This window comes from Channa argus, chromosome 17 (genome assembly GCF_033026475.1).
Source record: "Channa argus isolate prfri chromosome 17, Channa argus male v1.0, whole genome shotgun sequence".
NCBI lineage: Eukaryota > Metazoa > Chordata > Actinopteri > Anabantiformes > Channidae > Channa > Channa argus.
This window is the reverse complement of record NC_090213.1, coordinates 8369101-8438320: the sequence shown is the minus strand read 5'-3', so window position 1 is coordinate 8438320 and position 69220 is coordinate 8369101. Positions and strand designations below refer to the sequence as shown.

Genomic DNA, 69220 nt, shown 5'->3' with positions numbered 1-69220 from the left:
GCTAAACTTCAGAATATTTTGTCAGACATGTCAAGCCAACAGCTTCAAGCTGATATCCAGTCCTGGATTGATGCACTGGTAAAACGTATTAATACGTTCCACAACAATGTCATTAAAATGTTTAAGGAGAAAAGCAAAAATGTTAAACAATTTGTGAGAGTAAGTGAGAGACAAATGGAGGTGGACATTCCTTTACCATTTGCTGCCAAATTCAACTAACTGACCGTGGAAAGAATTATATGTCAGTGTTTGTATTGACTATATCTGTTCATTAACCATCAAGACAGTAGTGTAGATGTTCATGTTCTATTAAACAAATACAAAACTATTTGCATACAAGTGTTGTCTGTTTCAAATATGCTTTTCAATATATTAATTGTTTTTACTATTTTACAGTAGATTTCCAGACTCTATTTTGCTTGTGTCTTGTACTATTTAAAAGAGTATATGGTTTCCCTCAATAAAAACTGTTTGTACTGCATATATTTTTGTGTAGTTCTTTTCTTAATATAATTTACATACAAATATAAACTGTAGTACATCATTTTTCATTTTTGGTTCTTTCTCTGACAAGTGTATCAAGGGGGCATGGTGGCTCAATGGGTAGAGCACTGGGTTAGGATGTAGAAGGTCATGGGATCCCACCCCTACAGGTGTGCCCCTGCCCAGCCACCAAGGGTTACCTTGGTGCTGGTCCCGAGCCCAGATTAAGTGAGAGGGTTGCAGCAGGAAGAGCATCCTGTATTTAACCTTCCTCTTGTGTTAGGGTCGGCACCGACCCATTTTCAGTTTTAAATGCATAAAAGAACCATGTACATTTGTTTATTACATCAAGGCTTTTTGACTTTATCAGTAACCTCTATTTCAACAAAATTTAAAAAATGAAAAACTTCTAACTAAATTATGAAATGCTCTTATTGAAATTATGACATTTGTGATGTTAGGGTCGGTTTCGACCCACTTCTAAAAATAAGGTTATAAAGCAATATTTAGAGCAAAAACTGAAATAATAAGTGCACTGTCAGCCTAAACACTGACAGCCAGCTCCTCTCCCAATCATGTGAGCTTTAGGTGACTCTTGTTTTCCTGTATATCTGCACAAATACAGAACAAACAAACAAACTTGGACGCGTCCAGACGTGTGAATTCAGTATTGAATTGGTGACTTGTAGAGTTCACATCTCCAATTTACAGCTTCGAAAATGAGAGGTTAAAAAACATGCCAAATTGCCACTTTTAAAATTTTGATCAGAATCTACTTCTGAATTTGCTTTTTGATATAATAGCAGAAAATCCTTATGCCATCTTCCAGGATTTCCATTTTTTTTGGCGTGGAATTTGAGATTGTTCCCACTGGAGAAATCTCATTAACTTTAGTGATTCTATGCCTGTTAACTTGGATTCATCAATTGGTCAATTGTTCACTCCTAAAATATATCTACACATAAAGATTGGGATACAGACACACTTGATCTCCGACAGATGAATGTCAATAACTTCTGACTTTTCCTATAGTGCCATCATGAGGTCAATACTTGAATTGGTTCACCTGCAAAGCCAATGACACTCCCATAAATATTATTTATTTAGTATTTTTTCTTTACAAATTAACGAACGTTTGCATGTTAAGTATGGTGCCATCAGCATTTAATATCAAGTCACTGCTGTACCCACAACTTCACAGGCCCAATGTAGACTCTTAATCTTTATTATTAACAGTAAGCATTGCATATTAAATATGCGTATACATACGTACTGTATATATATGCGTCTCTTTTTCTCTCTCCTTCTCTCTCTCTCTCTCTCTCTCTCTCTCTCTCTCTCTCTATATATATATATATATATATATATATATATATATATATATATATACATATTTATTTATTTTTGTCCTTTCGGCTTATCCCGTGAGTTCAGGATCGCCACGGCATCATTGACCGCATGTTGATTTGGCACAGTTTTACGCCGGATGCCCTTCCTGACGCAACCCTCCCCAAATTCTACCGGTCTTGGACCTGCACTGCACAGCTGGGGAGGGGAATGGGCTGTTAGGTGTTCAGTGTCTTGCCCAGGGACACATCGATTTATAGCGAGGGCATATATACGCATGAAAAAGAGACATCTCTGTATGCTACTACCAAGTACCTACAAAGAGTAAGGTCCTGAGAAGTCAGCTGAACGGGAAAAACAAAGTCCAGGCAATTAACACCTACGCCCTCCAGGTCATCAGATGTAATAAACTGGCATAATAATCTGGCCAAAAGAGGAGATCGAGGCCACTGGCATAAAGACAAGGAAGCTCCTTACAATGCATGGAAGGTTTCGACCCAAATCCAGCATCCTGAGACTGTCCACTAAGCAGAAGGAAGGAGGCTGAGGATTAGTAACCGTCAGAGCCATTATCCAGGATGAAACAACCAAGATGCAAAAAAAAGAATCTGCCCTATATGTACCGCTTCAAATTTGTCACTTAAATAAAATTACAGAGTAGTATATATTCATATTTACATATTTAAGTATTAAATTAAATAGCTACTTATATAGCGCCTTTATCCACAGCAAATGTAAAAATACTCCAACAAGAAAAGAATGTATTTTAAACAACGGATGGAAAATAAGTCAAAGATCACTGTTGGTAAAGGTGGAGCTGATTGTAACCACTTTGTGTGCTGGCAGGGGGTTAATCCATTATTATACAACAGCATTTATTAGTTCACAATCTTAAAAAAATAAAAAATCACGTATACTAATACCACCATTTACTGTTAATGTTGTTGCTGATAAATAAACGTGTCATTTTTCTCCAGCCATTTTGAAAGCAATTTTAAATGTTAGTTATTTTTTTCTTTGTGAGAAAATGAGCCAGAAGAGTGGAAAAGTAAAGGCTGTGACACAAACTGATTTTTATTGACTTTCCCAGAATAGTACAATTAGTTCCCTTCCATTTCCATCCATTCCATGTTGATTTTGTCTGAAAAAACTGTCCACTGTTTGCAACCTACCATTCAAACATAGAAAATATTGTTTAATTACAATAATGTAGCCATGATTAGAGAAATTCATACAAAGAGATTGGAGGACCATAATTTTATCAGTCTTCTCTACGATTCCAATCTTGTAGTCAAAAACAGAAGAAAATTACACAGTCTGATTACTGAATAACCTAACTTTAAATAATTAACTAAAATTAACCAGTCCAGCGCGATGCATTCCTGTTGTGGAAGTCAGCAAAAAGCCCAGCAACAGATTGGGTTGGATTGGTAAAGAATACTGTTTTAAACTCTTGTTTATTAGTTTCACTATGGTTTCTTATTAAACTACAATAAAATTCCATGTTTTGTCTTTAATTATAATTAATAGAATAAGACACATTGTACAGCCATTGGGGTATTAGGCTGGAATTTCAGTTTTTCACAGTTTTTGTGGCTGATGTTCACACCTGTCATTTGAACGAGCAGGACCAAAAAGTCACAACCCTTCCGTGTGGGCACAGATCAAACTGAAGCTGATTTTTTTTTAAAACAAGAATGGAGATTTTTTTCAATATATTGATTTCTATTGCTAATAGAAAACAATACGTTTTTAAAATGTCTATGGAGGTCTCAGTCAGTCATAATTTAGTTTTACTGCCATGAACACACTGGATTTCATTTTACATTTAGTCTGGTGTTACAGTCAAAGGAATACCCTTTCATCTAAGGCTGTGACAATATTATAAGATTTTAGTTACATATAATAACATGACATGTGATACATTTCCAAGAAATTGTTTAATTGCCATCAGATGGCTTTAGCCCGTGCCTCGGGCTCACAGAGCTTCGATATAGCCCACTCATACATGGCACTTTTTTCCCAAAATGTGTTTCAGTGACAGCCAAACACACATACTAAAACATGTCACATGTTCCATCTTCTGTTGGAAATATTACCCACTGTAAATGTAACAATACCTAAATTGGATTTAGCAAACAGGTCTTACAAGAGATGATACTTACAGTATCAGCCTACACAAACATGGTGACACATTCTTTAAATGATTAGGTGTAAGAAATAAGTTACACCGCTAAAGCAACAGTTCTCCTCTTTTGATGGCTGTACCCATGGGTAACAATGTATAACATTGGAGTTATAATTGAAATGCACCTATTTAGCCAATTTTCAACAAGTAGAAGCATGCTTAGAGGCCTAAAAAAAATAGTTCTCGTACCTTTAGAGCTTTACTGAACAATGTGGTTAGCCCTTTTAAGACTGGCCTAAATAGTCTCTAGACCTGTGATGAAATTCTGCTTTTTGCATATCAGCTATTGAATTATGCCTTTAATACTTTTAAGGCCAAAACCAAACTTTTTGGATGTCATTCAAACAAACAAAGCTGAAACCACAGATTTCATTAACTGTAAACGCAGTCCTGTATTAAAATGGCATAAAACATCAGAAGAAGACAAACGTGGGCATCTCTCCACTCATTTGTGTGCTTTATAACACTTTCTGTAGCCTACATTCTGTAATAACTGTAGTGTCTATTTGCAGTGCAATTCATTAAACGTAGTACTGACATTTTACATTACAAAAAAAAGACTAAATAAATAAAGAGTGCAAATTTTACTGCTTTGCTTATTATAAAGTAAAGCCTTGGCAGTAAGACATTGGCCTCTGCAAACACTGAAACACAAAAAGTGAGCGACTGAAACCTTGGCTCCAAAGCAGGCCTTTCGGGAGGCCGTGTGCACAGCAGAGCGGATCCTTTTTACCCCTACGTGAGTCAGCCTGGGACCATGTGATCCACAAAGACCATGCTGTAACCAGTGCCCCTCACACACCGGGGAGTTAGAGGATCATCGAGTCTTTCAAAAACAAGTCATTCGTTTACAGTCATTGGCTTTGGTTCAGTCAAGGTCGTCTGATTTACAAGGGAGCACCCATACCGGTCACTGCCCTTACACGTTCAGGCAAGTTAGGAGACTCCCCAGCGGTGGAAAAGTCTGCGCGTCATGGCTCGACACAGACTATTCACATCAAGACACAGCAGTTGAGACAGCCACCTCTTGGGGTTTTTCGTTTTTGTAAGGCTGCTCGTGTTGCGGTTTCGAATACTTCCCAGATCCCCTCCTTAGTTTTGGCAGAACACTCCAAATAGTCATAAGCGCCAATGCGCATGGCCATGGCCCGGCCATCCTCTGTTTTCACTGGTTCCAGCTTCAGTCGGGACAGCTCGTTCTTGACGTTTTCGTCGTTGCGTCGATCTTTCTTGTTGGCTACCAGTATAATGGGTACATTGGGACAAAAGTGTTTGATTTCAGGGACCCACTTTTCAGGGATGTTTTCCAATGAGTCCGGGCTGTCCACGGAGAAGCACATCAAAATGACATCGGTGTCCGGATATGAGAGTGGGCGCAGCCGGTCATAGTCTTCCTGTCCAGCGGTGTCCCACAAAGCTAGCTGGACTTGCTTGTTGTCCACTTCTATGTCCGCCACATATGTCTCGAAAACAGTCGGAACATAGACTTCAGGAAACTCGTCTTTGCTGAATACAATCAGTAGACATGTTTTCCCACATGCGCCGTCCCCCACAACGACAAGTTTCTTGCGTATGTCAGCCATTTCGGCCTTTTCTCCAGTTCTCACTCAAACGCACTGTATCATCAGACACACAGATGTACCCGAAGTGTCCGCGTCCGGGTCCGCGTCCGCTACCACTAACAATCTAAAGACGTAGATGGGACAGGGCTCATGAGTCCCGTAAGTCGATCCTGCCTACAAAACCTTTACCAGTTAACAGTGCGATCTCTTTATAAAGCACTGGGTGGTTTCCTAAATATAGTAATCCAATCGGAAAAGGGGAAGTGAGCTCACAGTTTGTAATGGAAGAGGTGATTGGGTCTAATGCGGTTTCTTGTGCAGAGGAGTGTCAATGACCACGAGGACCCACCCGACCCAGGATCAGCCAAAATCTGCCAAATGTAACTGCATGACGATGTATTACGCGACATATCTTTGTAAATTCTACTTAAAGCAGTGTCAATTAGGAAAGTCGTGTCATTGAAACACACCCGAAACATTGTTTTGCTTTTGTTGCTTAGACAACGTCGTTCACAAAAATAAATGGGCCAATATCCAAAATACATCCATTCAAACCCAAATCTGGCATGTTTCTTGGGTTATCCAGCAGCAATGAGATGATGCTCTGACTGGGGCAGGGGGGTGGCACGATACGCTGCTAATCTATTATATGACATGTTGCTGAAAGGCACCGCTGTACACTGAAGCAGATTCGTGTCCCCGTTTCATATCGTCTACAAAAGGTATGTCGGGACGGCAAATTTACACTGACATTGTTGTACGCATGTCTACGTAGTTCACGCTATTTACAGGGAGGGGGCACTAGCGTAGGCAAACTCTTAGCTTTGACTGTAGCCTTGCTAAATCACCGCTCTCTCCAAGGAAACAAAACAATATAGAATCGGGTTGACGGCGTGCAACAAGCGTAGATCCTATCGCTACGACAACGCGTGAGTATCCTTTTTTTTTAATTCGTTCTGATCGAAAGCAAAGGCTCTGAGGGGCGACTGCTTTGAACTCGAGTGCCGTGGTTTGAGTATTTCCCCTTTTGTTTAGCGGTAAAGGCCCCTCTGTTTGGATCTTGAAGGGGGGCCATGTTGTTTAGCCACTGTGTGTTTGGTTAATGCTTTAGCTCATAGAACACCAACTTGGCAATTGGCGTTTGCTAGCTTTGGCTAGCTATTTTTGTCCACTATTTTTTGGCTTGTTACGCACAGCTACTGCGAAATTTCGAGTGCAGAAAACAGTGTTTTCTGTCTGAGACGGTAATAACGCATTGATTTATGCTAAACTAGTGATAAGTTCGAGAATCTAACGCTGATGACTAACATAACTAACCAATAATAAACAGCAGGCCCGTTGTGGTTAAAGCTAGCCTTAGCTACTTAGCAAACTAAGAACATTGCTAATGCTCGCCCCAGTCAAATAACGTTAGCACCAGCTAACATTCAAAATGTCCACTTTTTATTAGTCCAATGAATGATTTCATAGCCAACAAGGATATAGCGCAGCATTTAAATAAAATAATTAGTTATTAACTGCTAATTTGGCTCGCTGATTATCAGCGGATTGGCGTGCTAGGTAAGCTAACGTTAGCTAACTTGCCGAAAGGCTTTCACGTCGGTTTGCTACAATACCAAATACTTAGCTGCTGTTGTAGCTAGTTAAAGCTAAAATATATTCAATATCACGGTCACACGTTCCGTTGTACAATTAGCAGCACAGTGGGTATGCGTTGAAATGTTGTTTTTCTTTTTAATTCAGCAGCAGGTAGATTTGTGGTGGGTTTACATTTGCTATATAATTAAAGTCTAACACTAAGATAACGACAACGTTAACGTTACTTGGCTAAAATTCTTGGCAATTCAAGTCGTTAATATCTTCCCTTCGTTGGCTTTTTGGTATTGGTTTGATTAGCGAAAGATTAGATTCGTAGCGGGAATAGGCTGTTGGTGAGCAAATAACGTTTCGAAATTTGAAAAGAAAGCCACGAAACTTGCAACTCTGTTCATGTCCCGGCGAAGGAAACTGAGTTTTACAGAATATCAATGATGGTTTTAGACATTCCTCAAGTGTGTTTACAGGCTACAGGGGGTTAAACTGAAGGCGGCTTCTAACTTGCAAATTTCATTGTTTAAAAGCTATTAGGATGCAGTAACTGTCATGCCTTAGTGTTTGCTTAATTGACTCTTTAGTTTTAAAATTTCATACACTACCAACTTAATTGTGTTTAGATGCAGGGCAGCACAAAAGAACTCTCTCAATCAGAGCACATATGTCAACAAAATATTAACGTGTCCATAACTGATGCCGTTTATTTTTTCGCCAAGTCATTATACTATGTTCTGTTTAGGCTTTCCCGTGGAATGAGCATTCCATGCAGCATCCTAGGTATGAATGACGTGGCCTGGCAGGAGACGAGAGGTGGGATGCTGCATGCAAATGGTGTTCCTGAAACTGGAGGTGTTAGAGTTCATGGTGGAGGACCCCTGGCTACAGTTGGGGGATCTGGGCCTGTTCCTGGAGTCCCACATTTACAAGGCATGGACAGGGGTCCTAACCCCACCCCAGGTACTCCCCAGCCTTTGCTGAGCGGAAGATCTCAGGATGATGCCACAGTTGGATACTTCTTTCAGAGGCAGCCTGGAGAGCAGCTTGGTGGTTGCACACCCAGCAAGCATCGCTGGCCAACCGGAGATGCCAATCATGTTGACCAGGTAAAGAGGTTTTATTTTGAGATCAGTTATCCCCAGACAGCAGTGTTTTGTATCAGACGCTGTGTTTAATTTGATTTTAGAAATCTAAGTAGAAACCTTTTTGGTTTAGATTTTTGTCTATTTGTGGACATGGTGGTTTCAACTTCATGATCAAAGAGAGATATTTTAGAGCCAGCGCTTCCTTACACAGTTACAGATAAGGCCAAACCCTGAAAGAAAAGGAAAAATGGCAAAAGCACATTGTTTAGATGCATAATAGATTGCAAAACATCAGGGGCCTGTTATTTACTGTATTTCACATGTCTAGGTAATATATGATAATAAGCACCAGTTGCCATCCATCAATTGCATTTTATTCTGTGCTTGTTTCTATGAAGTTGGCACACATGGAAAATGTCAATGGCTTTTGTTCATAGAGCTTACTGCAGATGGACGCAGCCATACAAAGATTTAAAGAAATTGTCAGTAAATACAATGACAAATTCATTTCATAATTGAATTATGTGAGTAAATGATGTCCTCTTTAAACCAGGGACTCATTTTTAATGAAGATGTGGTAACAAAGTTGGTTTTTTTTTTTTGTTTTGTTTTTTTTCTATCTGCACCTAAAATGTTTTAGTAGGATTGTAACTTCTATTGGGAGAAAATAAAGGTCCTCATTACATGTGTATTTTTAATTCTTATTCCCAGTCAAAGTCCCTCAGGGAGTCAACAGAAATTGTCCAGACCCTTGAACACAGCTCATACTGCCAAACTAATAATGAATAAATTGAAGTACATTAATATGTTTTACTAAATGATAAACTGTTCCAAAGATGGAAATATGACCTACTTTTCCATCGGTGATTTGGCCTTTACTTCAGCCTCCTCGCTCCTCTAAGCACAAGTAAGACTTTAATGATGAGGAAACTGAGTTCCTGGACCATGCACCCACCATATTCTCGTATTTCATCACACAATGAGTTGGAGTGGAGAACACACTGGGCAGACTGGCAGTTTATCATAGGGTGTAGCAATAGCGCTGTAAAAAAAAATGCAGCCGCCTTATTTGCATTGGCAACAGTGTTGGAGCTCTGTGCTCTGGTCATCGCATTGAGCTAATAGGGTTGTGTAATTGTTGGATTTAAAGTTATAGTTTTAGAAACTATTGCGTGTTTTGGTATCTGATTAACCTAATCACTCCCTATCACTCTAAATTGTACTTCCTCGGTTACAATTGTGTGTTTTTTGTTTGTTTTTGTTTTTAAATACTGGTGCCGGTAGTAACACACCCACCTAACCTACATGTTAGGCCAAGAGGAAATCAATTAAACAAAAGGCCATGAAATATTGAGCCATTTTGCCATCCCAACACAGACTTTTGTTCCTAAATGTAAACAGTTAATTTTTATTCCTTTTGAAAATGCTATTTTATTCGTTTTAATGCCATTTCACTACTTCTCAGAAGTATTTTGAGTTTACTAAATAAAAGTCATAGACCATACCTTATTTGGTTCTGTACTTGAGTGAGCACAATGTAATTTTAATGTAACAACGTGATGTTTTTTTATTACCTTTTTTTGTAATATTCTTTTTGCAACTTTTGGCATTGTTTATTGGGCTGAGGAAAAAGTATCAACAGTTGATTGATTGCAATACAAAACCTTTAAAAAATATATATCATTTAATTTTTTTTAATATTCTCAATAGACCAGTCTCCATTTTTAACTGTTCATCAATGTAATTAGCGTTCTGATTGCGTGCATTTGTTTTATTTTTATTTATTTTACAGTTCAGTAGTAGTAGTAGTAGTAGTATTGTAGATTTATTTCTATTGAGAGAGGCATAATACCATCCCAACTGTCCATGTAGTCAAAGCAGTATGGTGAACAGAATTGTATCTACTCTGTCTTCAGGTTCGTGCTGTGGATGAAATGAATTATGACTTTCAAGCACTAGCTTTGGAATCAAGAGGAATGGGAGAGGTAAGAGATTTTGACCTGAATATCCAGCATGTTTATTATAGTCAAAATAAAACATTCAGTCTGTTAACGTAACCGTCTGTAGTTGGTAAGCTACAATAGAGTAGTAATTGTGATCAATGGAAGGGTGGGAAACAGGCGGTCTAGTGCAAGCCAAGTTATACTCATGCTTGCATGTTTTTTTTAAGGTAGTGTGTTAGGATGAAAGTAGTGCCTATGGCTATATCTTGCTTTTAAGTAAAATGACATGTTGAAGTGGATCACAACACTGAAGTGGTAGGTTTTGAATTGAACATTTACACTTGCACTGCAGTAGTTGCACTGACTGATAACAATACAATAAAACATCTGTGAAAGAAAAACTACATATGTTTTTATACACAGATATATAGTAATATTATCATGTGACCTAAGCAACACTACAGTTTAAAAACAAATATTTAACCTTCTGAATAATCATAAATGCTTTTATACATAAATGGTTGTTTGCATTTAGAGATTTTTCTGATGGGGAGAAATTTGTATGATTTGATTTTGTAGCTTTTGCCAGCAAAGAAGCTCTGGGATTCTGATGAGTTGGCAAAAGATGGAAGGAAAGGGATGCTTCTTGGAGAAGAGTGGAGGGATAATGCCTGGGGACCATCTCGTGAGTAGCTTCTATATCTTTGTTTTGTTCTTTTACTAGGCTGTCCTTTCTTTATAATAAAGACATGTTTTATTACTTGAAGTAGTGCTATGCCTTGCAAGTCAACTATGGTTTGCAGTATTGCTTTTGTCTGACTGGGTTTTTCAACAGGTTACACCCCAAACACTCAACAATGTAGACATTTGATCCCTGCTTTTTATTCAGATCATTCAGTGTCTCAGCCAATCATGGTGCAGCGACGACCAGGACAGAGTTTCCATGGGAATGGTGATGCCAATTCTGTGCTTTCACCACGTTCAGAAGGTGGAGGCCTCGGGGTGAGCATGGTGGAGTATGTCCTGAGCTCTTCCCCTGGTGACAAGCTGGATGGTCGCTACAGGAACGGAGGCTATGTAAGTCAAGCTTCTGTTGCACATGCACCGAAAGCCTTGTGTTGCTTATCTTAACGTTTTTCCCAGAAGTAGCACATAAGCTCCCACTTACCTAATCTATATATAAATGTATAAAGGGTGGAGGAGATGGAGACCAAGGTGGGAGAGAGAAGAGTGATGCCCAAGATAAAGTGTCTCCCTTTGAAGAGGACAAGAGCCCAGAAATGAAAATAGGAGAAGAAAGTGACCCAGCTAAGGCCAATGGAAGAGGTCTACTTAATGGCATGGACCGAGACTGCAAAGACAAGTACGTTTTCTGAAGACATTGAGGCTGCTTCATGTTGCTAGGCATCCTGTTCTAAAATGTCATGTGCACCATGGCTGGGAATTAACTTGATGATGATTAATAATGATGAATAATGATTGTTTTTTAATAAGATAAGGTAAACACCAACCATTCTGTATCTCTCATGCACACACACAGTACACATACCAAACTGATGGAATTTGAGTTGAGCAGATTAAGCAAAAACATTTTTTATTTTCTACAGGTATGTAGAAATATTAAATTCCTATAGAAATATAACATTTCTACATACCCACCTACATACTACTACTTGCATTTGGCCATTGGTTATTGCTAAATTTTTAACCCTGAGAGAGACTCAAGTTTGACATTTGCTTTTTCAGTCCGACCCCTGGAAGTCGTCAAGCTTCCCCCACAGAGGCTGTGGAGAGGATGGGACCAAGTCAGACGGGTTTGGAAATGATGGGACAGCATCATCACCACCACCACCACCACCACCACCACCTCCAGCAGCAGAACCCTGCCCAAAACAAGGTCCCAGCAGAAGACTTCCAGAACCAGGAGGCCCAGAGCATGGGAGGTATGGAGCAACCAGCAGGTGTGGAGTCCCTTCAGTTTGATTATGCTGGGAATCAGATTCAAGTGGACTCGTCAGGAACTCCAGTAGGATTGTTTGACTACAACTCTCAGCAGGTCTGTTGAAACACCATAATAGACCATTAAGGCTTTAGGTTACAGCCCACGGCTTACAGGGTAGGTGCAGTGAACTTACTTTATACTTACAGTATAGCTACACAGTACCTATAAATACATATTTGTTGTTACTTGATAACAATAAACAAACTTTTAGAAATAACGGGGTAACAAAATGATAATAAGAACAATACTTACAGTGTAAGTATGTTGTAGTTAGGGGTTCCTATTAATATTATTATTATAATGTATAATACATGATGGGTTTGAATATTTATTACGTAACTGCAGATACGAGGGTAAGAAGCTCCACTTTATTATTAGTCCTCATGTGTTGTACCTACCGTATAACAACAGGTAATAAAGGGATTTAGATATAGTAAGGTAGGTATAGATATAGATGGGTGCAAATACTTGCACCCATCATGTAATTATTTAATAAGTACCCCATAACTGCAGCATACTTAATTTCTTATTGTCATTCATTTCAATTTTATATAGCACTAATTCACAACAAAGTCATCTCAAAGCACTTCACATAATAAAGTCAAGACTATAAAGATGTATAGAGAAAACCCAACAAATCCCCCTTGAGCAATCCTTGAGGCAACAGTGGAGAGGAAAAACGATAGACACCTTCAGCAGAGCCAGGCTCAGGGTGGGCGGCCATCTGCCTTGGCCGTTTGGGGTGAGTGGAGTGGGAAGTGGAGAGAGAAAAGAAAAGAAAAGAAAAGAAAAGAGCAACAAAAGCAACAGCCGAACATCGGGCAGGTTGGTAGGACAAGTAGCTGCACACTGTAACACGCACAGCCCCAAAGCCGGGGACGCCTACAGAATGGGACAGAGAAGGAGAAGACAGAGAAGGAGAACGCCAACTACGGCAGATAGATCCTACAAAGTTAATACAGTGGTGACAAATAAATTTGGGGTGAGAGGAGGAAAGGAGCTCAGTGCATCAGGGAGTGGGTCCCCCAGCAGTCTAAACCTATAGCAGCATAAGTATAACCAGCTATAAGCTTTATCAAAAAGGAAGGTTTTAAGCCTAGATTTAAAAGTAGAGAGTGTGTCTGCTTCTCAAATCTCAACTGGGAGCTGGTTCCACATCTTGATACCCTGTTATTCCCCAAAGTTTACTTGTTGTTATCCAGTAACAACAAATATGTATCCATATGTACTGTGGAGGTAACACATTATTACTAATAAGTACACAGTAAGGTCACTGTACTTACTCTGTAAGTAACTGGCTATAATATAAAGCGTTACAAAATATATTAAGAGACCTTACTAAGTTTATTCAACACATTAAGTAATCAGTTATTTGTTTTTTCAGTTGTTCCAGAGATCAAATCCCCTGACTGTTCAGCAGCTCACTGCAGCTCAGCAACAACAGTATGCTCTGGCTGCAGCTCAGCAGCAGCATCTTGGTAAATCAATCAGTTAATTTTTCTTGGTGGCGTTATTTGTTTTGTTTTTTTACAGTTGCATGAGATGTGGAATGAAACTATAAATCTCAAAATATTCCTCATATTATCCAGCTGGCCTTGCTCCTGCATTTGTGCCAAATCCTTACATCATTAATGCTGCCCCCCCTGGAGCCGATCCCTATACCGCTGCTGGGCTGGCAGCAGCAGCAACACTTGCAGGTGATCTCACACACATGAAATATTTATGTACACTCAAAAAAAAAAAAAAAAAAAATTAAAAAAAAGCTAATTCAAATAAAGGTGTATGTAAAGTCGTGCCCTCGTGAGTAGGGTTGCATCAATGTATTTTCATTGCTGATTAATATGCTAATTATCTTTTTGATTAACAGTTTTTCCACAGCCCAAAGTGATATCTTCAAAGTTTTTTTTTTTTTTTTTTTTAATCCAACACTCCTAACCCTACCTAAACAGTTTACCTTTGTAAACCTACATTTGAAAAGCATATATTGGTTAACTAAAGAGGGTAGTTCTAATCTAGGTGTATGTTGTAATATATGTATGTAACATAATGTTTTCATCAGGCCCAACGGTGGTTCCACCACAGTACTACGGTGTTCCATGGGGTGTCTATCCGGCCAATCTTTTCCAGCAACAGGCTGCATCTACTGCCAATCACTCAGCTAATCAGCAAGCATCCAATCAGGGACCAGGCCAACCACAGGTAGGTATTGTTCATAAATAGCCTGGCTGTTTGTCACAGATTTGAATTTTAAGGGCTATGACATAACGAGCCAGCATCAAAGCAGCAGTGATAAATATCAACTTCTGCATCAGCTCACATTGCGTTCTGTCTGGGCTGACGCATGGTATTTGGAACATTGCAAAGCTAACAGCCAATGGGCCCATGCATGAATAGAAAAAGTAGAAGATCTAAGACCATTTAAATACAAACTGTAAAATAACTAGCATCTGATTTGCACGAAGCTGGACTGCCAATAAGGGTCATCTCTTTCTCCGATCAGACTTCTGTCAATGAGAGAGATCAGCTTCTGATGCAGGGTCCAACTAGCACCCATGGTGCCAATGAACGCTTGCTGCGAACAATTGGCTTGGTGTGTCTGGGCCCTATATAAAGTTTGATTTAAGCATGTTCTCAAATGTAGAATAACGTTTTTCAGTCCGCCTTAACTATGAGCATTGGATCATACATGAACACATAATTTTTTTAAAACAGACTAGTCATGTTTTTTTTTTTTTTTTTTTTTTTAATGAACCTCTTGGATGTGGCAAAAGAAAATATAAAGTGCAGATTGCAGTTTTAGCAACATTTGGATCAAACGTAATGACTGTTGTAGTGGTTTTAGTAAAATCTAATCAATATGTGTACACCAGAACTTAGAACTGCTCCTTATTTAGCCAAAGATACTTAGTGTAATATAAAAGTATTTAGGGTTTGGACCAAAGTTGCCAGTGGGGTTAGAGCATCCAATTTTGCATCCTGTGTGTGACAGAACTCTTACATCCTTCTCCAGGTGATGCGAACTGGAACTAACCAGCGACCTCTTACACCTGGTCAAGGCCAGCAAAGTCAGCAAGAATCTCTAGCTGCAGCTGCTGCTGCAAACCCTGCATTGGCTTACACAGGAATGCCTGGTTGGTAGACCACTGTATTTATCTTCACTTTTGGATGTATTTGTTGAGTGCCTTTTTTTTATTTTAATAGTTAATTATTTAGTAATCTACAACTGCAAGCTCCCTTTTTTTTTTCTCCCTCTCTCTCTCTCTCCTTGTTATCTTAGGTTACCAGGTCTTGGCCCCTGCAGCCTACTATGATCAGACTGGAGCCCTCGTAATGGGCCCTGGTGCCCGAACAGGTCTAAGTGGGCCAGTTCGTATCGTCCAGACCCCACTCCTTATCAACCCTGCAGCAGCACAGGCTGGTAAGTGCTGATAAACGTTTTTTTTTTTTTTTCATGCAGATGAAACGTGTAATTCTTCTACCTTGGACATTTTAGCATCATTACTACTACTACTCCCCCCACTCCTTTTTTTTTTATTATTTAATAAATATAAATCTCAAGGACTGTCACTTTAAGGTGTCCCAATTTATGGCGTCAGTCTCACTTATTGGATATAACTGTAGAAAAGTCACAATCTTAATTGGTACCACAAATTAGCTCTTTTGATTTTCACATCCTCAACCAACAGCTGCGGCGTCAGCATCCGGCTCTGGTAACAACATGTCTGGTCCTCCAACTAATGGACTGTATCGCTCCATGCCTCAACCTCAACCCCAGCCGCAGCAGCAACAACCTCCCCCACAAAGCAGTGGCCTGCCCTCCAACTCCTTCTACGGCTCGGGATCAGTCCCTAACACTTCTCAGAGCAGCTCCCTTTTTTCTCACACCTCTGCTGCCCCCCCACCACCAAGTTCCTCCCTGGGCTTCAGCAACTCTGGCGGCTCTCTTGGTGTGGGCCTGGGCTCTGCTCTTGGAGGCTTTGGTTCTTCTGGTCAGTGACAAAGCTCAGTGAAGATGAAAGAAACCTTTTACATCCAGTAATCTGTTTACTAATGCTCATTCTGTCTTCCTTTTTGTCATTCGCAGTATCCAGCTCTACCAGTAGTAGTGTGTCTCGCAGGGATTCTCTGTTGGCAAGTTCTGATCTATACAAACGTGGTGGCAGCAGTTTGACTCCCATTGGCCAGCCCTTTTACAACAGCCTGGGTTACTCTTCTTCACCCAGCCCCATTGGCCTTACACCAGGTCACTCCCCACTCACCCCTCCACCTTCTCTACCCTCTTCTCATGGATCCTCTTCCAGTCTTCACTTGGGTAAGCCGATTATTTGTGAGAATTAATTTTATTTAACATTTCTGTGTTAAATTCATTATTATTTGAGATTGCACAATGAGAAACTTTTAAAGCAAAACCCCTTTTACATTTGATATTGTAACCACAGTAGTGTTTGGGCATAATTTATAGCATTCTGTAACCCTAGGTGGCCTGACAAATGGCAGCGGACGTTACATTTCTGCAGCACCTGGAGCTGAGGCGAAGTACAGAAGCACTGGTGGGACGTCCAGTCTGTTCAATTCCAGCAGCCAACTGTTTCCTCCATCCCGGCCCCGCTACAGTCGCTCTGATGTCATGCCGTCCGGACGCAGCCGTCTACTGGAAGATTTCAGAAACAACCGCTTCCCAAACCTTCAACTCCGTGACCTCCCAGGGCACATGGTCGAGTTCTCTCAAGACCAGCATGGATCAAGGTGGCTGAGATGTGCTATGTTGATTTAAATTTATTTTTATGATTCTTTCCTTTACATCCCAACCCACCAGCTGTGGCCACACCCATCCACCAAGGGCTACTGTGGTGCCGGTCCGGAGCCTGGATAAAATAGGAGGGTTGCAGCAGGAAGGGCATCCATTTTAAAAACACATGCAGAATACATTCCATTGTGGCAGGGACAAGGGACAGGGACAAGCCGAAAGCTGATCTCTTGTTTGTTTCCCCCCCCTGCATTTCAACTATAAAATTAACATCGGGTGTGCATTATGAAAATGTACCAAAATCTGTCTAACTTGTTTGTTTGTTTGTTTGTTTGTTTTTTTTAATTCTTTGTTCTAATCTTGTCTGTACAGATTTATCCAACAGAAGCTGGAGAGGGCCACTCCTGCTGAGAGGCAGATGGTGTTTGGAGAGATACTCCAAGCAGCATACCAACTGATGACTGATGTATTTGGGAACTATGTCATCCAAAAATTCTTTGAGGTTGGGAGTGTTAAAGTTTATCTTAGTGTCATTACAATTCCCATAAATTATGAACTAGGCTCAAACAGACAATTTTTTTCTGTCGAACAAGGCAACAAAAACTGTGTTTTTGTGTTATTCAGTTTGGAAGTGCAGACCAGAAACTGGCTTTGGCAACACGTATCCGTGGACATGTCCTTCCCTTGGCTTTGCAGATGTATGGTTGCAGAGTTATACAGAAAGCCCTGGAGTCCATTTCCTCAGACCAGCAGGTAATTGTAAGTGAGATTTCACTTCTTTAACATTTCTTTTGCATTTATTTTAAGGTGTATGAACCGTCATTTACGATCTGTGGTTTCAACACATTGACACCTACTATTTTTTTTTTTTTTTCCCTTTTTAGAGCGACATTGTCCGTGAACTGGATGGCCATGTATTGAAGTGTGTGAAGGATCAGAATGGAAACCATGTGGTTCAGAAGTGCATTGAGTGTGTACAGCCCCAGGCCCTACAGTTCATTATTGATGCTTTCCAGGGACAGGTGAGTTTAATATTCTGAGAAATGTTTCAGCTGCGAGTCAATATTCTATCTACAATTTGGGTTGTTGGAGATAAAAATATAATTACCATTCAAGCTTCCATTTGGTATATAGATCGGATTTGCTAGTCAATTTATTTGTCAAGGTTAACAAAGCTACAAGCTGCTTGTACAGTGGAGGGTGTGAACAGCGAGTCTAACTAGATTCATAGGTACAGAGTGACATCATGGAGTTGTGGGACAATATAAAACTCCACCCTGCCAGTCAGCTGTGTTCACTTAAAAACAAGCTGAAATACTTGCTCAAAATGTGTGCAGTGAATATCTCCATCTAGTTCTGTTCTTTTGAGTCTGAAGTCATGGGAGGAGTTAACAGCACCTCTCCAAAATAACTTATAATTATAAGTTACTTTTAATAAACTATACAATGTAGCTTTGAGTTTAAAGACATGCACGCTTACCTGCACACAGTTTCCAGCTTTTATTGGTATATTACTCCTTTTTGACTACCACCATCTCTGCATAGGTGGAATAGTGAGCTGTTATTGGTAAAAATGTTTATCGTGTAACCCACATGTAAAACGACGTGCTGCTAGTGTTCCACAAGTCCAAAAAACATTTCTTATCGTCTTCCAGGTGTTTGTGCTCTCCACACACCCTTATGGCTGCAGGGTGATTCAGAGGATTTTGGAGCACTGCACCCAGGAGCAAACTCTGCCTATCCTCGAAGAGCTACATCAGCACTCTGAACAGCTGGGCCAGGTAAGCTAATTTCTCCAAGGTGCTCGTGTCTAAGCCCACAATAATTGCAGATCTAGATTATGTTGCTAGCGGTGTGCTTGTCTTGTGTATCTGCATGTCTCCTTCATGTTTCATATCTTTAGCCTGTCATTGTTCCATTGTAGTTGTGATCTGCTAAATGTTAAGTGTAAGGATGACTGTAATAGTTATTTTAGTTGTCAAAGCATCTGATGTATTTGATTCTTTAAACATCCACCCTACCCCCTCACTTATTCCATCTAGAAATATCAAGGCGTTTCATTGGAGATGACACCCAAAACATATTATACAGTGTCCCGCGATGCACTGTTCAAGGTCAGAGCAATTTGCCTCTCTTGCGGATGTCCCCGTTCTCCCTTCCTTTCTTTCTTTTTTTGGTTTTGTTTTTTCTTTGTAACCAATCTGATTTAACATTTAGTTTTCCAATTCCCCACCTTTGCAGGCCTTCTCCTAACATTCCGAGCCGCCTTTTTCACTTTTCCCCTCTTGCTAAATGCCACGGAATTCTTAAGACACTTGCTTCCCTGCTGTCTCATGATGCCTCTCCTTTGCCAATAGCATCTTCAGATCAATCTGGTTTTCTCATGTTTATCTTTCGATTTAACTGTAATTCTTTGATTGCTTTGTAAGAATTTTATTTTATTTTTATTTTTTTAAAGTGTCCATAAGTGGTGCTTTTACAAAAGTGACAAAAACCATTTGTCACTTGACATTGAATACTTGAACTTAAGTCAAATTCAAGCACAAAATAAGAAAGCTGTAGTTAAAAACTGATTGAGAGGAAATGGATTTAAAGGAAAATACTTCCTAATCAAAGGTGGAGATTACATTACCTACCCAACAAATTACTACTTTGTTTTGTTTTGTTTTTTAATTTAAATGTAGGAGTGGTGTTATTTGTTGCTTGGTCAGGTAAGTTCCTTTCTCCATCTTGTCGCACTAAATTTACACCCATAACTGTCTATCACCCATTTCTGAAGGGGCAAAGATGCTATTGGTTGTGTTGTCTGGTCAGCAACACTCCAAACCAGCAGCATCTGTTTTGTCTGACCTTCCGCAGTGATGACGTAAGGGTTTTCAAAAATCTTTATATGGGGGTGTCACTCATTTGTTTACCTATCATCATTGGAGAGTTGCATGATTTTATCTCACACCAATTAAGACCAATGGTGAAAAGTAGTGCATGAAGATCAGAGTAAAGGGTGTCACACTGATTTATTTATTTTTGTTTTATTTATTATGTTGGTTTTATTTTATTTTTTTGAGACTACAAAAGCATTGAAATGGCTTGTTATCTTGAGCTCACACTTTCACTACCCCCTGCAGGACCAGTATGGTAACTACGTCATTCAACATGTTTTGGAGCATGGCAGGCCGGAAGATAAGAGCAAGATAGTAGCAGAGGTTCGCGGAAAGGTTCTTGTTCTGAGCCAACATAAATTTGCAAGGTAAGCTTTTAGATTTAGGTTTTCAGAATTCTACCTGAGAATAACTTTTCTTATATAACATTTTAACCAGGATTGTGTTTAACTACCAGGCAGTCATCTACCCCACTTGTCAGGCTTTATGTTTTTAGAAGCAACCTTGACAGAAACATTATGGAAAGAAATGTACAGCTACTACACAATGTGGTAATCACATGTTTGGTTGGGTTCCTCTGTTCAGTAACCGTTTCCTTCTTTAAACGTGGAAATGTTTCTGCCCTTATCCATGTGATGCTATACAGAGCGAATGTTGAAATAAAGAGAATTGATAGACTTAAGTCAGGAAAAGACCTGGAAATGATTACAAAGTTTGTTCAGTTTAATAGGGTCTTTAAATAATACACTAGTAAGATATGTGTATAATAGAAGTTCCTCTCCCTGTTCTTCCTCAGTAATGTTGTTGAGAAATGTGTGATCCACTCTTCGCGCGCAGAGAGAGCTCTGCTTATTGATGAAGTCTGCTGCCAGAAAGATGGGCCTCACAGCGCCCTGTACACCATGATGAAGGACCAGTATGCTAATTATGTTGTACAAAGAATGATTGACATGGCAGAACCTGCTCAGCGCAAAATCATCATGCACAAGGTGGGTCACCTGCTACATATGTACGTATTGCACATGGAGGGGGCTTATGTGCACACTATACTTGTTCAGATACAAAAAAGTTTAAAACATTGTCCTAATGAATTCAAATAATTTGTGCAGGAGAAAAAAAAAACATAACATGTTCTATAAAGAGAATGTTAAAGATCCTGCTGTAACTTTCCTTGCACTGAATGGGTATTGTGTGATTTACCATGGTTTCATCAGAAATTTATTATTTATTTTTTAATGATTCAGGGTCATTCAGACTGTGTTGTATTGGTCTATTTTTATTTTTTTTTAAGTGTTCTTGACTCATGAAACATCATTCAGGCAGACCAGACCCGGTGTTAGTTTGAGGGCCTAGCAGACATCAAAACACTGCACAGTTTTATTATAGACGTTCCAACAATCTCAAGTTAAGTGGTAGAGGCCAGTGGAGTGCCCTGCCAGATGAGCTGCATCAAAAGTTGAAACAGATTTGTTTTTTGTTTGGATTTTATTTATTTATTTATTTTATTTATGGTCAATTTATAACTACAGTTGGGTATCAAGAACCAGTACAAAGTTAGAACTAGTTCCAAAACACCCCATGGATTTGATAACACATATTTATTTCGATTGTGTACTTACTGTTAGGCATATGTGACAACAACAATCTGGCTTAGTTTTACAAAATTATAACTGCTAGATTTAGATTTTTTTTGCAACAAAAGAAAAATGTCTTTTTAGATGACAACACTCACACCCTATTTGATCCTACAGTAATGCCTCAGATACAGCCAACACTAACAACCTCTCACGGTCGGGTAGAAAGCATAGTTGCGCTGATATTTTTTCTATATAGTTTCTAAACAAATCAACCCTTCTATAACTGCAAATTAGAACAACACCCAGCTCCCAAATCTCTTTATCTTTAAAACACGTTGAAATTAATTATTTTCTCTTTCCTTAGATCCGGCCACACATTGCCACTCTGCGAAAATACACCTATGGGAAGCACATTCTGGCCAAGCTAGAAAAGTACTACATGAAGAGTGGATCTGAACTGGGTCCCATCGGAGGTCCCACCAATGGCCTAATGTAGTCATATCAACATCCTGGGTCCCCTGAAGAAGAAGAGTAGGATCCCCAAACCCTGTGTTCTGTGAGAGATGCTCCTTAGCCATAGGGGTTAGCCTTTGCCACCCTCGGACATCCCATTTTTGGGGAAATTACCAAAAAAAGAAAAAACAAAGACAAGTCAACTACATCTAAGAACGCTGTGACAACTGACCCCTGACACTCTGCCATCTCTGGAGCAGGCTTTTTGTATTGTGAGGCCCAGGGAAAGCGAAGTACGCAGGCAGATTTACTTTTCTCTTTTGTTTTTGTTTTTTTGTTTGTTTGTTTGGTTTTTTTTCCCTCCTGGGTAAAGCACAAGCCCATTGTTAATGATGTAATTGATGTATTTGACTGGTTTTCATATTGTACATTTAGTTTTTTACCTTGTAAATTCTCTGTAAGGAAAAAATTAATACACATTTGCTGAAATTTTCAATTCTCACAATTAACACCAGCAAGTGATTTTATAAGGCTAAACTAAGTGATCCTTTTATCCCAATCCCATTTGTTTTTGTAACCAGACTTATGTCAGCTGGTAATTAAATACTATATTTGTATATTATCCAATGCACAGAACGTGTTTTCCCATGCCAAAGCAGCCAATGGATTTATTCATAGTACTAAACAATGCGTGTGGAATCCCTCCGCTCCCTCTGTCATGCAGAGTGGGGATTGGTGCTTTAATCTAGGGCAGTGTTTCTGATGGTGGCTTTTTCTTGCCTCCTATTCCAGGCTAAGTGGGTGGGTGTGTGTGTGTGTGTGTTTACCCCAGCAGCTTGCAGTCTGCCTTTTGTTTCGGTACTTAACATTACAACCTGACAAACCTGAGCTGCTGCATCCACTGAGCCCCCCTCTGAGCAGTCTTACGTTCCTTCATTCAGGTGATCACTCGGGGTTTATGCAAGATGAAAGCTACCATTAACTTATAGAAGTGGAGCATGAGGTTTGGTTGTATAGGGAGTGTGTAACCTGGTATAATCTTAATATGAAATGACCATAGTGCAGGACTTTTTCGTTGGGATTGTGGGGTGGGAGTGGGGGTATGCGTTGGCATGCTGTGATAGGTTTTAATCCTTGAATTTTTTTTTTTTCTTTATCATGTTTTGTGTAACATCTTATCTGTCTTGTAGTTTGAGATGAACACTGCTCTAGAAAATAGTATCTTTATGTACTGAATAACCATCTCTTGCGTAGAAGTAGTTTACCAATGTATAGCATCTTTATGTATGAGTAAATTGTTGCTTCTGGGTTAGGGGGCTTGCAGCAATGATTGGGACCTCCACCACCTGAAGGACGTATTAGTCCAAAAAAAAAAATGTTGTGAAATGAAGCTTGTCCCAGCTTTGTGCATCTGAGGTAAAATGAACTAGAAATAGTGGGACAAGTTTAAAAAAGGGGATGATGAAAAAACCTTTTTTTTGTTTGTTTTTGTTTTTTTTTTTAAATTAATATTATTGCATTTTGGTTTTCAATTGGTTGGGAATGCAAGTGCATTGGTGGAGGCTGGTGGGGCCATCAAAGGCTGTACCATTCACCTGTAATGCTTGTAGTGACGGCTTCTTTGCTTCATATGAATAATTGTAGATTACATGTAGTATATGTGCAGTTACTAAGTGTAAGATTATTAGTTAAACTGAAAAAAAGTAAATGTCTAGTTGTGGTGTTGAACAGGCCTTGCTCTAAATTGGTAGTGATGCTTTTATTTTGTCTGTACAGTTGTACATTTGTAAACGTTTATGCTGTAAATGGGATGTCTTTTACACTTTTTTGGGGGAGAAAAGGGCAGAAATGTGCATTTTGATGTGTGTATATTCATCACTCCTTTCCCCTTGAATATAATGTATACAGTTTTATTTGATCAAGTGTTATTTTAGAGGAAAAAAAACTTTGACTTCACAATCTGGCATGGATTTTGTTTTTTAATCTGTTATGGGAAAGGCCAGCCTCTATTTGTACTGGAGCTGTAACATCCACTGTTGATAGTCTTTCTGATGTGTGACAGTTTAAAAGGAAAAAATAAACTGAGGCTGCATTTAGTCCTCTGCTACCATGGAAACTTCACAAGATATGACAAGAATTATTTTTGTACAGAAAAGTGCTGTATTTTGGAACAGCTCCTACCTTGTAAGCAAAAGCAGTGTAAAATATTGTCAATTATATAAATATGAACATATGAGTTTTGTCACACTGTCAAAGTCATGTACATTTTCAGGTGGCCTTATGTACATTTCCAGATGTTAGATGAAGAAAACAAACTCATTTTTGGAAGCAGAATTGTGACTATGTATGATTAAACTGTTCTTCTAACATTTGACTGCACTATTGTGGTTTTTTCCTCTTGCTTAAGTTGCCATAGTAATTATTTAAAACACTATGCTTCCAGAAGCTGGAATTAACAATATACAGTAGCTTGTGTCTAAAATAATGGAAAACAAGAGTTATTTTTAGAGGAGTAATAGGTTACCAACAATTACTATTTATTAGATTGCCAGTATACTAAATACTGTTTAGTGCATTTTTTTTTTTAATTCCACAAAAGTTTAGCCATATTGTAAATTTTAAAAAAATGTAAACCAGTGATAAATTCATTTAAACATACAACTACAGGTAATCTATGTGAGCTTTGATTTTTTTTCCATTCTATCATATTTATATTTAACACATTTGTAATATTTCCTTATGGTTCAGCTGTGCAAACTAAAAAATTCAGAATTTTAATTAAATGTGTGTATTCTGCCAGCTCTGCTAGGACTATATGTATATCTGCTTTTTTGTTGTTTGTTTGTTTAGAACGTATGTAAATGTCTAAATATTTGCAAGACTTATCACTGTATAATTGAGATCCTCTCTTTCAAATGCCCTAATTATAAGAACACGATGAACGCGTTTAATGTGAACACCGGTTTACCTGTTGGTTGGGCGGGGTTTATAAAGGACTGCGAAGCCTCGAGGCTTAATCAAAACACCTGCGTACATTCTGTGAGGAGGAAGAGAAAAATAAACTGTACACAACTCATCTGAAACATGACAACATATTTGACAGCGCTTTTATTTTTAGCTTTTGGATGTGTACATCCAGCCAGTATGTCGGTAAGTCTTCAGTCTGCTACATCTTGAACTTTTCAAAGTTTAATTTTTACCGGTGTATGTCGGTGCTGGTGCTCACGTATCTCGCTTCCTGATGTTGGCCAGGGTTAAGGGTCGAAGCCAAAGTGCGCTTATTTTTACTACTATTTGTTTTTAGGTTGGCTACAGTGTCTCTTTATTTAAATAATGGCTATTAAACACTCGTCAGACATGAGTTATTTTCTTAAGCAGAGGTTATTGGGAAATTAATGGCCTTAGTCTTCATTTTATTATCTAATGGTTAATTTTGTTGTTACTGGAGCATTGACGTGTAAATAGCGTTTAAACGTTGATGTCCAGGTACGTTTTTATGTATAGTTTTAGTTTATAATATGACTGCTACGGTCACACACATACTAAACATAGTAATATGCTTCATTTTGTTTAATAAACGTATTTTAAGATTTATATATTATATGTATTATCACCAATACTATAATTAAGTATTAACATTAATTATATGCAGTGTAAATAAGTTGTTCAATTTGGATGATGAATGATCACAATATATAGAATTGGATTGTTATTAATTACACTTATAAGAATTCACTGAAAATACATTCAGTTCAGCTGGTAAAATACTTTATAGTGTATGTGTTATTGTTCATGAGTCACTTTGTTACTGCACCTGTTACATTTTGAAGTTCTGACTAATGAAAGAACTGATTCCAGCTAGTCATTATTAGGATGGAGCACAAGTTAAACACATGGTTTATTGCATCAGTTTGGTTTTCCATTATTACTGCCTTTTTAGTAGTACCTGTATACTGTACAATACTAAAGCTCGCCAGCACATACTCCATGGATGCAGCATAATAATCCAGTATGTATTTAAGACAAGTTTTTTGTTGTTGTTGTTGTTTTTTTTTAAGTACAGCTGTTCAGATTGTTCAAAGAGCTCAGAGTCCTTTGGGTTTTAGTTCTCCTATTTGACACTTTGACACTTTATTGGTGATAACAGTGTGATCACTTGCCTCGCTGTGGGCTTGTCCGCAACAGTGTGTTATTAAAGAATGTGTTATTTCACGGGGACTTTGTATCAAGGAAGTAATACATTTCTTTATTACCTTTATAGGATTCCATTACTTTGTCATGTTTTTCTGTCTGGCATTAGGAATATTAAAAACACTGTGGTGCTGTTGAAAAGCACATGTAATTAATTTTTTAACCTTTTATCCTCATCCATCTTTCTCCATTAAAATTAGTTTCCCACCCTTCTGGAAGATGAGGAGGGATCAGGGTATGACCTAGGCGGTTCTGGTTCGGGGGATTGGTCAGAAAAAGGTAATGCTGACCACCATTTTCAGCGACTATAAAATTGTTGCCCCAAAGAATATATATCCCGATCCTTCTCGTTCTTATTTATCAAACGACTTGCAATATGATTCATGCTCCCTGTTTGCAATCTGGCCAGGTGAAATTTCAAATATGAAGGCAATCCCCAGCAGCAAAGACCTGGCCAGTGAGACTACATACTGGCCTCCAGAAGACATTGGATCATATTTTGTTTCTGGGACAGACACCAAAAGCTTCATGGAGAATAAACAAATCTTTTCTGGTACTGTACAGCATGTTAACACTGAAATTTACAGTTATACACTGGGAATATTCTTTCTAACTCATCATTTTTTTTCACAGCTGTTATTGCAGGAGGAGTAACAGGAATGATACTGGCTGCAATATTGACCGCATTATTAATCTACAAGTGGCAGGATAAAGACAATGGAGGATACGTTATGGGTCAGCATGTCCATAGGGAAATAGTTATTGTTTAATTCTCCACACTTTTGAAAATTGTCAACCCAGTGTTGATGCTACCTTGTGAGCAGCTGTAAATGTAGTTGTTCCTTATAGTTTGAGGGGAAGATGATGGGGATAAATGGGGAACCCTTGTACTTAGTGCAAATATATATGTTGTTGTTTAATAATACTTTATTTATTGCTATGATAGATCGTAAATAATCAGATGCATATTTTTATGATGCTTTGAAATAACTTAACGTTTACCAAAAGGCCACCGTTTGCAAATTAGACCTTGGCTTCATGGTGTCAGATCTATGGCATAAACTGACTTTTTTTTAATGTACCAGTCAACCATTTATTGCCACCACAGCTATTTTCCTTTATTAATTTTAATATATTCATTTATTCAATTATTTTACCATTGCATCTCTTCCCAGGACTGTGTAGATATGTACAAAAAAGCTTATTTTTTATTTTATAGATTTTTTTTTCAGTTTGTTTATTTGGGGGGGGGGGTTGTACATATGTGATATGTCACAGGCCATTTTTTCCTATGTAACATAGAGTTTATAAATATTCAAAATGTCACTGTTGCCTTTTATTACACTAAGCTAAACAACTCATAGATACGAGGTATTTGCAATAAGAATCTTGATCTTATTCAAGCATGGAATATGTAGAGGACAAGGATTAGTAAATCATGATCAGCTGCTACAAAGTATTTTACCTCACCCACTTACTGTTTGTGCCATAAAGGGAAATTTACTGTTTTGAAGCCTAATACCTGGTAATAAACATTCATTATACCAATTTTATCCACAGTGTCATTTTTTATTTTTTATGAGAAAATGCTGAGAGAGGGTTTAGATTTACAAACAACAATGCTGCTGGTGATGTAGATGATCATTTAGTCATTCAGTAGACACTTTTATCCAAAGTGACTTACAAGTGAAGCCAAAAAACAAACAATGGAGTTGAATCAGGGAGAAGAGACAGTGAGCGTCATGACAGGAAACGTTTCAGTTCCGTAAGTGCAAGACAGGGAGGGATTTTGTTATTTTTGGGTCAATTCTAAGCTGTGGAAGAGATTTTGAATTTACCATTCAGAATTATTTAAATCTACAAGGGGGCTGTGGGTCCTATTGACTTTCTACCTTCTGTTATCAGTAACTTAGGAGTAATTTGAACAAATGCAAATATAATGATATCAAGATAAGCTTTTGATGCAAAATGTGCCGTGTGTCTAAAATCTAAACTTAAAACAAAACTTAAACCATTTCTTAACTTGCATTCTCCTGATGTCATATCATGTGTTTTATTTCTGCAGACGTGGACATACAAAACACCTTTACAAGATAAAGTACAACAAACAGTGAAAAGATGAACGTGGTGCCTTCAACATGCTAAAATGTTAAAAAGCACAAGTTGAACAAATGTGGACAAGACTATACCTTTATGTTGTTATCAGCATTACGTTCACTACAATGTTAAATTTTATTCATATTGATGATTGATCCCCAGAGAAATCCCTTTTCAGAGTAAGTAGCTTGTGTAAGTAACGTGTGTGTCTGTGTGCTTTGTTCTTACATGATTTACAGGATCTTAAGAGTTTCAAGTGGAAGTAGTGGAGTAGATTTTGGGAAAGTACTTCACGTACTACTCGCAGTTTTACTTAAGTGGCGGATTTTGTGCGTGCGGGTCAGAAACTTTAACCCATCTCCATGGAAACAAGGCTTTGACACTTCGATACTGAAGACGTCACTGTAAAAAATAATTGGCTCGTAAGTATTTGTCGCGAAACTACGTTTACATTGTTTTGTTTACTATCACTGTTTAATGAGCAACTTAAAACCTGCTTGGAAAACGGGTTCAGACTATGTTAGTCACCGTGCGGGCCTCCTCCTCCCGACGGCCGCTTTGTTTTTGTCCGTCGTGTGGTGTCGTCATTGGGGAAGTGGTGGGCGTTTCTCCGTGTTACTTCGCTGACTGTGGCAGCTGAGAACATTTGTCTGCTACGTGTCGAGCACATCTCCCGATGTTTCTCCCTACGCTTGTGGAGGACATGCATCATTTTAAGTCTAGTCGAGACAGACTCTACACAACCAGATGTTGTGGCTGTTGCCATGTACGGACGGGAACTATCATACTGGGAACATGGTACATGGTACGTAAAATGGTTGATGGAGGCTAGAAGGCTAACGCTAACTAGCACTGGCTATCAGTCGTGCTAAGTTTAGTAAAGTAGCAAGTTACATAACGAATGCCAGCTACACATTATTAACGACGTCTAGTGAGCTGCTATACATTTGGTCAGTAACCCTGCATTCAGCTCGATGTTACATTTGCTTGTTTCCAAACGTTAACCATCCGTCACATACATATACGGAGTAAACGTTCAGCGGATCTAGCATTAGCCTGCTATCGTTTTGGGGTTTGCTACGTGTTTCCGTTCATACCCTCACAACCTTGAAATATGATAATCGACCGCAGGTAGCAGTTGCCTGTCACATACCAGCACCTCGCTATGTGACCTCTGAAGGGTAAAGATGATCGGCCAGTCGCCTCAAATAACCCGTTAGCTTGAGGGCACTGGCTTTTCTTGCTAACGCAGCTATTATAACAGAAGTTTGGCTCGAAGAGGAAATCCGCAGTTAACGGAGATACGTCCATTTCAGTTAGACTCGGGTTCTAATCACGCGCTCACGTTCAGTATCCGTCTTAAGTTTATTCGGGGAGACGAGGTGATGCTAACTAGCTGACCGTTAATCAAAACCAATATTTTGTCGCTGCAGAATCACTGAAGTATTTTCTTTCTTATTTAACCACGTTGCAACCCTCTAACCAGATTTAGTTAAACACGTCAGATATGTCTTAAAGGGTTTGTTTGTTTTTTGTGCTCAAGCCTAAAGTAGGCTGACCTTTCAAAAACATTTGTTTTTTGTTTAACTTTTTGATGTTTCATTCTGAGCTTTATTGGAGCTCCAACCGTTAAAAAAGAAAATTACCAGCAGATGGATCAGTAATTAAGTCAATAAGGAATTTATTTTTTTGGTTTTTTTTTAAGTTTGTTGATCGAATTGAAGCCACATGAAAGAAAATGTGTGTACCCTGAGGGGTGATCGGACCTTAACGGTTCTTAATCTCACCATGCTCATGTTCTCTTCGCCTTAATAACCAGAAAAAATGTGACACTACCCACTCTCACCCTCATCATGTCTGAAAATAAAAGGTGATAAATGCTAGTGGCCTGCCCGTTATACATGACCCCTTTTCTGCAGTTATGCAGGCTCAAGTGGTGAAGTTCTGCTTTTTTAAGTTGATTGATTACTAGATTGTGTTGTTTTAAAAACTTGACAGTTTGTTTGAGGTTTTATTTCTGGTGTTACTGTGAAAAGCAGTTCCACTGTTTTATTAATATATCACAATCACTAGAATACAATTTTACAGCATTTGCAACAATTTTTTCATAGCCTTAAAAGGTTTCATTTTCTCAGTACAATGGGAGTGTCCTTGAGTTTTTGAATAAGTCCTCCGCAGGAATGCATTCCCACGCACGATGATAGAATTAAAAAAGTATGCTCACAAACTGTCCAGCATAGTGTTGCCTGTCTTGCTGCAAGTTGAGTTTCATATCTGAAAACATTGTCTGCTAGGAAAGTACAAATATATAATCTAACCCCCCACCCCCTTTTTATTTTCCCGCTCAGGTAGTTAACCTGTTGATGGGCATCTTGCTGACTGTAGCTGTGACCCATCCAGAGAACGTACCCACTATCGACTTGCAGTATGAGGTCATTGACCATTATTTTGCCTCTGACAGGATGTCTGGTAAGAAGTGAATTTATATCACAACTATTAGCTAACAGAACATTAATTTACAACTAAATTATTATAATTTGTGTTAATAATTTAGCCCATTTCAAGCAAAAATCTTTACCTATTTAACATTGAAGGCGTTTGGCTTGTTTGTTGGGCAATATATCCACAAGTACTCAGTGAAAATGTATAATTTTTCACTATACTTCTTAGAGCAATCACTAAATGGAAAAACAGTTTTGCAGATTAATCTATATTGTTTTATGGCATGCCTAATTTAATCCACCATAGCAAATGATAATTAATCACTCATGTAAGCTTTACTCAATAGGTATTTTCTTAAGCGATTCAGAAGAGAATAGAATAAGTTTCTGCCTTTAACAAACCCATGTGCTGCTGAAGTTGAACATGTGATTTATTGTTCACTAGGAAAACAACCCCTATACCAAAAACATAGTGACATAACAGAACATGGCTTTGTTAGTTCCATGCTGTTTGAAAATGTTATTATTAGTGTCGTGCCAGAGGTTTTGTTTCTTTGTATTTCCTCATTCATTTAAATGTCTCCAATGTGTTGTTTTTGTATGTGCCCAAGCAGGGCCGGTTGGGTAGAAACTAGCTTTTTTTTCTTTCTAGCTGTTGGTTGTTTTGTTGGTTGGCTTGGTTTTTCCTCAGAGTGACTCAGGGGAAAAGTAGGGGAAATGACCACAGCAGGTTGACCTTCCCACAGCAGGCTCATGCCAGCAGACAGGGTACTGGAGGTTGTACACAGCCTGCAGAGATAATGTTAGCATACAGCCTCTTTCAGTTGCATTATTCGTTACTATTAGTGCAGCTTCATCAAACTGCACTCTTTTGCACAATGCAGGTCATGTTTGTAAGTTATTTAAATGGTAGGACATTTGCAATAGTCTTTTGCCTTTCTAGGGTATTTAGTTTTAAGCTAATTACACTGCTGCTTGCCGATACCCTGTGGTTGCAGCTTCTCTAAGGTTTTCTGCATGAGCTATTGAATTGGGCAGAAGAAGCAAATTGACAATGTAAACTGGACTTATGGAAGCATGGTCTAAAACGTTTTACTATAAAACTTGTATCTCATGCAGCTTTATTGTACAGACCCTTCTTCATATTCAGAATTTGAAGAACAAACGATTTTGTTTTCAGTAACCTAGAATTGAGTTGCAGACAGTCCTCTGAAATTTTCATACATCAATTTACAAGTTGTTTTGTTTGAGATGCCGAGTAACAATCGTCATTCTTAACTGCATTGCTGCAGCAGCTCTCCAGTGCAACAAGCACTAGTGAGTGAGTGAGTGATGGAGAGAAAGGAGGATATGAACAACAGGCTCTTTAATTATCTCCGACTGTGTTTCACTGTGTCTTTACAAACACTACGCAGCACAAAGTAAGAGACTTAATGCTCCCCAGAGCTGGCCTTTAAAGCACAGTTAGCTGGCAAGAGAGAACCCTGGGAGACCTCACTTGCACTTTATGCAAATTACTGCTCTCTTAAAGAGGCCAGGCCAAATATCCATTTTCTCATACTCTCTTTGCATTTGCAATAAAAGCTAAAGCTAAAATGAAGTGGTCATAAATCTTTGCCTGCATTTGGTGAGTGTACTTACTCTTCATCGTGTCTTATTCAGAGAATGCCTGTGTTGGATTTGCCATCTCTCTGCTGATGCTCACAATCAGTGCCATGATGGTGTATGGAGCCATTACTGTAAGTGTCAAGTTTTTAAATATTCTTTTGAAAACTAAACATAATTTAAAGGACTGTCACGGTTTCTTATGCAAATGTGTAATCCCAAAATGTGCATACATACAAGAAAGAGCATCACTTTTAAGTTGTGTAATAATAGCACCACAGTTATAAGGTAACTGCAAATGCCCAAGTACCCCACGCTTTTTTTATTTTTTTATTTTTTCATTTTATAACCTAGAGCACATTTAACCAGATGTTCTAAACATTCCTGCAGCGCTGGGTGTGTAGTGCACAATGCACAATGCACAATGCTATATGTTCTCGCTGACTGTCATCTTTGCCTCACAGGCCTGCCTGATGGCATCGAGACCAACAGGTTTGATAGCCCTTTGACCTGCATTAAGCTGTTTTTCAGGAGTTAGGCTTTAGCTGTGCAAGTACATGCTCCCACATAACTGTAGTAGGTAGAGTACACTTTTCAGTATAATGTGGTGATGCAGAGCTGCTGTTGCTGTAGTTTTCCAGTGAAACGCCCCTAAATGTGAATCGTCCTCAAATATACCAAAGTTAGTTGGTACTTCCCACATAGTATAGAAATGTAGCTAGAAAAGTAGTAAAGGCTGAATCGTACTCTGCTTTTTGTAGAGGAAAAAATGCTTGTAAAATTTAGAGACCCAGTAACAGAAGGACTTTGCTGATTTTCAACCATCTCTGTTTTTATGTTAATGCCTGGCTAATACACCGTTACAGTGTCAGCATTCCCTTATTTTGTAGGCAGTCTTTCATTTACAGTACACCAACCCACATCTTGGAATGGAGTCACAGCCTGAGCATTAGAAAAAAAACTGCATTTTGCTATTTTAAACCATGAAACTCAAATGTAATTTTTTTAAGCTGATACACTATTTAAAAACGTAGTATTTCTAGCTGCTGAGGAGTCGTCAGCCATCTATAGACCGTAATAAAACCTACCCTTACAGTGTGTGAATCTAAGTGTGAAGCGCATAGAGATGATGTTGAAAAAATGCAGCATGGTGCTTTTTATCTCTGATCTGATCACCACAGTTAATGTGGAGTATTTCTCTGCCTGTTTTTGATTTCCTCAGCATCGTGATGGCTGGCTCATCCCATTTTTCTGCTACCAGCTGTTTGACTTTGCTCTTAGCTGCTTGGTGGCCATCAGTTCTCTCACCTACCTACCCAGGATCAAGGACTACTTGGACCAGTTGGTCAGTCTCAGCAGATCCAAATTGCAATAATGTGGGCATTATGAACTCCAAAGCTATGCAAAAGCTAAAAAAATGTCTCTTAAATAAATAATGAAACAATCCCACTTAACATTTAGCTGCTACTTGTCATTAGATACAATGACAGTGAAGCTGTGTGTTTTTTTTTTTTTATTATTATTATGTGGTATTGTTGATGATGATTGTTGAGTTCATATTAAAAAGTTTTATTGTTTAGTTAACATTCACTGTGCTTTTCTTTCTCAGCCTGACTTCCCATACAAGGACAACCTCCTTTCTCTGGACTCCAGCTGCCTGCTGCTCTTTGTGTTGGTCTTCTTTGCCTTCTTGATCATTCTCAAGGTTAAAATTATTTTGCCTTCACAGTTAAAACTTTGTTAATTTAGTGTGTTGAGGTATTTGCTCCTATAGCAGGCTTTTCTATTAGGGCACAATGAGACAACTGACGTCAATTACCTGTTTGAGGGTTCGGTAAAGGTGTTAGTTAAAGACATGTTTAGCTGAGCTGGGAAGTTAGCGTAGCTGGGTTTACCAACAACTAAAGTCTTTTCTTAATTATCGTACAAACAAGTTCCTTTAACAAGTTTAGACATTAAGTTTGTTTACCAATTTTGTAGTCTCCAACAGAATGTAAATCACGATCTCCCCTCTTCAGGCTTACTTGATCAACTGTGTGTGGAACTGCTACAAGTACATCAACAACAGGAACATGCCAGAGATTGCCGTGTATCCGGCTTTTGAGACTCCTCCCCAGGTATGGAAGTAATCTGGAGTGGTTGATGGATTTTGCAAATACCATCTATCACAAAAATACACTTTATTTTGAAATGGCAAGAAGACTAAAACATGTATTTTTTTTAATCAACATAACATTAAGTGCACATTAAGCTAGTTCCAATGCTCATTCACCAGAAGTCAATTTGAATATATTTATCAAGGGGGATTTTGGTATGGATTAGGGTTAAGTTTGCATCCCCTTCCCTCAGCATGGCACAACTTAACTTTTATTAATTTCTGATGAAGGCATATTTGTACAAGTCAATGTGCAATATATTTTATGTTGGTGGGAAAACAAAACAGATTTATTCTTTGCCATTTCCAAAAAGGGGATGCAAACTTTTGCATCAAACTGTTCACCTACACTCAAAAAAACTAGGTTAGATGTGAAACCAGGAAGTGTATTAATCTGTGTATACACGCATGGATTTATGCTAGTTTCAGCTCTAGTCTGACTTTGAATAGAATCAGGAAGAAAAATGGATTTTAAATCCCATACCTGATCCCAGAAACAGTTATATTGTCTTCATGACTTCAGTGCAGGTCAATAACAGCTACTGCTGTGTGTAATACTTAACTAAAGGCAGCAGGTGGCGTGGCCTCCACATCATTACTGCCTAAAAACTCAGAGCAGGCATTTGTGAAGTTGATCTTTTGACCATGTTAGGAATAAACATTATTTTCATTTTTATTAAAAGAATAATACACAAAATAAGCTTTATACTTTTGAAACAGATTTTCAACTAATAGATTGCTTTTAAATATTTTAGTTATATAAGAGTCTTACACTTTTTAGATTTCCTCATGCACCAAAAGTTGCCCACTCTTCAATGTTTACAGTAATGTCGTCAGGTACAAGGACAGGATTAGAATATACTTTATACCAGATTTGTATCAAGTGTCACCATAAAAGAATTGGTGTGAAGTGCAGATTAATCGAGCATTCAGATGTTTACCGCTTCACTCATATGATGGTGTTCTGCAATGCATCATTAGTATGTGGACTATTCATTTGGTGTGTTTTCTGAACACGGGCTCTGAACGGTCTTTGTTTTTGTTTTTTCTTTTCTAGTACATCCTGCCCACTTACGAGATGGCAATGAAGATGCCAGAAAAGGAACCACCTCCTCCTTACATGCCTGCTTAAGCAGCAGCTCTGTTGCCAAAACACGCACACACACACGCACACACAACCATTATACACATTCCTGAATTTCCTCCCTAACCTTTTCTTAACACCTTAACCCCCCTGTGTATGTATAAGGCCACTGACAATATTTTGTTCAACCCTACCTGCTATATTTCTGGAGTGTATATAGAGGCACAGGAGAAGAAAAGTGGAAAAGACTGAAATTTGTATAAAATGAATGAATGAAAGAATGTAATGTTTGAAAATCAATGGAAGCTACCAGCTTATTTTCCCTCTTGCCTTTTTTATGTCTTAGTATAAAGGATACATGTGAAAATGAAATAGCTTGAAATGCTCTCATCAATCCAGCACCTTCATTTCTATAGATTAGTAAAAAAAAATGGTTATGACAATCTACTTATTCTGTCTCTTATTGTTGAACGGTGTTACTTTATCCCTGTTATCAAGATCTAGACTTTCATCTAGCTCTGAACGGAGTCTGAGGCACTTTTTGTCGGTTATTTATTTATTTAGCTTTGCTGTGGTTCAGTTCACTACCACCATAAATGTTTTCCTCACTCTCTGCTGCCCTGATGTGTTAGCAAAGCTAGTGAGTAGTCCGGCTGTGACTAAAAGAAACAAAGCAGAGGGCACTGATGATGGATCATTTTCTGAGGCTTTTTCACATCAGGAGCAAATGGCTAGTCTTGTGAACATTAGTAGTTGCATGCCTATCAGCCTTATTCCCCCATTGCTTTACTAGTACATATGTAATATGTTTTTTTTTTCCTGGTGCAATTACATTTGACTTCAATAAACGTTTCAGAACATTTATATCAACATTTGAGTCTTCTGTTGTGTAAATTCTGTTGAGAGATCCTAAGCACAGAGCTGTAATTTGCTGTGTTGTCTAACAACAGCCACCTGTAACTGCTTTATATGATATCATGTTTATTAGTGGATCAAGTCTGCAGAGCTTCCTCTCAATTTTCACTTTCTGTCTTGGGATCTGTTCTGATAGGAAAATGTACTTTAGGGTGAAATAAATTCAAGAATGCATTTTAAAACTCAACTTATGTTATGACGTTGAAAACTTGTAATTACATACGAACACTGTTAAATAAAGTCAGTGCAATTAATAACATCTTATTTCACTAAATTGAAACAACGTCTTTGCAACCTCTCACACTAATCGGTTAAATTATTTTCACTCTAAGACTGGTCACTGAAAAGCCTCATTTAGTCTTGACGTCCAGACTAAACTTAAACATCACATGTTGTTTATTGACAAAAATCTACTTGGAGGTTATGATGCGGCTTCTACCACAAACACGTGGCTTTGCAGGACGAAATGGAGCATAAAAAAATAATTAAATGGAATAGACTTCTAGCGACCCGTTTGAAAATGTTAGGATTAGAACAGATTACGTTGTGTATTTTCGTCCTCCATGGCGTCGTATATGCTGCCCGAAGGTCACGTCCCACCTCTGTAGTGGGCAGACGGTTTGACGTGGTTCATTTACATTCCTTATGTGTGGGGCGGTCAGACCCCCTCTGGACTGAACGACCCTCAGAGAAATAGAGGAAGCAGCAGACAGAGCACCGGAGGACATCGGAGGATGCTGATATGATGAAGTCTTTACTCCTCAGCCTCCTGTACTGCGCGTCCTTGCTGCTGTCTGACGCGTTGGCCACATATCAGCTCAGCGCAGAGGATCCTCAGATGATAGCTGCCCAGAGCTACGCACAAAGCAGAAATAATGGCCGACCACCGCTCAGGACCCTGAATCCATCAAGTAAGGCTCTCTACAGCACTATGTAACTTTCTATCTGTGATGGAATAAGTTTACTAGAGTAAAAGTAATGTCAATAATGCGAAAACACCTGTGGAAAAAGTACTTTACCTGAGCGCCTCAGTTTTATCTTAGTTACAGAAGAATGATCCATCAGCCACAAGATTACAACCACTTGGCAGTTGGAAAATATTATAATATTACAATAATAAATTTTACTATAATTATTTGAGAACCCTCAGATATTTTCACATCCCTCTAGTGAAACCCTATGGGTCCTTTGGACAAATCTATGCCAACTGGATAAAAGACAAAAATGTATTAACATCAATTTTATTTATCCCGTTTTATCCGAGTTTTAATGGGAATGGGATTGTTATGTAGTTGTTAAGTATCTGAATGTGGACAAACAAAATATTAAACAAAAAGTTTAATATTATTTATTATATATTAAAGCACATTTTCAATGCTGCCCTCTATGTAGAGCTCACTTTAACCTCTTTATGAACTTGTGTAATTTAACGTACAGATTTCACAAGCTCATCACAAGCTGTAGATAAGGGAATAAAAAGTGGAAGTATAAAGTACCTTAAAACTGAAGTGCTAAAGTGTACTTTGTTGCATTCCAATTCTGCCTCGTTCATTTTTATTATTTTGTTGTAATTTACATAGAAAACATTAAAGGATGTAAGATCAGATTTCACCTTTCAACAATTTATCCTAACCAAGATCATAACAGCAAAATGTATACTTTGCTCAAACACAACATGCATGAAATCAGAATTCTTGACTGGGTGTTTAACAAGCACTTTTCACGACAATCCCAGCTTGTTTGAAACAACCCAGGTGGCTGAACATACTCTCACGCTTCCACTAATAATGTGTCTGTGCTCCAAGAAAGAAAAAGTTGTTGTTTTATTCCACACTGTTAACTTAAACAACTTTTCCTGTTTAGCCACTTTCAACCTATTAATGTTCTCCATCACTTTTCCTTTCCGGTGGCCCTGTAGTTCACAGAAGTGATTACACGTATAGAGGAGGGTATCACTACCACTACCAGCCAACAAGGATCACTCCACCGGTAGTGTATCGACCCATTCCTCTATCTCCTCCAGTGACTTACTACAGACCCTCAGTCCCCATACACACATATCAGTACAGGTTCACAGGGCTGGGGGCACCACAAATGCACCATGTATACAAAGGTTTATCTCCACCAGTAGCTCACCACCCACATCATAGGCTCAAAAACCTCTTTCCTTACAAATTCAAAGGTCCATGTCCTACAAAGCCACACCCCACAGTACCAACAACACCTGTAATACACCTCCCTACCCTCCTACCACCTCTACTAGAGCCAACAGTGCCGCCAGCTCTGTCTGCAACTACAATGGCACCACTGACAACCGTCGTGCCAGTGGTATCGACCACTGTGCCGCCAGTGGAGACCGCTGCTCCTGTGACGCTACCGGTCAGTACCCAAAGTGGCTTCATCACCTCCATCAGTCCTGTGGAGACAGGTAGAATATTACCAGTCGGGTTTGATTTCCAACTCAACCAATGCTCCTCAAATCTTTCCAGGTCAAACCTTTTTGTTTTGCTTTGACGCATGATGGAAATTATGGAAACAGAACTATAGAGCAGAAGTGAGGATGTTTAAAGAAATAGGTGGACTTTTTGGAGAAAAACTCTAGATGAAAAGATTCATACCACTCTTGTATCTGTTTTTCAACCCTTGGGATGTTTTTGAATTCTTCTGGTTTTACCTTTATACAGTATACCACCGTAACAGATGATTAGCATTGAAGCATGTGACTTGATTGGGCTGATTGGGGACTCCAGAGAGTTTAGCTGTTCAGCAGACAGGCCCGAGTGTGGTATCAAGATTTAAGTTGAGCTACGAAAGCAGTAAGCATATTTGCCAAAATGTTACACTATTCTGTGAAAGCTGATTCCACTTTATTTAAATGAGATGTAATCAGTCATATATCTTAAAGGGAAAATTAGAATCTTCATAATCAGACTTCATGTCTGTTTTGTGCGCTTTGTTATTTGTTGTGTTTCTGAAAGATGGAACTAATAGTGATTCCAATTGTTTTCACTGAAGTAGGCGTGACACTAAACTGCAGACCGTGCATGGAGTTTAGTATATGTGTGAATTGACAGGCTAGGCTCCTAACACCATCTCCATCTGTCACTTTTATATGTGGGCAGTGAGCATCCTTTTCATTCAGGGTAAATGATATGAAAGGATAAAAACTACGAGGAGTCTCTGACAGTTGAGACACTGAAATGATGCACAGTATGTCTTAAGGCATACTACTGTATATCATTTCGCTAGAACTACACGAGTGTATTGTACAACTGCACTGATGCACAGCAATGTCCTGATGGGAATGTCTACTGTGCATCCCAAAGTCTCCTGTGTTTTGTTCTTGGTTATTAACTGTATCGGTCTCACTGTGAAAGTTCAACAAGCAGATGTGAATGTTTCTGTCTGATTAACAAACTGGGTTTTCAGTACTATATGGATTTAATCCTGCCATGGTTTGGTTAATCACCAGAGACAGACTCTGAATGCAGAAGCCGTCTCCTGGACCTTGTCTTCATCATCGACAGCTCTCGCAGTGTGCGTCCTGGTGAGTTTGAAAAAGTCAAGACATTCCTCGCTCACATGGTCGACACTCTGGACGTGGGCAGAGATGGCACGAGAGTGGCTGTGGTCAACTATGCCAGCACAGTCAAGATCCAGTTCCTGCTCAAAGACTATTTCAACAAACCCGACATGAAGAAAGCCATCTCCCGCATTGAGCCGTTGGCAGCTGGCACCATGACCGGCCTCGCCATCAAGACCGCAGTGAACGAAGCCTTCACCGAGCAGTCTGGAGCCCGACCTCGGTCCAAGAACATCTCCAAGGTGGCCATCATAGTAACAGACGGGAGACCTCAAGACCAGGTGGAGGAAGTATCTGCTGCAGCCCGAGCATCAGGCATCGAGATCTATGCTGTGGGGGTTGACCGTGCCGACATGCGCTCCCTGCAGCAGATGGCCAGCATCCCACTGGATGACCACATCTTCTATGTGGAGACCTACGGCGTTATTGAGAAGCTCACCTCCAAGTTCAGAGAGACCTTGTGCGGTAGGACAAAAATGAACCTGCAAGATGTTCTCCCCATCATTAACCCTGGTTCTAGTTCCCCAGTAAGGGGCACCTACAGTCTACAGGGGCTTGTTGCAGCGTGTGGGTTAAAAATACAAAACTAAATACGCTCAACCCCCATGTGGGCTGCAGATGTCGGCATTAGAACCTGCTTGTATATGCCAAGTTAAACATATGTAAAGTCTTGAGGCCATGCAGCTCGAAACTTTCAGCTTCTTCATAAAAGCAAATAAATATAGTGATTTTTTTAATTTGTATTTTTTTTTTTTGCATTCAAAGCATCATCGTGTAGACTGCTTTGAATTTATTTACTTTTTATTTTTTATTCATACAACAGTAAAACCTCACTTTTTCAAACCATTTAGCAAAAGAAGACATTTATCCAAAAAGTAATAGGGCAACAATGTCCAACATCCCTTTAAATGTAGGGATGCACATACCCTATTTTTATATCCTTTGGTTTTGTTCTGCCAAAAAGCAACTAACGCATTTAATTCTAAATCACTTTAATTGAATAAGAACTTCAGATGATTGAATAATTAAGGTTCTGCTGTGGTTCCGTGTTTCTGTGTTACTCTCCGATGTTTGTCTTGTCCACTGCATTTTTAAGAAATAATTTGTTAACCTGTCATTACTGTTGTACTTTAGGGTTCTGTGATTTTACCTGTGTTGTCCAACGCAGTGAAACTAAGAACTTCACAAATGACCTTGGCTGAGATGTGGTGAAGGTTGTGAATGGACCAGATTTTCCACCACAAGTGGCATGTGGTCAAGTACAAACACCTTAGAAAAGCTGTCAAATATATTTTTTAACTCATACAAAAGAGTGATATATTTCAAATTTCACCAAAACAACTTTAGTTATTTTTGTCTGCATATATTCTCCATTACAAACCGATACAGACTATCATCCACTGGTTTAGCCATGTTTTTCCATCTGCAGAGCTTTACCTTACCTAACACAGGCCACCCACTACAATACCCTCCATTCTAGCACATGAAACTGTACCCATGCTGCCATCTTGACAGCACCATCCCTCAATCCCGGGTTATTCTAGGTCTGGACCCCTGTGCCGTGGGACATGACTGCGAACACTTTTGTGTCAACAGCAACAGCTCCTATTACTGCAAGTGCCGGAATGGTTATATCTTGAATGCGGACAAGAAAACATGTTCCCTGAAACGTAAGAGCATAATGTGTGGATTCCTGCAGCAAATCTGACTTTATGCAGTGATATTGATGCTGCTCTGGAATTAAAAGTGTAACATTGTGTAGTGCGTGTTTTTGGTATTTAAACAGGGCTTCACAACATCACAACCAACTGTTGCATTAACCCTGGCTTGATCATTCACTTTTGACTGTAGCATTTGTTGGACAGTTATCGGGTAATATTATAGAATTGATTTACTGTATTTTGTCTTGTGATTGTAATTGTGGCAAAGCAGCAATGTTAAATCCATAGTGTAGATCATTTTGGAAAGTATGTATGTTTAAATGTGGGTTTATTTTCTCAGGATTTATTTTCTTGACCAGCAGTCTAGTTGGAAAACAGTAGAGTAGGTGGCATTTTGTGTGTGTGTGTGTTTTACTGTCTATATGATCTGTTATACTGATGTGAAATTTGCTTTCTCCCGGTGAAGAGGTGAAGGTGGAGATAGTGGAGGATCCCTGTAAATGTGAGGCTAGACTGGCTTTCCAGAAGAAGACACAGGCAACCATCCAGCAGCTCACAGCCAAGCATATCCTTTCTGTTGTTTCAGATGGAGTTTATTATAAACATTGTCTGCAGCAGGCTTCGCTGGGCTAACAGTTGGATATTTGTACCTGCTGGTTTTGTTATTGGAATTTAATTTAACAGTCTGCCTTGTATATTTTTGTGCCCATAAAAGTGTGTGCAAATGAGTTTCCTTGACTGACGTCACTCACGGACGTGTCTGGGAGAATAGAGCGCCTGGAGAACATGCTCGGTCGCATTTAAAGAGGTACACAGCTGTAAGTGGTGACAGTTTTCTCAGAGGTAGTAAAAGCATCCTACCCAACACCCCACTTTGACTTCTTGCTTATTTACTTTCTGCAGCAACGTGGACATCTGCACTCTGCCATAATCCTCCAACTGCACCGACAGATCGGGTGAAGCTGTGATTTATTAACCAGTATACCTCAAATTACAGACCGCTGTGGACTATCAGCAACTATCAGCTTATCTGCAGTTGATTTATGAAAATAAAATGCAATGTTTTAAAACTGTTGCCAAAGCTCCTTATACAATTTTGTAGCACCAGTATGTAGATGGTGTTATGTTAAATAACCAAAGAAAATGCATATTATTTTTGGAGTTTCTCATTAATTTCTATTGTTCTTTTTCTACAAAGGTGACTATTGTATATAGTAGCTAATTGTGACAATGTCAAATTGGAATTACTTAGTGATTATGTAGGTTTTGATACTTTAGCTCTTTTAGATTTTTTCCTTATTATATAAACGGTATCAAATTATATATAATCGAATGTTTGTATTATATGTTAAGGAGGGTTCCTGTGTTTGTGAATTTATTAGATGTGTCAGATATATAATATTGGCTGAGATCTATAAATGTAATAAAGCAACACTTTGGACAATAAAATAACCATAAAGAGTTTGCTGTGCACTTTTTGAGTAAAAGTAATAAACCTACAATCCTAATCTTTATTCCATATGGACATAAAATGAAGATCGCAGAGATACAATTCAAAACACAGATGCTGCATCCTGTAAATCCATTGTACTTGTGGTAAGAATTTGAATCCTGTGCAGGAACGACAGATTTCCCCACCAAAAATGAAAACTACTATATAGAAAGAAATGAACATACAAATTATCCAGCTGTTTAAACATGTCAATAATGAATAGCCTGATTATGATAGTGACAATGAATAGCATACATTTAAACTACCTATATTATTTTAAACACAAATTATCCAACATGTTTCTGTAGACATGAGTCATTAAATTAATCTGTGTTCATATAGAAAGATGAATATGGTGATACAGCTCTAACATTTCTATTAACAACCTTGCCTGATGACAGCTGGGATAGGCTCCCCCCACCCAAATTGCATAAGCGGTGACAGATAATTGATGGATGGATGACTGAGCAGAACTGTTTATTTGATTATTCTGGGATGTTAAAATAATTTTAAGGGAAATTATCTCTTTTTCTGCTTAATGTTATTATCATCGCGTCTTTTTTTTTACACTTTCAGTGCTGCCACCTAAACAACAGATAGGGGTCGTCCTTTCACCTCTGGGTTTATTTGCTTGAAACATTACTGAAACAGAGCGTCTCTGTCTGCAAAGTCTGTGTGAGGTGGAGAGTCAACACGCTGAGGTTTACCTCTAGTCTGGTTTGGACCCTCTCCCTCCTTCCTTTAACCAGGCAGCTGATTTATGTTTGTTTGCTATTTCAGTGGCTTTCATGGTTACCATACACACAGACGGGCGGTCAGGAAGGTGAGCCCACCAGCGTCTCAGTGTAAGAAGATAAATGGGACTCACACACAGCTGAGAAGTGGAAAAGACACATTTGGTTTGGTGCAACATGTTGCCTTTTCCAAGTGGTTTAGTATGAAAGGCTGAGGAAGAGCTTTAAAACAAAAATAGTTCTAGATGTGTGGTTTTATTAATGATGGATAAATATGAAACTGCAGTCAACAGGAAAATTAGTCCACCCACCAACAAGTCTAAATCTGATGAATTACTATGTTATCTCTTTTCTTTAAATCTGTACGACAACCAGAGGCATATAAATTGCACAAGTACCAGATTGTTTTCTGTTTCTTTATGCTGAACTAAGATAATTGGCCTTTAGTGTAGCTCAATCAGTAGATGAGAGAATTGTGTCCATCTACTATTTTTACTGAAATACATCTGATATTGAAAAATGATAAAAGAAAAGAAAGATATTCTGTACACTTGTTTCCAGAGCAAATTAGGAGGCTGTATTTAACGGGACAGTTTATTTTAAAAACTTCGGAAACAGAACTGCGGTTTATGACTCTATCCACTAAAGAAAGTGGGATTAAAAGCTCTTGAAAAGATTATTGTAGCGAGTGAAGCCTTTGATGGACTTTGGTGCTCAGGAGACTGAACAATTAAAATCCAGTTTTAAAGCCCTGAAACTGATTTTACCTGACTCTGTTTCCACTTAAACTGAAAAAGCACTTGAAGCCTTGAGACATTTTGACAGTATGGTGAGAGGTGAACTGTAGTGATAAGCCTATATGTGCTGTGGGTCTAGCAGTGAAGAGAACCCACTGGACTGAGGTGTGTGATGGATGTTCTGATTCTGCCAGGCCAAAATGGACAAAGTGGAAAGTTGGTGCTATATCTCTCAGCAAACTGCAACCTTTAAAAAGCAAGTCAAAACAACTGTCCTAGCTTCAAAAGTACATGTTGTGCCAGTCAAAATTAACTAATTAATTTTAGTTCTTTTGCAAAAGTTTCACTGAGTTTTAAAAAAGTGATGTTTAACAACTAATTCAATAGAATGAAAGGCATTGTGATTTTATAAATGTTGTTATATTGACAATTCTTTCTCATTTTTAGTAACATCCTGAATGTTTTGTGTAGATATCCTTTAATTAATGTAATGGCCACTACTTATTGTACTTATACAGGTTGTATGTTGAAACCATTTCCTTAACAGTGTCAAAAGTCACTCGTCCACATCCTCTTCCACTGGGTTCAACTGCACTTCACTCACCAACATGATCTAGAGATAAATGGGCCATAAAAGGGAAGTGCACTGGTCCTGAGTAAGCTATGCTTCTTGTCCTAGTGTCCTAGGAGACCATTTGAAAATTTGTGTGTCTGCCCCTTGATGTCTTGGTGTCTACTACAGCATGTATCCACATTGTCTTAAGAACTAGTGTGAGAGATGTTTGAGTCTGTAGTGTTACCACATTTTCTTTGAATTAAAACACTCTTTGTATCATTACGATAATATTCCAAAAATGTTTTCCACTGAATAGACCTTAGATTGCCACTGTCACCACTGTATAACATTAGCTCTGTCTGTTGTCTCCCGCAGTTGTCTTTCCCCCTCTCTGTGTCACTCTCTCTGTCCCTTTCTGCAGGTGTCCCCAGCTTTGAAACTGTGTGTTTTCCAGTGGGCCTCCACTGGTCTTACCAACCTGCCCGAAGTTCAGTTCTTGCTTTTGTTGATTTTTTCCTTTCTCTCTTCACTTTTCACATCAGCCGGTCAAGGCAGATGGCTGTGCACCCTGAGCCTGGTTCTGCTGTAGGTTTCTTCCGTTAAAGGTAGTTTTTCCTCTCCACCGTTGCCTAGGGCTTGTTCAATGGGGGAATTGTTGGGTTCTCTCTATCTTGACTTTATGCTGTAAAGTGCCTTGAGATGACTTTGTTGTGAAATGGCGCTATATAAATAAAGTTGAATTGAATTTAACTAAATTTCATGCTGACTGTGTGTAGTCAGTTTATTTTCATTATTCCTTTACTATTTTTAACTCTTTGTTCACGTTCATTGTTTTAATGAAATCTGAGTTAAGTCTGCCACCTGCTGTTAAAATGTATTTTAAAGCCCAGAAAACCATTCTTGCATTTAACAGGGGAAACCTCAGGACACTGTATTGAATGTGAACAATTATCATCTTAATTATGATTGAAAGTTGTGTTGAGATAAGTTGAAACCTAAATAATAAAGGAAATAAGGAAAAAATCTAAATATGCAAATTATTTTTACTTAAAAATAAAATACACATGCATTAAAATAGAAGTTAGAAAATATATATTACATACATAATAATGTTGCAACAACATATTCAGAAAAGTGTCCCGTAGTAGTTAAATAACAAGAAATAAAATGGCAGAGAAATGTAGTATAAATATAAATATAATAGTATAACATTATTAAAAAATTTGAAAATGTGCTTCATCTAATTACTTAACTAAGAAAAATATGTAGATGTGGATTCATGTTGGCTATTTAAAAACACTGTTGAAATCACAGTTTTGAACAGAAAAAAGTTTACATAAAATCAATTTTGTAGGTAACATGAGTTGTTAGTTTAATCAAATGATGTTTAAATCACAATTATTGGTAATGTTTGTTTAATTGAAAGTTAAATATTGGAAGGTTACCTAGCAACCACTTGCTAAAGGGAAGAGATTGAATGTATACCACGCCCACTAACGATGCACTACACCGCGATTGGACAGTTTTGCATGTGACATCACATCCGCGACCGAAGAACACAGCAGTCAAACGTCAACAGTAAAGTACCAATGGAGGAAGATATTTCCCACATTCTGGAACGCGCCAACTCAGAGTTACAAAAACAGAATTTCAAGCATGCAGAGGAGCTGTACACAAAGTTCATCTCTACCTGCGTAAAGCTCAGGTAGTACTTGTCATCATTTGGCGAGTGAACTTAACGTCACACTGTTTTCTGTTACCTTTCAGACTAGAAGTGACTTGTCTGGGCTAACCCCCCTAGCTAAAGTCAACCATCCCACATCAGTCCGCCGCATTCGGTTTAACCATAATAGCTCTATGACTGTGCTGTATTTCCACAGGGAATATGAAGCCAGTAATTTGGCGACAGCTTATAATAACCGTGGACAGATAAAGTACCTCCGGGTGGATTTCCGTGAAGCAGTAGAGGATTATACCTCCGCTATACAAGCTGACAGCCAGTTTGAAATCCCTTTCTACAACAGAGGACTCATCCACTATAGACTCGGTAAGAAGTAACACCGACTTTATTAAATATTTACTGCTGCCCAGTCCGTTCAAAATGAATGTTTAATGAGTTTCATCTTGATACCAAATCTTGAGCCAGTTAAACACTTTTTGCTAATTTTAGACATAATCAGATGAAAACAATCAATAATTGTCTTGGATAGGAAAAACGGTGAAAAATTACAAAAAAAATGTATTTACTAATGGGATTGTAGTGGAGATAAAATAAGTTGAAAAATAAAATAAATTGTACTAAATAAATAAATAAAAATAAATAAAATAAATTGTACTGGTTATTGTGTCTCAAATGCTAGGGTATGACGTATTAATAATTTCTCTTCAGATCAGATCAGGCAGGCTCCCACAACCTTGCCTGTGATAAAGTCATTAAATGGCTTCTTAGACACTACACTGATTAGCATGGAAAATAAAACATGCTTCCTGCCTTCTGTTGGTCCTTTTTGCTCAATACTTTCTGCACTTCTTCATTTCTCAAACTGCACCTTGTGGTCAGTACACAGTACACAGTATGATGTTGTGTGGGGAGGGGGGGGAGTGTGGTGTCAGTTCAGAGGGTTCTTCACAGGACAGTAGATGGAGCCATGCATTCACAGAGCCAAGTCATGACAGTGCTCGTGGTGCCTAGAAAACACTGAATGCAGACTCAAAAGACCATCTTGCAGGATTTTACACAATAACAAACTGGCAGCTGTTATTTGTCCACTTTTTTTTTATTTTGCAGGTTTTTTTGACGATGCCAAGAGTGACTTCCAGCAAGCATTAAAGCTTAATCCAGATTTTGAAGATGCCAAATTGAGCCTGCAACAAACTCTTCTGGACCAGCAGCAGAAGATAAACAGGGGATACTGACAACCTCATGTACTTCAGAGCACTTCATATTTTTACATTGCAGTGCAGCTTTAAAAGATGTACCTGTTTTGTCAAAGAAAAATGATCTGAAGATGGACTGTTTTATCATGTGACACACCGACATTATGTTGTCAGCACAAATGGACAGATAAAACTCACATAAATAAATGCAAAATTGCTTTTTTGAAAACATGAAAGGAAGTGAATAGACTAACTGGATCAGGTGCAATGCTAATAAAGATCTATTTCAAGCAGACCATTGATAATTATTTTATTCTTCCAACTGAAGAGTCTTTCAGTTGGGATAAATGTATTGACCTCATAAATGAAAGTATATCCTTGTGTAAGTATGTGAGTGTGCAAACCCATTAACCTAAGCACACACAGAAAAACAATGAGCCTTGCTTTATAGTTGGTATTAAATGCTAGTGCTTCACATTAAAAACACACTGGCAGAAGGTTTGTGATCATAAACAAACTATAATCAAGTGCTTGCATACAGTAATAATAAGTCAGTTTCAGTGGAAAAACATGTTTTGCTTGTTAAATTAAATCTCTTACACAGCTTAAGTCTTTTCAGCAATTAGATATGGTTTTAGGGAAAAGTGGTAACAGACATTAACTGGTTGGATATTGACCCACAGTGGGCGAGGCAGGTGGAAAATTGCTAATGAATCTCACCTGTGGGTTGTTTCTAACTGACATTAAAGCAGCTGGTGAAGGCCCAGAAAGCAGGACGCTGCTACAGTTCAGTTTGTTTGTTTGTCGGTGGGGTTTGCTGGGGTTTCAGTGCCAAGCTCCAATCTCCAATAGTGGTTGGATTCCTGCATTTCATTTTTTTTTTTGGCTATGCTCAGGCTGTATCATGCAGAGGCTTGAAAACATGTAAGTCAATTTTCATGTTTATTTTAATTTTTTTAACAACTACCATTTGCCTGTTTCAGTGTATCTAAATGAATTTCTTTTTTGCTCAAGTTTGATATGGAGCTTCATGGCTGCACTAACTGTCTTGGGTCAAGCAAGGCCAAATGTAAAGCCCAGTTCACAGTCAAGTAAGGAATCATCAGAAATCATTACAATCATTCAGTTTTACCTTAAGTCAGTTCATACTTGTTCAGCCTTTTCTTTCAACAGGCAGTGGTTTAAAGTCAGACTGTGTAGGTAATCTGATGAGACTGTCATTGGACAAGGCTCTAGCAGTGGGGAACCAGCTAGAGGTGGAAGCCATCAGTGAGTGAGAAATCTGCTAATTTGTAGACTACAGTCCCATCACTTAAAGAAGTGACCCCTGTAATGCATGCTGCTTTTTTGCAGATGGTACTCAGCAAATTGTGTTAACGCCCAGCCTAGCTGCTCAGTGTGGCTACAGCATGGAGTCTGACCCATGGGGTAACACCAGAATTTACACGTCGCTCATGGGCTGCTATGTGGACAACAAAGTACGTAAGAAAATGGGAGTATGCTGGATTTTTTTTTTTTTCCCATAATGAATATTCTAATGAAGAATGTATGTCATGAACATTAAATGTACTGCAGAGAAATTTACTGCAGTCCTACTTTTGTTTCCATTTGTAGGAAGATAAAACTTTTAATGTTGGCTTAAGACTTCAAATGTATAGACTGAGTCCAACAGATGTGGTTAGTTATGATGTGAGCAAAACATGCAGTTATTCTCGGTGGGCCTCCAGAGAGATCCTCTGCGACAGGAACTACATGGAAGTAAGTGCTTTTTTTACATTTATGGCTGCAGTGAATTCAATGTGTTATAGGGAGGACAAAGTTCAGATTTGATGCCTCCTCTTTAAGGTGTCACACTACATGGCTACACCTGATGCTGAAGCTAAGGGGCAGCAGATTCACAATGTTAAAGATGATCCAAACACCATTCCTGGGGTATGTTTAAATTTTTTCAGCTTCAGTGCACTTGATTTAAAGCTAGTGTCACTCCTTTGAAATTACTTAGGAGGTGCTCTCAAAGCCTCCCATGACAATGTGATGAACACTGGCAGCAGTGCAGAGATTTTAGTAAATTGTTATCAAGTTCACCTGAGTCAGACTGAAATCCATTTTGTAAAACGTAGTTTTTATGTACTGTTCTGTCAAAGCAGTGTCCTCACAGATCAACTGTATTGTGACAGTTGATCTGTGAGGCAAACTCATCGCTGCATGTATTTACAATTTGTGGAAAGTAAAAGTACTTTGTTACTGTACTTAAGTACAGATGTATGGAAAATATACTTAAGGAAATTTAATTATGGCTACTTTGACTCCTACACCACTACATGTAAAAGCAAATGTCTATACTTTAACCTCACTGCATCTCTAAAGTTGACTTGCATTATATAATTTTCTTTTTTGATATGAACAAAGGATGCAGTATTTTTAATCTTTGCTGAGTTTCCTTTGTTTATACACAGACTCCTAGTGCTGCCAGCAGCATCTGGAAGATGACTTTCTTTACTCCAGAACCAGTCTCCATGGTTCTGAGGGAGGCACAGCAAGCTGGCTATGGTGCCATGATTACCAAAAATCGACTTGTACTGCGTAGCCCATATAATACAGCAGAGACTTATGTGGAGGAGGTAAGAAACAAACCCCCCTCGCTCCAGTGTTACTGCCATTAAGAAAAAGAAAAATGCATTAACACTTTTATTTTTAGATTGCTGAAATCCCCTTGGAAGTTCTGCAAGCGAGCATTTACTACAAGTCACAACATGGTTTGAGTATCATGAACTTGGCAGCTGCTTGTCCTACTGGTGCGTCTCAACACAACTATATGGAGTGTTTCTTGTGGCATGTTTGTTTTTTGTTTTTTTTTTGTTGCAAACTTAAGTCGAGTGGCTCTATTTACAGGTGGAGTCCTCTTTGTTGACAATGTGATCTCCTGGCATGTACCTCGCCATGTGACACCGCTCTCAGAGAGGAGCTGTAAAATCATTGAAATGCACATGGGCATAAATGGTGAGAGGCTGGACAAATCTCAGATGGCCACACGGGGGTACACTCTAACTGCCACAGAGTTTCACATCATCGTTGAAATGCCAATAGGCTCTCCTGATGGCTACTACAAGGTAGGAAGTGTATGCCTTTGAGAAGTTTTGGTCACTAGTGCCTTTGCATGTTTTATTGAGATGCTGTAAATGATTGCAGAGCCATGCCCCAGATTACCAGTATCACATCACCTACACCGTGGAGCCCATGCTTGAGGTGCTGTGGAGGGCCGACAAAACTCAAGATGACACCAGATACAAAATTTTGTTCCCCATTACCACTCCTCCAATGCCTCAGACCCTCCAAGTTCAAGACAGTTGAGTGCTTTTTTTTTTTTTCCCCTCTCCCCTGGTAGAAGCAATAGCATGTCAGGCTTGGTTTTATTTTTTTTTAATTCTACCATTTTATGTTCCTCAGATACTGTTTTAGAGGACAGGATTTTCAGCCTTAAATTGGGAACATTCCTTCATGACGTGGTGCTCAGGAACATCACCTTCTCTACTGGAGTTCTGAGCATTGATGAATGCAATGACAGAGGCTTCACTATTCGGGAGTACAGCTTCCCCAACCAAACAAAGACCCTGTCTCTAGAAGTGCCCTTTGATGCTGATGTTGTCCTGAAAAATGTAACCATTTCAAAATGTCCTTCCATACACATAGCTTTACTTGTCAACTACCCTGTGACATGAGTTTTATTTTTGCAGAATCCTGAGATGTTGGTTACACTCTACATCCTCCCTCTGGCCTTTGGCTTTATCATCCTGCCTGAAGAAACTCCCTTCACTCAGCCAGTTGAGTTGCAAGCATCTCTGCAGGATGTTGGTGAGACTGCATTGATATATATATTTTTTTTTTGTCTTTTATCATGACTGCTCAAACCAGAAATTCCCCACTTAACACATGGGTGGAAAACCTATACAGCCAGTGGCTCTTACATATTTCTCTGCTTTTAGAGCTTCCCAGTATGACTGGCACCTGTGACCAGAGTCACTTTTACATTATTGTGAAATATGGAAGTCAAGGCTCCAATTTGCAGATCAAAGTTGGGTCTCGACAGCTAACCGATGAGCTGGCAGAAGCATACAACTTCCAAGATAATGCCACACACTTGAGCCTTATGGTGCCATACATGGCCAAGGACGCAGTGTTTGAGGTGGGTAAAGAATCAGCAAATGAGCTAAAAATGTACAAATCTACACTGATAACTTTGCTCTTTGTTTGCCAGATGATTACATCTGATTCAGTCAGAACCAGACTTGAGATGCTACTGCTAGCTCCAAACACCACCTGGGTTCTTGGCAATCTCTACCTGTCCTGCATGTTCCCCTTGATGACGACCAGTAAGATGGGAGGGAAACAGTATTTTTTTTTTTATTGCTTGGTTGAACATGTTACTGACTTTGTCTCATCATTAAGCCTGCTACCCAAATGGAACAATGACTGCTCTGGCTGTGAAGGTGGACTCGGTGCCCAATCTAAATCCAGGCTTACTGACTCTAAAGGACCAGACTTGCAAACCTGTTTTTAGTAATGATCGCTTTGCTTATTTCTCTTTCACCGGTGACTCCTGTGGGACCACTAGAACAGTAAGTTTAGTCCTATTTTTATGGAAAATGGCTCTTAAATGTTGTAAATGATGCAGTGTTTTATTTATATTTTTTTAGTTCTTTGACCATTACATGATGTATGAAAACGAGATTAGCCTATATCCTAAAAAAGCAGGCTATAAGTCACGAGCTGACCCTGGCTACAAGTAAGTACATTTTTGTAACTTTTCCTCCTTCCCTGGGGGCGAATCAGTATTTACATTGAGGTAAATCCATAAATGTGCTTTTTGTAGACAAACTGTTTCCTGCTACTATGTGGTCAATGAGACTCAGACTGTTGCGTTCAGCTACAAGCCAAGAAGCGATGAGCCTTCAGCAGAAATTGGGTTCGGACAGCTAATGGTGCAAATGAGGCTTGCCAGAGGTGGGTGGCCACTTTTTATTTAATTCCCCAATATCAAAACTGGTTCTCTCTAATTGGGCCATCCTACTTCAGATTCATCATACAAACAGTTCTACCAAGCTGGGGATTTTCCTGTTGTGAAGTACCTGAGGCAGCCACTGTATTTTGAAGTGGAGTTGATGCAGTCTACTGACACCCAGTTAGAGCTCATCTTGGAGACCTGCTGGGCTACTCTTTATGAGAACAGGACCTCTGTTCCCAGCTGGGACATAATAGTAAACAGGTAAAATTAAATCCTTAGTGTTTCTTTGTAATACAACCCTCTCCAACATTAAGGGTTTCTTTTAATACCATTGTAAGTTTGACATGTGTGCTTTTCATGTGCTTATTTGAGACTTGGTTCCTTTATATCACTCAAGACTGACTGCAGTAATTAATGTGCACATCAAACTCAAACCCAAGGATTTAACAGCATTCTTATTTCTCCAATAGCTGTGAGAATAAAGATGATCCCTATGTGACAGTCTTCCTTCCTGTTGTGAGCAATCACAGGATTACAATCCCATCCCACATAAAGCGCTTCTCTGTGAAGATGTTCACCTTCACTAGAGATGAACAGGTTCTTAAAGATGAGGTAATGGATTAAATTTGTGTCCTTCCACACACAGCACATTGAACCACTGAATGTAGCAATGTAATAAATCCTGTCTGTCCAGATATACATCCACTGCGATGCAGTGATTTGTGGCAAAAACGGCAAATCAGATGGTGCCTGCAGTGGCCAGTGTATGCGCCACAATAACTTGCAATATCAAGGGACAAGCACAAAAAGAGGTAAGATTCTCTAACAGTGATTTGTCAAACCAGCTGTAGATTACTTACTTTTTTTTCCCTTCAGAGCAAAGAAGCACAGACTCAAACGGCCAAAAGCAGATTTCCTCTGGACCTGTTCTGTTAAAGACTCAGCCGAACTTATGAATAAACAAGTTTCTTAAAAAAAAAGTTGTATTTTAATTTTTTTTCCCTATCTCAATGTCAATTTCAACCTGAAGTGCATGAGAACCCCACTGAACAGCTACTCACCAATGAATTTTGATGTACTTGAGTTCAGCTTGACCTTGACTACTGTAACTAGCATCCCGAGCCTTTTTAGGAGAGCTGTTGCAGATTAGCCAGATCAACAATAGGTGACAAGTGCACTTAGGGCTGCAAGAATCTAATCCCATAAATTGTTCTGAGGCTTACTCATGATATGGAATTTCTGTGGTTGTGACATGATGCCAGATGTGCACTTGTAAACTCTCCTCTTTCTAATGAGTGAATTTGAATCTAATGCCAGTATTTAACATTTGCTGTCAAATATATTACAGAACAATTTCAAGGCACATTACATGATACCTCTAGGCTCTTGCAGATCTTTACAGAAGAGCTGTAATGGGAGCAATTGCAGACCTACATTATAACTTCAAAAGGTGCTGGTTTTATCAAATTCAATGAGTAGTGGTTAATTTTGGATACTCCTTTTGAATCAGCACAGGCTGTCTAGCTATTGAAACCCCTTTATGCTTTAACTTGCACATGTCAGGCATAACATGACCACATGCAATCAATACAGTGGCTCTGCCAGAGGTTTTAATTCCTCAGCATTATGCAGTGGTCTTAGTGTTTTGGCCACCCATTTAAAAAAATTGGGCTAAAACATTAAAACCACTCTTTATAATGCATTTGACTATGACACCACTACCCACTTTAGCCTCAACAAATTATCACCTGACAGTTTCAACCTATAAATTGAGAAATAAGCTTCTAAAAGTAGAATGCTTGTCAGAACCAATATAAAGAATTGGATTGCATTAGATTGTACAGTTCATGTTATGCCTCAGTATGCTCCCTGCACTAAATGTGAAAGGGAAGGTTCTATCTCCCCCTTAAGGCAGATGGCTGCCCACCCTGAGCCTGGTTCTGCTGTAGATTTTTTTTTCCATTAAAGGGAGTTTATCCTCTCCACTGTTGTTGGGTTTCCTCTACATACTTTTTTAGTCTTTACTTTATTACAGTGCATCCAGAAAGTATTCCCAGCGCTCAACTTCTTCCATGTCTTGCATTCCAGCCCTATTCCAAAATATTCAATATTTCCCTCAATTCTAATAATACCCTATGATGACCACACGGAAGAAGTTGGTTTTAATAAAGCACACACCTGTCTATATAAAGGTCCCACAGTTAACAGTGCATATCAGAGCACAAACCAAGCCATGAAGTACAAGGAATTGTCTGCAGACCTCAGACAGGATTGTAGGTAGGCACTGATCTGGGGAAGGGTACAGAAAACCTTTTGCAGCACAGTGGCCTCCATCAGTAAATGGAAGAAGTTTGAGGGAAAGACAAGTGCAGCAATGTACAGAGACTTTCTTGATGAAAACCTGTTCCATAGCACTCTGGGCCTCACTGTGGTGACATTTCATCTTTCAACAGGATAACTACCCTAAGCACACAGCCAAGATAAAGGAGTGGCTACAGGACAACTCTGAATGTCCTTCAGAGCCAAGACTCAAACATCTCTGGAGAGATCTGAAAATGGCTGTGCACCCACACTCCCAGTCCAACCTGATGGAGCTTGAGAGGAACTGCAAAAAAAAAAAAAGTGGGAGAAACTGCCCAAACATAGATGTGCTAAGCTTGTAGCATCATACTAAAAAAGACTTGAGGCTGTAATTGGTGCCAATTTTATTAATTTTTGCTAAGATTTCAAACCAACTTCTTTCATGCCGTAATTATGGGGTATTGTTTAGAGAACTTTGAGTTAAATTAAATGAATCCATGTTGAAATAAGACTAACAACAAAATGTGGAAAAAGTTAAATGCTGGGAATAATTTCTGGATGCACTGTAAAAGTCCAGATTATACAAGTATGTAGAGGAAACCCTACAAACACCTTTGGTAACAGTGGAGAGGAAAAACTTTATAAACTGGTGCCATTATTTAAAAAAAAAAAAAAAAGTCAGGTTTCTGCTGTTTAAACTTAAACAAAACTGACAAAGGAAACTCACACTTCCACCCACCATTTTGAAGAAAAGTGCAAATGTTTTGTAAAATTTCTTTTATTTATGTTAAACTTGTTACTATGGGTCCAGAAGACACATGTTTGAAACTAAGCACAGCATATGAAACAGCTTGTCTTCGTCCTGAGGAGGAAGAAAAGGACATGTTAGACATGAATTTCCTTTACTAAAGGTCTTATGCTTGGAGGAGTCAAGGCTTTGTTCCTTTCTCTGGATGAAAAGCGTTAATCTTGTACATCACCACCAGTGCATGACATGTCAAACCTCTTATCTGGGTTTCCTTATTCGGACACCGCCTGGTACAGATTCCTCCCAGTGGATTTCTGCTATCACAGATCACAACATCGCAGTGGACAAAGAGCTGTAAGATATGAAGAGATTTATTGTACCTGATAACATCTTGATCTTCTAACTTATTGAAAGTTGTGGAAAATACCTGGTGCCTCACGTTATGTTGATTTTCAGCTAAGGCAAACATCTGGAGCTCAAAGCGCTTAACGTTAGAGGGGTACTTAACTCTTGCATTAGGCTGAACAGGATGGAAGACAACCTGGTAAGAGCCTGCTGGGTTTGCACACCTGGATCGGTAAAAGTGCCCAGTTAGATTAAACAGGTAAAACAGACGGATGGGGATCTTAGGATTTCACTATTAGAAAGTTACCCATCAGTGATGAGATTCCATCTCGGCTGGGACATCCTGTCATTCTTAAGTGTCACCCAGCAGTTCTCCAGCTCCAGTGATACAACGGAGCTTGTAGACCCCATCAACTCCACCTCAAAATACAGTGGTTGTTTTGGGTACTTGGCTACAGGATAGTCTTCAGCTCTGTAAAACACACTGTAGGAGTCATCTAAGTGAAGAGAGTATGGTGACAGAAATTAATGGAAGAAATGGTCTTTGTACACAACTTAATTGCCATTGTGGTGCTTAATGTTGAGGTCTGTGTGTTTGGGGGGGGCGGAATAGGATAAAATACAATGCATTCAGAACTTCGCTTACCCAAAGCAAGTCTCATTACAGCTTCCGGTTCACCTCTGGCATCAGCATAAGTATAGGGATCATTCACTTGAGGGCTGGTGTGAAAAGCCAGCGCGTGGGTTGTGTTGATGGCATAATGACAAGAAACCCTTAACCTGAAGCAAGTAGTGGCAAAGAAATATATAAAATCCACATTTGATTTGACAGAATTTAATTAAAATGTATTTAATTTGTTTTGATTAAGGTCAAAGTGTCCAAAGAGACATAAAATATTAAAAAAAAAATAAACACTAGCAAAAATACAATGAAGAAATGCTTTATTACACTCACTCATACAGAGGCTCCTCTTCATCTGATGTCTCAGTTTCAGTTTCTTCTGGCAGCGAGATTTCATTTTCATACACCATCCTATTAGACAAAAACTTAAAAAGAACATTTTTTTTAAAAATCAGTCCATGGCAAGATCCTGCATTAAGAAAATGTCTGTAAATGGTCTGACCTTTCGGCTTGTCCCACAGGAGTTTACAGTGAAAACAAAGTAGGCAAATTGGTCGTTGCTGAATGAGGGCCCACAGGTGGGGTCTCTGAGGGTGAGCAGACTGGTGTTCAGACCGGGAACTGATTCCAGTTTCAATGCCAGAACAGTCATGGTTCCGTTAGGAAAACATTCTGTGAAAAGAGGAGAAGCACTAGTTCCTGTGGTGCATTGAACCCCCCCGTAAAAACCCACAAAAGGACAAATAATTTTCTCTTTAAACAAACCTGTCAGCGTTGAACGGAAATTACAAGCCACGGAGAAGTGTTTGATTTTTATTTTGGTTTCTGGATTCCACAGAACCAAGTCAAGTCTGCTCCTAATGGTTGATTTCTCAAGAGCCTGACAAGTTGTAAAGAAAAAAAGATGGAGGATGATGATCTCCACAGCACTGTGACTATAATAAATTCCTGCACATTTATAACTCCAGCCAAGAAACCGTAGGATTGTACCTCAAACACAACACCGGGGGCTAAAAAGGGCACAGTCAAACTGAAGTGTGTTCCGTTATCACTGAAACCATAGTGCTGAGCCAATTCTGGGGTCAAGGTTTGTTTTCCTACTTTGAGCTGAAGGCCTTGGGTCCTGTATTTCACTAGAACATAAAAGTTCTGACCATCACAGCCACTAGAGACAGAGGGAGGATCTGCAGGGGAGGATAAACAGACAAACTGCATAAAAATACCAGAGACAAGATGACACTAAGAGACACTTAAATTGTAGTCAAGTATACATTTTGGTCTTTTATGGACTGATTATATAAGCAAGTTTGGAATGGATGATGTTGTTGCCTTTTTTTAAAAAATTTAACTACTTTTATTCGGTCTAAAATACAGACCAGACTCCGTTAATTTAGCTTCAAGATGAGCAGTGTGAGAAAATGGCACCAATTCAGGCAATACTAGTAAGCCAAAGGTCAGATGGAGACTGTAGGCTGTAAATCCCTCTTCTGTCTGGAAGAAAAACAAAAACCAAGAAGTTAGCAGCCACATTTCCAATAATAGTTACATTTTTCGAAGCTCTGTTTGAATTTTACCATTTGTACTACAGGGTCCATGAAGGGCACTTCAATTGTGAAGACCTTGGTGCTGCTGTTAGGGGACATGTGCTCCAGGACATTGAAGCCTCTGACATTGCAGTCCGCCACGGACAAAACCTCAGAGGGGAAGCTAATGTTCACCAGTGCCACGTCGGTGCCAAAAGGCCCAAGCAGCATCTTAAATGTCTGCTCCTTGGGAACAGTATCTGTTGGGCAAAAATATAAATGCAGCATGGGGATACATTTCATAGTGTATCCCCCCCCCCCCACCACAAACACACACTAACAAAATGAGGCTCACTGTCAATAACTTGAGGAGGGTGAGACAGTAAAGGTGTTGTGATGGGGAAGAGGACTTTGTATCTGGTGTCCTCGAGAGCGTCGTCTTCTGTCCAAAGCAACTCTACCATCGGCTCAATTGAGTAAGTGACGAGGTACTGATTATCCTGTATGTGACTCTGATTAAACAAAAATAAAAATCACACAAATCTCTCATTACAAGGTTAACACCCTCTATGTTCAGATTAACGAAACAAATGGCTCTGAATGATGTTACACCAAACCAGATATGCTTTTAGTGCTGACTTTTAATCAAAATGATGTGACTGCTAACAAAAGCAGGATCATAGTGTAGTAGAGCATCGCCAAAGTCCAGTATCTCATGAAATTAGGGTGAGTGTGGAAAAACAAATGGCTGCAAATATAGTTAATAAAAAAAATAAATATGTATGTAAAATATATTTTATTATTGTACCAGACCTTAAAGTAGCCACCGACTGCCCCAACAGGAATTTCACTGATGACATACAAGTCGTTGACAGACATTGAATATTGTCTGGCAGCCATTTCAGCAGCGTCAAGCCTCTGGCCGCTGACGCCCATGTGCACCTCCAACAGTTTAAACTTTTCAGAGGAAACCAGCGGGTCAATGTGCCAGGGAAGATACCAGGTGATTCTGTCCGGAGTGAAGGAAACGCTGCCTGTACACGAAGCCATGCGCATCAGTTAATAAGGGAAAACAGATTTTAAGACCGCAGCATGACATGAGGGTTGTCATCTAACTGTCAGACTACCAATTCCTTGTGTAAAAATTTTTTATAAATAAATAAAAAAATAAGTGCAATTGTACAAAAGTACAAAAATGAAATAAAAATTGTAAGGGTGAAATTGTGCTTGGAATATCCACTATGTTCAATTTTTTACACAGAAAATACATAGTGCCTGACTTCAGTGTCCTCACAGGAGCTACAATCCAGCTTACAGTTATCCAGATATTTTCATTACCCTCCAGTATGGGACAAGCAGCCGCTGCATCGATTTTAGTTGCCAGCCACTTCTGCTCAAAGATTGTAGAGCTTTTGAGCACAGTCATAGGCACCCCTGCTACCTGCAGGGCGAGGTTGCAGACCATTAAGTATAAAACGCTTCACAAGCAGTTTGTTTTTAATGCTGTGAGTGGATGTAAATTAAACAAGAGCCTACCAGTGAATTTTACTGTGCCAACTGGATTTGAGACAAAATAATCCAAGTTAAAGGCTGTTTGAATAGATTGTGTGCTCTAATGCCAATTGGTTATTGGCTGTAAGTGTAAGTAGCAAGGTGAAGTGGGCTGTGTGTAATTTTACCAGTCTGCCTGAGGAGGAAGGTGTAAAAAAAAAAAAAGAAAAAAAAATCTGGTTTGTTTGAAATGTAGTGAACTGGAGTCAACTCACGTTCTGAACGTATGTTTCGGGTGTAGTCTTTAGACTTCGCAGAATCATCCTTGAGGGAGTGCTGGCCATCCCATAACCACTTTTCAGGGCTTCAGTCAGCTTCATAGTCCTCTCCTCAGGAGTGAAGAACATGATTGTTGTCATCCTGAATCCTGATTCAGTGGGCCATTTCTGTGAGCCAAAGGGTAACACATGCCATTAAATAGGTTTCTAGATTATTTAAAAAATTTGAAAGATAAAAAAAAAAAATCTGACCTCTGGGGCATGTCGAGGATCACCAAACCTTGAAATAGCCCTTGGGATGGGGTATTTAGGCAGGACGTAATCATCTGGAGCTGCCCTTTGAACAGACACCTAGAAACGAGGCCACTCCATAAGTGATGATTCACCTCTCCTCTCTGCAGTGACATCAAACGCACTGGCCTTGATGCTAATACAGGACATGAAGCCATTTGTCGTATAGACTGGAACATGACCTCAGGGAGACCTGCTGCATCGACTTGCCTCCATGTAGTTGTGGTCACAGACAATTTCCCTCGAGGCCCAGGTAGCGTATTGGCAGGTTTCAGCCACCTGGTACAGCTCATCTTCATCCATTTGGTTCCCGTGCAGTCGAAGATTCAGCGTTGTCATAAATCCAGTGTCCTACAAACGCACAGAAAACTCAAGCTGATAACCACATCAAAATACACACAGTCAGCACCGCTCCACAAAGTTACATCTACAGCCTTGTTACCACATTTTGAGCGAAGCAGTTTTGAAGGGAGGCATAAATCTTTGCGCCCCCCAGCTGATCTGTTGTCATGCTGAAGCCACACTGAGACGCTAAACGTGGTGTGAGAAGGATGGAGGAGTTGTCTGAGGAGGAAATAGAAATAAAGAACGTTAGAGGAACAAGTGAGACAAAAAAACCCAAACTATAACGTTCTGAAATGTCCGTCTACTTATGATGACAGCAACTTCCAAAAGTTTCCCTTGAAGTGGCCCAACATCCACACGCATGATGCTCCCCAGACATTTTGAGCTAATATCTAGGGCTGAAAAGCAGCAAGCAGTGTCATTTTAAACAGTCCTGTGGTGTGATAGTACTGTTTCAAACATCAATAAAACACGTGTGACCCATACCTGAATACGGCTGCTTCTGAGCCTCTACGTTCACTAGTGACAGAAGGAGAACAAGCCACCTGAAAGACATCGAATCCTTTTCAGAGACGTCAAATTTGAAACTGTGACCAAGCAAAGGCTTATAACAGCACATCTACAAACCCCAATCCAGCTGAACCACACATGGCACAAGAGATGAAATGCCAGCAACCGTAGAGCTCAAGTTTGTTGTAGTTTTTAAAATTGTTTGTGGTGGAAAATAAACTACAGGCCCTGAAGCCACTTCCTGCTCAACTAATACAGCCACACACAGGTGGATCCCATTACAGCCTGATGGCCATGATTGTGTGGGGGAGTCTTGTTCTCTGGTTTAAACTGGCAAATAAGAAAAAGAAATATTATTATAAGAGTAAAAATTAAAAAAATTAAATTAGGTTTCGAATTTGTCAATACTAAATTTTTTGGGCATTTTTTAACTTATGTAGCATCAACAGTGAGGGAACAGGAAATGATGTAAAAGCTGAACCATGAACATCAATCTCCAATGTTCATAATTTTTAAATCATTGTGGTCCGAAGGTCACAAACATTTAAATTGATCAAATGTTGAGGTGTTAAAACAGTAAACAAAAAAATGTCACTACAGACATTGTAGTGTCACATTTGGTTAAACATGTAAACCAAAGAAAAACTAAATCAAATGCTACATTCATTCCTAACATTTGACGTTTCATAGCAATAAATTATGACTTCATTAATCATTTCAGCTCAGACGCAGAAACAACAAATGTGCATGCAGTGAATGTGCAGCTGCTGCAGGTGTATTGTCAGCATCAGGCCTATAACTAATAAATCAACCTGCTGTGTGAACTTTGCTTAAGTAACCCCCCCATGACCCACAGATGCACAAACATGTTAAATGTTCATTTTTAAGGTAAACTTATGACTGACTGGTCTAGCATCTTACCGGCTCCGGTGTAAGAGGAACTAGTTTTATTTTATAAGCAGCACGTGTGGGAGACACTGAAGATGTTTTATGGAAGCAATAAAAAAAAGATAGAAAGACCCTTCGCTTACAGAAGGAAAAGCTTGCCAAACTATTTTAGAAATAACAATTGTCATGCTTGTAGCTACACACACACACACACACACACACACTCACACAACGTTTTTTTATGTTATCACAATGATGCAATGATGTATCTGACTGTTGCTGCCAAATACAGTTTCTCCTCCTGCTTTGGTAGTTCCCTGTCAGAGCTGGAATTTTTTTCCTCCTCCCACCATGCAGATAAGCTGTGGTCAGCTGGCTTTGGTTTCAGTAGCTCCACTCAGAAATAGGCACATTTTGAACATTACACATGCTTTTCATGCGTGAAGCCCCAATTGTTTTATAATACACAGCAGAGCATAAATATCATTTCTCAGCAGTTTGTTTCTCTCTCTCCCACCCTGGCCTCTCCTCTCCTCCTCTCTCGCCCCTCCCTGCTCCCTGTAAAAGGCAACAAACTGCTGCCGCGCCGCTGTCCCGCCTCCAGCGCCTCTTGTCCCGTCCGTGAAGCCGCCGCCGCAGAGGCAGCAGTGCCGCCGCAGTCCCTCCACCGACCTCCTGTCTGCGGGATTTCAGAAGAAGAATCTAAAAAAAACTAGAACTCCCGAATTAAAAGTATTTTCATGGAAAGGCTCCAAGTGCAGGTACGTTGCAGATAACATAGTGCATTCAGTTGTAGTGAATTTAGAAGTAATATAGTGATGTCCGAATGCGTTTTGGTGAAAAAAACAAATGTTAGTTTTCTTTGTAAAAGTCAGTATGTGAAGCAGCGGGCTGATGTTGATTGTTTCACTTCGACAGAACAACACATTTACACATGATTGAAAGCTGTTTTTTTGGGGGGGGGGGCTTTGTGTGATGTGTGGGTTCTGCTTCAACTTGTTGCCTCTCATTTCCTTTCAGTTAGTTTAGTTAGATTTTTTAATTAGATTCTTCTGCTGATAATCCTGCACTTGAGCCCTCCAAGAAGTGACAGCACCTAACGCCTCTTCACTCACGCCAGATCAAGCAATTTCCTGTGTGTGTGTGTGTGTGTGTGTGTGTGGCATTGATTTTTTCCCCTTCGCAGGACTAATGTGTTCTACAAACAGTGCAGTCAAATATGTCTTGATAGACCGATCTGTGCGCATAAATGCATCACTTTAATCCTGTCTGTAGATACTTGTAGGACATCACTTGTCATGAAAGGTCTACCAAACACATGGGAGCCTGGTTCTTGTCATAATGTCCCTGTATGTCTCATCAGGACCATGGGGTATGGGCAAATCCTCCACCAGCATTCAAATGAGGAGGACCAGGTCCACCTCAATGTGGGAGGGGTACGACACGAAGTGGATCCGGACACTCTGCTCCGCTTCCCTCACACACGCCTGGCTCGTCTGCTGCGCTGCCAAAGTGAGGCTGCCATCCTGGAGCTGTGCGACGACTACAGTCCGTCTGAGAAGGAGTACTACTTTGACAGGAATCCCCGGGTTTTCCTCTGCGTGCTCAACTTCTACTACACGGGACGTATCCACATGATGGAAGAGCTGTGTGTCTTCTCCTTTAGCCAGGAGATAGAGTACTGGGGCATCCAGGAGCTCCATCTGAGCCCCTGCTGCAGAAACTGGTACCACGAGAGGAAGGAGTACATCGAGGACAGAGACTGGGACATCAGGAGCGACGATCAGCAGCAGCTGAGCCTTGATTCTTCCTTCGAGGAGCTCTCTGCTCTTGATAAAGACCTGGCCAAGTTTAAAGGTGCCTGGTGTGCCGAGGTTAGGAGTTATGTTTGGCTCAGGCTGGAGGATCCAGGTCACTCCAGAGCCTCAAAGATCATTGCTGTGGCCTCCCTCAGCTTGGTGCTGACTTCTATTGTTGCCATGTGTGTCCACAGCATGCCTGAGTTTCAGCAGGTGGATGACAATGACAAGCCCATCGAGGATCCAGTCCTCACCATCTTGGAGGAGATCTGCATCGCATGCTTCTCAGCTGAGTTTATCCTCCGATTAATTGTTGCACCCTCCTGCAGGAAGTTCCTCGGAAACCCTCTAAACATCATCGACGTTGCTTCCATTTTACCGTTTTATGCCACGTTAGCTTTGGAAACAACTGGTGAGGAAAGCGCCGAGGAAAACGAAGACATAGAGAATGTGGGGAGGGTGGTGCAGGTTCTGCGCCTCATGAGGGTCCTCCGAATCCTCAAATTGGCTCGTCACTCGGTCGGGCTGCGAGCACTGGGAGCCACCGTCCGCCACAGCTACCACGAAGTTGGTCTGCTTCTCCTCTTCCTCTCTGTTGGGATCTCCATCTTTTCTGCTCTCATCTACTTTGCAGAGAAGGAAGAGGAGCACACAGATTTGGGGACCATTCCTTCAGGCTGGTGGTGGGCGACAATCACCATGACCACAGTCGGCTACGGTGACACCTGCCCAGTGACATTGGCAGGGAAGATAGTGGCCACCGTGTGTATAATCTGTGGCCTGTTAGTGGTGGCCCTGCCCATCACCATAATCTTTAATAAGTTTTCAAAATATTATCAAAGGAACAAAGCCATGGAGGGGCAATGTATCACCAAGCCTGCAAGACAAGACCCAGAGCTCCCTCATTATAACATTAGAGAGCTGTTTACCAATACTGCATACCCGTTCATAGGAGGTCTGGCCTTCAGGAACAGTATGACCAGTGCGGGAGATGATACAGATGCCTCCAGTCTCCAGGACATAGAGGTGTATGACAATGACACTTGTTAAAACGTTGCAGCAAAATGAGTGTCAGTGCCTTTACAATGGCAGGTTTCTTCTAAGGGCAGTGTGATCCCGAACTGACCCTGCCTCCCTGTATTGTCTTCCGTCTGCTATTTGATGGAGAAATATCGAGGCCATGTTTTTTTTTTCCTACAAGGAAATAGCTTTTGAAATATACAGCATCACTAAAACCAGGAAATCTAAAGGGAATTATCTGAACCTGCTCAGAGGTTTGAAAGCCCATTTTCTGCTCGAGAAAACTTCAATGATGCATGTAGGAGGGCCATAATGTTAATCTTTTTCAAAGTAATGTAGCGTATTGATCTGCCTGCTCGCTGAAAGTTGAGGTATAGAGTTTGGCAAATGCAGAAGTCCAGAATGACAACAGCACTGTTTAAAGTTTAAAAAGCGGTATTTAAGACGTCCAAGTCGACTGATGTTACACAGTCTGCATGAACAAAAATAAATAGTGAAAAAGAGAGTGATATAAATAGTCTTAAAGAATTATGCAATATTATTCTTGCTGCTGATGAAGACAGGTGACAAATCTCTCTCACAGCACTGTGGAAAGCACTGATATGCCGGGTTTCTCTTATTAAATTCTCGTGTTTGGACAGTTGTGTTGGCATGTTGGGTGACCCCTGGGGGGTAACTCATGTGGACATGAAATAAAACTCAGTGAATCAGAAGAGGTATGCCTCTCATTTGTGACAGCAAATACAGTAAGTCACTCACTCGCTCAGACAAGGTTTCCAGTTCAGGTTTACTGCGCCTCATTCATCACCGCAATGTGCAAAATTCTACATTTCCGGATTTAAATCAGCGTCTGTGTATTTTCTTTAGCAGTGAAATGCACTGAAACTGTGGTGGGTACTTTACCTATTCAGTCTTTTTCCTTTCCTGAAAGGATTGATTTCCTGTCTTGGTTTATTGTCTCCGCTTGGATGAGCTGCTGTCCTAATAGAGCTAGAGATGTAAAAAAAATAAATAAATAAAATATCACATTTTTTAGTGCAGTTGACCACAGGCATGTTCTTTGAAAGTGACACACAAGATTTTCCTTGAACAATTTATCTGAAAGTTTACAGGTGAATGAATGAACCCTGTCCAAATAGTAGAAACCTGTGAGGAGTTAGGAAGCTTGGTTTCTTTACACATCTGCAGTTCTTACTTCACAGCAGCTGCCAGGACTAAGAGCAGACTAACTTGAACGGATAAGGCCATTACTCTCTGATTATTTGGTAATAGCAGTAAATGAGTTTCGATCTTTGGGCCTCTTTTGTCAGGTGTGCATCACATAAGACATTAGCATATTGCTTTAGCCAAGCTTTTTGTTTTTCACTTCTGTCAGCTGTCCAGAGGATTGCTACACACAAGAAGTAATTTCCAGCAGGACGTCTGTGCGCTTGAAATACAGATGCTGAACACACACTCCAAGGGCAATGGCATCTTTGCGACCGGACAGAAATAATTAGGTTTTCTCCAAACCTTTCCCTAAATCTGGTTTTCAATCTGCAAAACCCTGGTCATTCTTGTGATGAGTGTTCACAAGTACACTAATACCATAATAAATACTTAGAATCAGTGAATACCTCTGAGGCATTGCTGGATTTGTGGGAGCAAACTGAAGTGTGAAAATTAACTATGGGTGCTATTAAATCATAATGGATCATTACAGCTGCTTCACTGACGCCTTGACTAATGGTGTTGCAATAAATATATGTAAAAAGTTGATAAAAAAAGAAAAATGTAACAATGTGGAAAGCTGTGAAAATAGTACTAGTACTAATATTACTAGTCTTAATGTGAAAAATAACTTCAACTGATATCCTCTCAAATGTAGTTGAGTTTAATCACTTTTAAGACAAACGTATCATATTCACTCAATGTTTGTATAATCAGTTTCAGTTGATTTCAGTTCTTGTGTTAAAGAACCACCGGAGATGCAACGCCGGCGGCAAAAGATAATGAAAGTTTTGTGTTCCTCGCCATTACTCTCGGCCTTGTGGCTTCCTACATGGGTTTTGTCATTTTGCTGACGGCAAAAAAGGAAATCACATATGGAATTTCGGCCTGGTTGTGCATCTTGTTTTATGTCCCCTAAAGCTAGAGATGTTTTTGGCGTCTGAATTTTAAAAGCGTTAGTATTTTATGAAGAACTCAAATCTTCCTTTTTCGTTTTTAGTTTATTTTGGGAGCTCTGCCTTGGGGAGGGGCTCAGTGTCAAACAATAGTTTTCTGTCAATAGCTGATCTTGCATTTACATTGTTCATATTCCTAAATATAGGCATATATATTAAGTTAGTATTTCAGTGTAAGGAGCTGGTCAATAAGTTAAAGGACAGCTGCACTGAGATTGAACTTGATTCTTTTGTTTCTAGTTTGTTATGACTGAAGTTACAGTCTGTCAACATTAAAAATTTGAGGGAACAATACACAGATTGTAATGATTCTAGTGTACAACCGATACCACTGTAAAATGTTATTACGTTAAATACTTAGTCTTGTTGTTGTTGTTGTTTCTATTTGTCATGTGCACTGTCCCGGACATAAATACATATACTTAATGCATGGACAAGGAAAGAAAAAGGGGTCTATTGGGGACCCACAGGCCTGGACCTCCCAGCAGGTTTATCCAGCCCTGCATCAAACCATGTACGGGAGCTTCTGTGGTTGCATTTTTCTAATTATTATTTCTTATTATTACTGTGATTTGCCACCTGAACCAAAGGGAAATGTAAAATCCTTTACAATTTCTGTTTCCTGCTGCTGAATCTGCATTGTGTTGGTGTGTGTGCAGTGTGCAGGTGTTCAGTAATGTAAAGACAAAAAATGCCAACAGCTGGAAAGGTCACAGTGAGTGTTTCAGCATAAATGTTCCCGCTGCAGAAATAACTAGGGTTGTGTTTCAAACCTTTTTTTCTTTAAATTATATAATGAGCTTCATTACATTAAAGTTCCGGTACAGTTGTTTAGCACAATACTTGTACTGGGTCAAATAGAGTCTTAATCCAAGACGACTGGATGTAATAAAGCATTAAACAAGTGAAGTAAAAAGTGTCACTGAACAATTGGATTCTGTCAGAAATATGTTCAATTGCATGAGTGGCAAGCATGACTGTCAGATTTGTCAGTGTCGGCCGGTACTTTGACGCTGATTCAAAGCGAGCTGTTTGTGCACAGAGTAGACATTGAAGTTTCTCAACTTGCAGTTGTCAGAGGGGGTTTAGGGGGATAGCCCTGCTAATGCAGGGCCTGCCAAACATCAAAGTTAAACAAAAGTCACTGCGGCAAAGCTTTCACACTGTTCCATGTGTGTGCAGTGTACACTTCAAAATTTTTAAAAGAAAACATAAATCTTCCTTTAAAAAAAACTGACATTTGCTTGCCCATGAGACTATGAACTTTCATATTTCATAAAGCCTCAGGGTCTGTGAAGGCAATTGTTTGTGTACTTCATACAAGATGAAAAGGTCATTGGATGCAGTTGAGAATGTGTGAAAGGAAAAAGGGTGAAACGGCAGGTTCAAACTGAGCTTGTCATAATGTAAGTGTTAGAGTTCTAATTTACACAAACTAGTTCATGATTAGTGATCAGTTGTGACTAACAAGGTGTAACTGCTGCCATGTGACCTGCTTTAATGAAGCAAAACAGTAACATTATATATGGTCTGTATATCTGACCTATCACATCAGTGGGGGGTTAAATATTGATGCAAATAAGTTTGTTTCTACATTTATAAAAATACATGATTGTGTGATTCTGTGATGCCTTTTTGTAAAAAAAGAAGGATGAGTGGCATGTTTGGTTTTTCCTGAAGAAAAACAGGGGTTGTACAGAGCTCTGCTGGCAGAAACAGTTTGAACTTTTCTTGTCGCTTCTGCCTTTAGGTTAATGTGTAATGTTCTTATCAGAGTCATTACATGGTGCTGCTCACCACTGACAACATCACCTTTACTCATTATCAGCAGATGTGTGGTTTCAGTTCAGTGTCGGATATAACACAGAAACCAGTTTGTTTATATTCTGATCCCCCTTTTGTCCCCTC

General features: G+C 39.4%; 7 protein-coding genes across 10 annotated transcripts in view; 6 read left to right on the top strand and 1 right to left on the bottom strand.

The window, feature by feature from the left end:
• Positions 1 to 24227, top strand: part of LOC137102976 (apolipoprotein B-100-like) — a 38265-nt gene extending 14038 nt beyond the window's left edge. The window contains 27 exon segments of the mRNA XM_067482928.1: positions 1 to 159; positions 2397 to 2424; positions 4913 to 5843; positions 6356 to 6493; positions 6495 to 6509; positions 7913 to 8276; positions 10172 to 10240; positions 10778 to 10883; positions 11088 to 11275; positions 11392 to 11561; positions 11945 to 12254; positions 13585 to 13678; positions 13790 to 13897; positions 14260 to 14399; positions 15211 to 15331; positions 15478 to 15618; positions 15887 to 16189; positions 16285 to 16512; positions 16679 to 16946; positions 17320 to 17449; positions 17572 to 17706; positions 17832 to 17969; positions 18603 to 18728; positions 18990 to 19061; positions 20073 to 20194; positions 20623 to 20815; positions 21768 to 24227. The exon segment at positions 1 to 159 is cut by the window's left edge and continues 900 nt beyond it. Coding sequence (XP_067339029.1) covers positions 1 to 159; positions 2397 to 2424; positions 4913 to 5843; positions 6356 to 6493; positions 6495 to 6509; positions 7913 to 8276; positions 10172 to 10240; positions 10778 to 10883; positions 11088 to 11275; positions 11392 to 11561; positions 11945 to 12254; positions 13585 to 13678; positions 13790 to 13897; positions 14260 to 14399; positions 15211 to 15331; positions 15478 to 15618; positions 15887 to 16189; positions 16285 to 16512; positions 16679 to 16946; positions 17320 to 17449; positions 17572 to 17706; positions 17832 to 17969; positions 18603 to 18728; positions 18990 to 19061; positions 20073 to 20194; positions 20623 to 20815; positions 21768 to 21899 — 4929 coding nt within the window. The 3' untranslated portion in view covers positions 21900 to 24227.
• A 4521-nt stretch (positions 24228 to 28748) lies between these two features.
• On the top strand, positions 28749 to 36299 carry laptm4a (lysosomal protein transmembrane 4 alpha). The gene is made up of 7 exons (XM_067482152.1): positions 28749 to 28949; positions 30493 to 30613; positions 32248 to 32324; positions 33413 to 33535; positions 33800 to 33895; positions 34209 to 34307; positions 35403 to 36299. Exons 1-7 carry the CDS (start codon positions 28821 to 28823, stop codon positions 35475 to 35477), a joined length of 720 nt encoding a protein of 239 aa, XP_067338253.1. The 5' UTR covers positions 28749 to 28820; the 3' UTR covers positions 35478 to 36299.
• A 550-nt stretch (positions 36300 to 36849) lies between these two features.
• Positions 36850 to 43024, top strand: matn3a (matrilin 3a). 4 transcript variants are annotated; one of them, XM_067483048.1, is made up of 6 exons: positions 36850 to 37255; positions 39817 to 40392; positions 41472 to 41597; positions 42055 to 42153; positions 42337 to 42396; positions 42492 to 43024. In XM_067483048.1, exons 1-5 carry the CDS (start codon positions 37087 to 37089, stop codon positions 42390 to 42392), a joined length of 1026 nt encoding a protein of 341 aa, XP_067339149.1. In that variant the 5' UTR covers positions 36850 to 37086; the 3' UTR covers positions 42393 to 42396; positions 42492 to 43024. The 4 variants fall into 4 exon arrangements, with proteins under 4 accessions (XP_067339149.1, XP_067339148.1, XP_067339150.1 ...); XM_067483047.1 differs by having other exon boundaries at positions 42337 to 42406; XM_067483049.1 differs by lacking the exon at positions 41472 to 41597 and having other exon boundaries at positions 42337 to 42406.
• A 3627-nt stretch (positions 43025 to 46651) lies between these two features.
• Positions 46652 to 48279, top strand: ttc32 (tetratricopeptide repeat domain 32). The gene is made up of 3 exons (XM_067482959.1): positions 46652 to 46812; positions 46988 to 47154; positions 47896 to 48279. Exons 1-3 carry the CDS (start codon positions 46697 to 46699, stop codon positions 48021 to 48023), a joined length of 411 nt encoding a protein of 136 aa, XP_067339060.1. The 5' UTR covers positions 46652 to 46696; the 3' UTR covers positions 48024 to 48279.
• A 125-nt stretch (positions 48280 to 48404) lies between these two features.
• Positions 48405 to 53942, top strand: LOC137102990 (uncharacterized). The gene is made up of 21 exons (XM_067482958.1): positions 48405 to 48908; positions 48999 to 49075; positions 49158 to 49253; positions 49338 to 49462; positions 49599 to 49742; positions 49830 to 49916; positions 50441 to 50605; positions 50683 to 50779; positions 50877 to 51094; positions 51174 to 51330; positions 51432 to 51640; positions 51719 to 51836; positions 51968 to 52167; positions 52240 to 52354; positions 52431 to 52600; positions 52679 to 52767; positions 52855 to 52985; positions 53058 to 53247; positions 53457 to 53598; positions 53681 to 53798; positions 53863 to 53942. The coding sequence occupies exons 1-21, from the start codon at positions 48694 to 48696 to the stop codon at positions 53940 to 53942; spliced, it is 2943 nt and encodes a 980-aa protein (XP_067339059.1). The 5' UTR covers positions 48405 to 48693.
• A 2127-nt stretch (positions 53943 to 56069) lies between these two features.
• Positions 56070 to 61580, bottom strand: LOC137102910 (uncharacterized). Its single transcript, XM_067482850.1, has 21 exons — positions 61558 to 61580; positions 61417 to 61475; positions 61236 to 61322; positions 61028 to 61149; positions 60796 to 60936; positions 60547 to 60645; positions 60292 to 60462; positions 59864 to 59966; positions 59339 to 59559; positions 58881 to 59037; positions 58577 to 58785; positions 58379 to 58493; positions 57993 to 58186; positions 57768 to 57882; positions 57505 to 57674; positions 57336 to 57427; positions 57027 to 57160; positions 56688 to 56877; positions 56463 to 56604; positions 56291 to 56387; positions 56070 to 56149 (listed from the first exon to the last, which is right to left on the bottom strand). Exons 1-21 carry the CDS (start codon positions 61578 to 61580, stop codon positions 56070 to 56072), a joined length of 2721 nt encoding a protein of 906 aa, XP_067338951.1.
• A 1136-nt stretch (positions 61581 to 62716) lies between these two features.
• Positions 62717 to 68231, top strand: LOC137103043 (potassium voltage-gated channel subfamily S member 3-like). Its single transcript, XM_067483051.1, has 2 exons — positions 62717 to 63089; positions 63692 to 68231. Exon 2 carries the CDS (start codon positions 63696 to 63698, stop codon positions 65175 to 65177), a length of 1482 nt encoding a protein of 493 aa, XP_067339152.1. The 5' UTR covers positions 62717 to 63089; positions 63692 to 63695; the 3' UTR covers positions 65178 to 68231.
• The last annotated feature ends 989 nt before the right edge of the window (positions 68232 to 69220 follow it).

Excerpts from the sequence above, each read along its gene's own strand:
- matn3a (XM_067483048.1), top strand. The coding sequence starts at position 37,087 with ATGATGAAGTCTTTACTCCTCAGCCTCCTGTACTGCGCGTCCTTGCTG. Across the intron at positions 37,256-39,816 it reads CAGGACCCTGAATCCATCAA|AGACAGACTCTGAATGCAGA; the intron begins GTAAGGCTCTCT and ends GTTAATCACCAG. Across the intron at positions 42,154-42,336 it reads CCAGCAGCTCACAGCCAAGC|TCACGGACGTGTCTGGGAGA; the intron begins ATATCCTTTCTG and ends GACTGACGTCAC.
- LOC137102990 (XM_067482958.1), top strand. The coding sequence starts at position 48,694 with ATGAATCTCACCTGTGGGTTGTTTCTAACTGACATTAAAGCAGCTGGT. Across the intron at positions 50,780-50,876 it reads GGCAGCTGCTTGTCCTACTG|GTGGAGTCCTCTTTGTTGAC; the intron begins GTGCGTCTCAAC and ends CTCTATTTACAG. Across the intron at positions 52,986-53,057 it reads GCAAATGAGGCTTGCCAGAG|ATTCATCATACAAACAGTTC; the intron begins GTGGGTGGCCAC and ends ATCCTACTTCAG.
- LOC137102910 (XM_067482850.1), bottom strand. The coding sequence starts at position 61,580 with ATGTGTGGTTCAGCTGGATTGGG. Across the intron at positions 61,323-61,416 it reads TCAGAAGCAGCCGTATTCAG|ATATTAGCTCAAAATGTCTG; the intron begins GTATGGGTCACA and ends TTTCAGCCCTAG. Across the intron at positions 56,388-56,462 it reads AACATAACGTGAGGCACCAG|CTCTTTGTCCACTGCGATGT; the intron begins GTATTTTCCACA and ends CATATCTTACAG.
- laptm4a (XM_067482152.1), top strand. The coding sequence starts at position 28,821 with ATGTTTCTCCCTACGCTTGTGGAGGACATGCATCATTTTAAGTCTAGT. Across the intron at positions 28,950-30,492 it reads TACTGGGAACATGGTACATG|GTAGTTAACCTGTTGATGGG; the intron begins GTACGTAAAATG and ends TTTCCCGCTCAG. Across the intron at positions 33,896-34,208 it reads CCTTCTTGATCATTCTCAAG|GCTTACTTGATCAACTGTGT; the intron begins GTTAAAATTATT and ends TCCCCTCTTCAG.
- ttc32 (XM_067482959.1), top strand. The coding sequence starts at position 46,697 with ATGGAGGAAGATATTTCCCACATTCTGGAACGCGCCAACTCAGAGTTA. Across the intron at positions 46,813-46,987 it reads TCTACCTGCGTAAAGCTCAG|GGAATATGAAGCCAGTAATT; the intron begins GTAGTACTTGTC and ends GTATTTCCACAG. Across the intron at positions 47,155-47,895 it reads ACTCATCCACTATAGACTCG|GTTTTTTTGACGATGCCAAG; the intron begins GTAAGAAGTAAC and ends TTTATTTTGCAG.
- LOC137103043 (XM_067483051.1), top strand. The coding sequence starts at position 63,696 with ATGGGGTATGGGCAAATCCTCCACCAGCATTCAAATGAGGAGGACCAG.